The sequence below is a fragment of the Rattus norvegicus genome, chromosome 10 (genome assembly GCF_036323735.1).
Source record: "Rattus norvegicus strain BN/NHsdMcwi chromosome 10, GRCr8, whole genome shotgun sequence".
Classification (NCBI taxonomy): Eukaryota; Metazoa; Chordata; class Mammalia; order Rodentia; family Muridae; genus Rattus; species Rattus norvegicus.
This window is the reverse complement of record NC_086028.1, coordinates 30,693,891-30,754,838: the sequence shown is the minus strand read 5'-3', so window position 1 is coordinate 30,754,838 and position 60,948 is coordinate 30,693,891. Positions and strand designations below refer to the sequence as shown.

The 60,948-nt window shown below is 43.7% G+C and overlaps 1 long non-coding RNA gene across 1 annotated transcript; it reads left to right on the top strand.

Moving 5' to 3' along the window:
* Window positions 1-23,776: 23,776 nt before the first annotated feature.
* On the top strand, window positions 23,777-36,917 carry LOC120095082 (uncharacterized). Its single transcript, XR_005490169.2, has 3 exons — window positions 23,777-31,075; window positions 31,878-32,060; window positions 36,712-36,917. It is a non-coding gene; the product is annotated as an uncharacterized LOC120095082 (long non-coding RNA).
* The last annotated feature ends 24,031 nt before the right edge of the window (window positions 36,918-60,948 follow it).

Sequence of the window (60,948 nt, the reverse complement as noted above, 5' to 3'; positions counted from 1 at the left end):
AATAGCACTGAGCCATTAAGCCTTTTTGAGGCTAAGACTCCGGAAGACTGTTAAGAGAAGCCTGCAAAAAGACTTGACTTCATTGTAGAGCTTTTCTTTCTAGTGAATAGTTAGCAGCACAATACCTACCCGCGGTACTTAGAGTTTAAGTATAGTGATCTGAAGCAGAGAGATATTTAAGAGGCAGTTCCTTTAGAGGTAGAGAGCGGAGAGAAAAAAAAAAAAATCCCTGTTCACATTCTCTGTTCTAAAAGCTGGGGATAAGGATAATGAACTCTGCTGGGTGGGTGCAGGCCAATTAGTCGGAAGTCTGTAAACCTCCCCAGTCTTATCAGGGCTTTGCTGCGGGTGGAGAGTGGGCAGCCCATCCTGGTGACTTTGCATGTGAAACTAATTGCCCTAGAAAGGTCGGGAATTTGATCTTCCATCAAATCCGCCAGCCCTTTAGATCCCTTGACAATCTTTGACTATTTACATCTCAAGGTTAAAGCAGGCTGTTGCTTTCTGGATTCTAATCAGCTATGAAAACTTTTGATCTTCTCTGAAAAACACAAACACACACACACACACACACACACACACACACACACACACACACACTTTGCAAAAGACCTCTTCAGAGAGTTGAAAAGGGGACGGTGGCTTTGCTGGAAGTGCACCACTGGTGTGGTTTAGCAGTTGTTTTTTTTCCTTCTTAGGGCTCTGTGAGAGAGCCTGGAATATCCAGTAATGTTTCTGAGTTTCCTCTACCAAGTGCAGTCAGGATTTTGTCATAGCCCTCTCTATGCAGAAGGGGTGTTTGGTCATGATAAAATACTTGTTTCAAAGGGGGCCTAGAACTCAATGGGGCAGTTTAGCCCTGCATGGGCAAGTCCCCTGTTCCACCCACACACTGCAAAAACAAACAAGTAACAAGTACAAAAGGATGGTCCCTGCAAAGTCCCCTGGGAAAGCTCTGGTTTTTAGTAGCTTATAGATTCACAATAAGCTTTGCGAACATGTTTTTAAAGGAGATGTGGGTGGAGTGGTTAAGGGACCTATAGGTTTTTAAGGGGATGCTATCTTACTGTGGTATTTTAATGACACTACGCTTTTTGTGGTAGGGGTTGGGGCAAGTGTCCCATTGCTGAGTTACACCTAGCTGGATACTGGATACTCTGCAGTGACATCGTCTTTCTAGGAGGAGGTGTCTTGCTCTGTAGCCAAGGCTCTCCTCAAACCTGCCAACTTCCTGCTCCCTCATTGCTGTTCATCCCACAATTACCCGTCCCCCTCTCTTCCTCTTTTTTTTTTTTTTTTTTTAAACAAAGCCTAATGTAGCACAGGCTGGCCTCAGCTTGCTCTCTAGTCAATGATGACTCAGAGTTGCTGATCTTCCTTCCTCTAACCTCCCAAATGTGAGGGGAATTCTAGGTTCCTTTCAAGTTCTCAGTCTCACTCACACAAAGATTTAAAAACAGACTCAGAAGGGAGTCGGAGGACAATTAGAGATTGGGCGAAAGGTGACTGGGTAGTCAAGTGTAAATGTCAGCAGCTGTGAGAGAAAGGAGAGAGACCAGAGGAGCAGAGAAAGTCATGTCTTTTTGAGTTAGGGTCTGAGACAGCTGGCGTGTTCAGCGACGGAGGGAGAGCTGTATAAAACTGCATGGTAGATGGAGCGGGGCCTTCGGAGAAGGAGTGATGAAGCACGGAGCTGTAGGGCAAGCGCACTCAGGCTTTTGGCCAGCATCTGATAGAGATAAAAGAAGAAACAGGCTTGGCGCAGGACTGCAGATCCAAGTTTAGAGGCCATCTTATTCTGGGCTCTTGTGGTCCAGGGCACCAGAATGATTGGGCCGAAGACACGTGGTTAGAGACAGAAATATACTTTATTAAGAAAGGAAAACCACTGCCCAGAACAGAAGTGGGCTAGTGAGTGGAGAGAAAAAGCCACAACAGGGGGAGGGTGCAGAGCCTATTACAGTGCATTTCTATGCCCTGCTTCTTCTGTCTGTACAGCAAGGGCTTTTCTCGAGCATGCTCTGTTCTTTGGAGGAAGCCCAGGTTTGGAAGGGCTTCCAGTCTTCCACCAGAGTGGTCCGGGGCGAGCATGCTCCGTTTCTTCCGCGACCCCTGAGGTGGCGAAAGGCTTCCTTCTCTCTATAAACATCTTTAGAAGTTCATTTTAATGTTTCAGACTCTAGGCCCGTCTCTCCTGCCACGCAAGTGTTGAGATCACAGGCATATGTTACCACACCCGTCTTCACTACAGTGCGTTTCTTTTATGATCTAATTGGGGTAGTGTGTGTTTGCACAGCTGAGGATAGAATCCAGGACCTCACAAGTACACTAACACTGAGCTGTGCCCTTGCCCCCCTGCCTTACTTTCCTGAATGCTGGGGTTATAGATTAGTACTAACCCCTCACTTAAATCAGGCCCCCTTGATGGTGGCATTATTAATATTTGGGGTCAGATTATTCTAGGCTGACTCTGCCTCGCAATGTCTCTGGCCTTTATTTACTAGACACCAGTTAATTTTCAGTAGCGAAATTAACTGTCCAGAGATTGTCACATGTCCCTTATGGGTAAGGTGGCCAATTTAGCAAATGCACACGGAGGATGTCTACTTAAAATAGGATTTAAGTAGGGAAACAACAAATAACTTTTGTAAGTATAAATTCAGCTGCAGGGACTCTATAGACTCAGACAGTCTACTGGGATGAGGTGTGTGCAAAATCCCCCACCCCGTGTTTCTTCTAGATAAAAATTTGCATTAACCAACGATCTCGCTTTATTAACCACTTCATGCTTGTAATTTTGCCCCACTCTTGGCTCTTCCAGTCCTCATGTACTTTCCAATTCAAGTACGTCCCTCGGTCGGTCCTCATGGTACTTACCAAAGAGCATTACTGGCCTTAGGCACAAGAGGAAGTAGGGCCACTTCAAGTCTAAGATGACAAAAGTGAGACTTAGTCACAAACCAAAACCAGGCAAGGCAACTTAGGATGGCGTCCTTCCACAAATGATAAAGGACTGAGTCAGATAGACACCGGAGAGACTCTGTGTTCCTCCAAGATCTCCACAAACCCTTTGGAAGTCAGTCCCAGAAGTTACCATGAGGCCTTCATCTTGCCAGTTAGTTGATTAGCAGCTATTTCTGGGCGGTGGCTCTGGCAGCCAGGGGCCAGCACAGTAATAAGGAAAGAGCTCGATCCTGTGATTGTCAGAAGCACATTGTACCTCCATAAAGAGATGCTTGCTGATAACAAGTGGCATATACCCAGGGGCTGTCTGGAAACAAATGAGAGCCAAGTGGCCATGGGCAGTGTGGGAGGCTGAAAGCCTTTGGAATAGGATAGGTGGTTGGAAGCCAGGGTGAGTTTGGATGGAGGCTGGGCTGGTTGCAGCCGATGAGTGCTGGTGGAAGACTAATAACTGGGTGTTCAAAGCAGCGTGGTGTGGTGACCCCTTCCACACACAGTCCTTCGATATTTGTTTCCTGCCTGTTTAGAGAAGTGGAGCGTGCTTAAGGGAAAGGACAAGAAGGAAGCTTGCAGCTGGGCCCCTGGTGATGCACACCTGTAATCCCAGCACTTACGAGGCAGAGGCAGGCCCATCTCTGAGTTTGAAGCCAGCCTGAGCTACACAGTGAGTTCCAAGACAGCCAGGGCTACCAGAAACCCTGTCTTGAAAAGCCACAAACAAACAAAGAACAAAAGGAACATTCCCAACAATTTATTACATTTCACTCTGCAAGCCGGTTATTCTGACTGAAACAGGGATTTAGGCTGCTTTTGCCAAAAGGTGCTAGGTGTCTAATGGCTGACTGAAAGCTGGACCTCTCTGTCTTTATTTTGCATCTGTGTCCTTGGCTGGCTTGAACTTAGGGTTAGAGTCCTTCTTGACTCTTCACTAGGGCATATTTGATCTAAAAGTGGCAATGCCTCTAACTCCAACTCCAGCCTAAGGAAGTTACCAACCTTCAGTGTTTATGACTTCTTCCAGATTACCTAGATGGTGCCTAGACGTTGCCAGTCTTAAATTACCCTGATCTAAAGATAAATTACCTTAATCTGAAGGCCTAACTGACTCCATCTTGCTGGTCTGACTTCTTGCTGGTCTGACTTGTCCCTTCTCTGAGTCATTCTTCCCTGTCCTTTCTTGGATTCCAGGAAGAACAGGTCTCATCTATACACATCTTGTGACGAGGAGGAAACTATCCCCGGGCAGTAGCTGCTAGCTGATTGCTGACGAGACTCTGAAGAACTGTCCTGAGATAAGGACGAACCAGCCCACAGTTTGAAAAGACTGCTTGACTGCCTATGCTTCCCTGACCTCTGTACAGAAGCTGTTCCTCTGTACAGAAGCCTGACTTCTTATCAACGCTCTGAAGACTGAGGCTGGGAACTCTCTGTTCCTCCTCAGGATGACTACACTGAACACAATCCTTCCCTGCCTCACCAGGGAGGGTTTTTATTTGGTCAGCTAAGTTGCAGGGAATAACTGAGCCTGGTCCACTGCTGAATTCACAAAATCAGGCCTTTGGCCTAGGGATCCAATAGCAAGACTAACACCTTAAAGATGACATGTCAGGGCCTAGTATGCTCATGCATGCCCCAAGTCTCAGCACTGTGGAGGCTGATGCAGGAGAAGCCTGAGTTCTAGGCTAGCCTGGGATACATAGATTGATGCTATCTCAATTAATTAAAAAAATATATATGGGGCTGGAGAGATGGCTCAGTGGTTAAGAGTACCGACTGCTCTTCCCAAGGTCCTGAGTTCAAATCCCAACAACCACATGGTGGCTCACAATCATCTGAAATGAGTCTGATGCCCTCTTCTGGTGTGTCTGAAGATAGCGACAGTGTAATCATAATATATAATAAATAAATAAAATGTTTTAAAAAAATATATATGTATCTATCTTTGTATCTATCTATTATATATAATAAATATATTATATATAATATATCTAGAATATCTATATATCCATATCTATATCTATATCTATATATCTATATATATATAATGTTTGTGAGTACATGGTCACTCTCTTCAGACACACCAGAAGAGGGCATCAGATCCCATTACAGATGGTTGTGAGCCACCATGTGGTTGCTAGGAATTGAATTCAGGACCTCTGGGAGAGCAGTCAGTGCTCTTAACTGCTGAGCCATCTCTCCAGCCCCTTTTTAATTTTTTTCTTTAATATGAAAGTCTGTGTGCTGGTGTTGGGCCTGCTACATGTGGCGACCTTTATCCCCCATTGCCTCTGCAAGCTTTTTTTTTTTTTTTTTTTAACTTTCTATGTCACGTGCCCTAGACAATTTGTTGTATTCATTGTTTTGGATTTATGATCCTACTTTATGGATTATTGATCCTACTGCTTACTCAACAGAGCCTTCCTTTTATATTTGCTTTTAAAAAATTATTTTTTGAGACAGGGTGTCACATACCCCCCAGGCTGGCTTCCAACTCATTCTATAGTCAAGGATGACTTGAATGAATCTTCCTTCCTTCCTTCCTTCCTTCCTTCCTTCTTCCTTCCTTCTCTTTTTTTTCTTTTGCTCCTCCTGCCTCCTGAGTGCTGTGATTGTAGCATATGGCACATATAAGCAACTCTTATGTTCATAGATCCACATTATCTCTAAGGCCTTACATTGTAATAATATACATTAATTTTTATTGCAAAACGGAATGATATAATAAAAAGCAATTAAAGCCAAACAAAGATTATAAACCAAGTTAAAGGGAAAGTAGTAGCCATGTGAAAAGGCTTGTTAATGTTTACCTAAAAGTTGTTCAGGAGGTGAACTTGAAAAGTCAAAGAGAATAAAAGGTTTCACACGAAAGGAACCATGTAGCACTGTGTGGCTTCTTTTCCTCGTTACAGTTATTTTCGGGTTCATTCATGTAGTATGCATGGGTAGTGGTTTCTTTTCATTACTGAGCAGTCGTCCATTAGATGGGTTTCCAGTTTGGCAAATACAATTATTTCCAGTGCTGAGCTAGTCCAAGGAGAGCTACTGTGAACACTGAATACAAGTCTTTGTGTGAATGTAAACTTTCAGGGGCTTCACATGCTCGCCAGCACTTGGCATTGCCGTCCCAGTATCTGGCTGTTCTGGGGGTCTGGTGAAAACGGCCTAATTACTCTTTCTTCTCTTGTGACTCTGCAGCACATTTTTGTGTGCTTATTTGCTGTCTTTTAAAAAAATAAAATGAAATTCATTATATTTTGTGTGTGGTATATGAGTGTGTGAAAGTACAAGTGTGACTTTTTATTTAACCATTTAATTTATCTATGTATCTATGTATCTATCTATGTATCTATGTATCTGTCTGTCTGTCTATCTATGTACCTATCTTTGTATCTAGCAATGTATCTATCTTTGTATCTAGCAATGTATTTATCTTTGTATCTATGTATCTATCTATGTATCTTTGTATCTCTGTATGTATGAATGCCTCTCTCTCTCTCTCTCTCTCTCTCTCTCTCTCTCTCTCTCTCTCTGATAAGCTTTTCTAAGCTTGGAGCTCACCATAAGTTCAGGTGATCGTCCATCTTTGTCTCCCCAGCACTAGGAACATAGGCCTGTATCCTTATGACCAGCTACTTTGTGGTGGATGCTGAGATGGGTCCTCACATTACTGACTGAGCCAGTTCCCTGCCCCTATTTCGTGTGTTTTAGAATTAGAGTTAGTTTTATTTCTTTTTTCTTTCTTTGAAACAGGGTTTCCTTGTGTAGTCAGGGTTGTCCTGGAACTCACTCTGTAGACCAGGCTGCTCTTGAACTCAGAGATCCACCTGTCTGTGCTTCCTGAATGCTGGGATTAAAGGCATGTGCTACCACGATTCCTGATTCCTTTGTTTGTTTGTTTGTTTGTTTGTTTATTTACTTATTTACAGACAAGTCTCCTTGTCTTGAGTGCTAGGGTCATAGTTCCACATCATCGGGCTTAATTTTGTGTTCTAGTTTTTTTTTGTTGTTGTTGTTGTTGTTTGTTATTTTTTAAATATGGTATAAATTTATTTCTCTACCATTTGTGGGAAAGATAATCCTTTCCCCTGATCTGCCTTAGAAGCTTCATTTTAAGTGACTGAGTATGTATGTGAATTTGGTTTTGGTACCTCCTACTTCGTTCCTTTATTGATAATGGTAGCCATCACCATACTATTCTTTTTTTTTTCCCTTTCCTTTTCTTTTCTTTCTTTCTTTCTTTTTCCTTTTTTTTTTTTTTTTGGAGCTGGGGACCGAACCCAGGGCCTTGCGGTTGCTAGGCAAGTGCTCTACCACTGAGCCAAATCCCCAACCCCCATACTATTCTCTTGTTGATGATAGTTTTATAATAAGTGATAGATGCAGGCAATGTGAATCCCCTTAAATTGTTCTTTTAAAAATATACCTTTTTTTAGTAGTTCTATGGATTGAACCCAGGACCTTGTGCCTGGTTGGCAAGTGCTCTACCCCTGAGCCATATACCCAACCGTGGTTCTGTTTTTTTTTTTTTTTTTTTTTTTTTTTTTTCTTTTTTTTGGAGCTGGGGACCGAACCCAGGGTCTTGCGGTTGCTAGGCAAGTGCTCTACCACTGAGCCAAATCTGCAACCCCGGTTTTTTTCTTTTTTAAAGCAATGTTATGCATCCTTTGCAGTTTTATATACAGTGTAACATTAACATATCAATTTATATAAAGAATTCTGGATCTTCCAAGCGCTTATGTTCATCCCATAGAGGAATTTGAGAGTGAGATTTTGTTTCGAGACAGGATATCAACTATGTAGACGAGATTGGCCTTGAACTCCTCTTGACTCAGCCTTCTAAATGCTAGGACTGTAGACATATACCCCTACTCTTGGTGAACACGGACATCTTTATTGGAAGTTCACTTCATTTTGATTTGGTCTTTATACAGCAGAATAGTGCTCATTTATCTCTGGATAAATGTATCATCCTGACAAGGGATGCATTCAGGTATTGCTCAGCAGCCAATCACCCTGAACCACCTCAACCTTAGCAACAGAGCATCGAAAGCAGCAGCTCCTTAGCTCCACACAGACATAATTGGTTTGTTCTAAACTAACTCATAGTTTTGCATAGTGCAACACCCTCTCCCACCCCCCCAACACCCACACCCACACACCCCAATGGAGATGTTACTTTCTGTGGTTGGTAGATAGTATTGAAGAATTGGCAGGTAACTGGGGATAGCAACAATGTTTTACACAAACCTGCCATATTTTCAGTTATCAGTCTCTATTTTCTACCTAGATAAGTTCTCTTAGTTATTTGCAGCTACTTCAAATGGGCTAGTGGCTCTTGAATGTCTGGTGATCCCTTCTTGTGGTCTCCAACACCCGTATTGCCATAAGAGCATTAAGATTATTTATCTATGCAGCCATGCTCTGATTTTATGTGGGTTTTGGGGATTTGAACCCGGGTCTTCATGCAGTTGCCTAACTTACTCCCCAGTTCCCTGCCACTTAAAAAAAATTAATGTCACTGCTCAATAAATTAAGTTTTTATTTCTTGCCACACAGGAAACCCTGTTGCCATGATCAGACACTTTAGCCAACTGGCAAGCATCCATATGCTGACTTGAGATAGGATGCTCTGGTGGAAAGAGATACAGGTTGGGCACTTGGGAAAAAGTCAGCATCAGCCACATTGGTTAACAAGACATCCTCATGTAAGACATGCCTCATGTGTGAGAAGGCATATGAAGCCTTCTAGGTGGAAATCAACAGACATACCTACAGCTGGACCTGAAGAACACTTCCATTCAGGGGAGTGAAGGAAAATGGCGGTAAGCCAATAGAGGAGGCTTAAAAGAATCAGTGATGAGAAAACCAGCCCTGGTATATTGAGCCCCTTCCAAGGTTTAGCCTGACTGCATACTCTGCCATCAACCTGACACATAGTTGGTGCTCAATAAGCTTCTTTTGAAAAGCAGAATGAAGGCTGTGATGGTTAATGTTGATGATAAATGTTACAGGATCTAAACTCACTTAGGAGCAAGCCTCAAGGCACACTTGTGAAGGATCATCTAGAAAAGGGTAACCTTTGGGCTTGCTTTTGAGGAATTACCTACCTTGGGTTAACTGAAGTAGTGCCACTGTGGGTGGCACTATTCCATAGGCTGAGGTTCTGGACTGAATAGGGAGAAAATAGGACCAACAGTAGCACTCTATACTTTCTGAGAGTGGAAGAGCCCACCATGATGGGCTGTATCCCCCGGAACTGTGAGCCACAATCAACTCTTCTTCTTCCTTACCTTGCTTCACTTACATCAGGGGTTTGGTCAGAGTAATGACCATAAGTCCTGCCTGTATTTCTTTTCAGAACGTAATGATAAGTAGTTTACAATATTGAGTTGGACTTGGAACGAATGAAAGAGGGTTTCTCTGAGGAAAGGGTTTTCAGGCTAACAGAATTACTAGTGACCTCACTGAATGCAAATGACGACAGGACTGTTCCGGGGTATCGTTGAGGAGAAGGATTTTATTGTAGATATGAGGGAGAGTACAGCCAGAGGCATCTGGAAGAGTCTAGACTGAATATGGCCAGCAGAATGGACCAGGCAATGTGAGGGGAGAGACAGAGAGAACATGAGGAGAAAAGAAGAGGAAGGAAGGACGACGTGAGAGGGCAAAGAGGCCCAGAGCAAGCCAGCCAGGAGCCAAGAGAGTGTGTAGCCAAAATGGCTGAGGTTATATGGATAAGGGAAGTTGGGGGAAGGGAAGTGAGGCCCAGCTCCTGGGCTGGAGAGGTTTAAGGTAGCAGGCAGGCTGAGGAGTGCTGGAAGGAGCCACAGGTACCGAATGAGACTTATCCCTGGTTTCTTTGGAATCTGACATTTTAGCCTTTTGTTAATTGTGGGAACCTTTAAAATGCACAGTATAAAACTCAATTTGGGGTTGGATTCAGCAACACAATCCTAAGCTTTGTTAAGCGTTTGGCTTGGTCCCCAGCGCAGAGTAAAACACTCATTCATGAAACTGGTATTTATGAGTGTTTAGTGCAGTGGGGTGGGAAGACCCAGGGGAGGGCTTAATGGCTGTGGGCAGAAAAGTAAACGAGACAGGCAGAGTTTGTGATTTTATAGACCTGACATTCAGGGTGGGGACAGGTAAATAATGATACCTGAGTGATAGACGCTACACAGAAATTAAGGAGTGGTGATCTGAAAGCGAAATCATGGCTACCGTCAGTGTGGGCTGAGCTACAAGAAGAGCAGACACCGGGCTGACCATCGCTGTGTTGTTTATTGTTTCTAACCTTAATTTTTACAACCTTTTTTATTGTTACGTGTATATGTGGTGGGGAAGGTACACCTGGGGCAGTCAGAGGAAGACTGTGAGGCAGTCAGTTCTCACCTTCAATCTTTATGAGGACTTCAGGGATTGAACTCGGGATACCGGACTTGCACGGCAAGCGCCTCTAACCTACGGAGCCCTCTCACCAGACCTTCTTTTTGATTTTAGATTCTTTCTGCTTCACCTGCCCTATGCACTCTCTCATTCACAGCATTTCACATTCCTGCTTGAAACCCTCCCACGTCTCTCTCTCTCTGAGTGACTTTGCAAATTGTCCCCATGCAGACAGCAGAAAAGTGTTCCCAATTCAAAACCCTGGCAAGCTTGCTCCACGTGGGGAACTGGAGAAAAGGCATCCTTGCCTGAGGCAAAGGCATTTACGCCTTCTAGGGAGTTACATGATTAGGGAAAGCAGGCACTGTAGAGGGGGTGTACGGAGGCTAACTGGAACTTAATCTATTAGAAGACGAAAGGCCTTTGAAAGGCGAATTAACGATATTTATCACGGCATCAGGTGAGTCGCTGGCAAGAGCTTGCGGATAATGAGGCCAAGGTTGAAATGAATTATCATATGGACCAGAGAGCCTCGTGGGGGAGAAACCACTGGTTAACTGTCTATGCGGTTTAAGCAAACCTAGAGATGCCTTGAGCCTCAGTTCCCTGGTCTAAGACCCGGGCTGTCAGCCCATTTGTGAGCTTCACAGGACTTTTACGAGGAGCAAACGAGAAGGGAAAATAATGTGCTTTATAAAATCATGCTCTATAAATATGATCTAGTGTTGCCTGATGACAATATTTTAGTGGTCAACACATTTCCTCTTTTGCTGGGCATCAGCTGGCTCTATGTTATGGGAGATGTTCAACCACACTGACTCAGCATTTTGACCTCAAGTGAGGGAGATTATTTTTGTAGTATGAATACAAACCTATACTGTGTGTGTCACCCATGAGTGTGTGCGTGTACGTGTGAAGAGAAGGTCAGAGAACAATCTTGGGTTCTGTTTCTCAGGTAATGACTACTTTTCTTTTTTTTTTTTTTGGTTCATTTTTTTCGGAGCTGGGGACCGAACCCAGGGCCTTGCGCTTCCTAGGCAAGCGCTCTACCACTGAGCTAAATCCCCAGGCCCCCCCCCCCCCCCTTTTTTTAAGTATGCTCTGTCATTGCCCGGGACCTCACAATCTGGGGTTGCTTGGTGAGTCAGCTCTAGGGATTCTTCTTGTCTCTGCCTTTCCAGTGCTTGGATTACAAGTGTACATGAATGAGTCATGGCCCCAACATGGCACCCTGTACTTTTAAGAGTTAATACTAGGCCTTGTGATATCAGTAGTTCTGGGGAAATCCTTTTTCTGGCTGAATCTTTTCTTTTGAAAAAGTGTTAAAATTATCTTATGTTTATTTTACTTTTTCTATTCAGTGTGTGTGTGTGTGTATGTGTGTGTGTGTGTGTGTGTGTGTGTGTGTGTGAGAGAGAGAGAGAGAGAGAGAGAGAGAGAGAGAGAGAGAGAGGACAACGTTCAGAAGACAGTTCTCTTCTCCTATCATGTGGGTCCTAGGGATGGAATTCACATTATCTGGTGGCTTGGCAGGAGGTGTTTTTATTCACTGGATTATCTCAAAAGCCTTAAGTCTTCTAAGCATTTTCTTATGCAGTTGTGTGGTCTTAACCACTGCCTACCAGGCTACCATCTTCTCTACATGAATAAGTACCAGGATGAGTCACCTTTGAACTTTATCTCTTTGCCTGATTGCTAGAGAAGTAGAAATGGGGTAGCTTAGTATCCACACAGAATGATGGCCGTATGACACATGGCCCCACCCTAATTCTTTGCTTATCATGGGCACTGGGTATTGACCATTTCTGACTTACAGGAGCTGAGGAACGTATTATCCAGTGTCTGCTGTGGCTGCTAAGTATTCAGAATGGGCCAGTCTGAATTCAGAGGTTCCGTGTGTACAGTAGATACACCAGATTGAAGAACTATATAAGAAGACCATATAAGAAAAGAATGTAATAATTTTGTTCTGTTGTTTAGCAGTTGAGATGTTTTAGGTAAATTAAAATGTTGCTAAAATGCAATCTGCCTGCTTTTTAGCTTTTTGGAAGAAGGTACTAGGAAACATAAGATTCCATTTGTGGCTCATGTTAATTTTTGCAAGTGATAAATATAGTTTTCAAATACTTCTTAAGATGGCTACATAGGCAGTAGAAAATAGTAGTATTCTACAGGAGTGGAAAGAGGGGTTTATGCATTTTGGCTGTTATATCTTAAAGTGTGTATTGGGGGGGAACCAGCAAAAACAAAACAAAAAACCCACCACCACCACCACCACCACCACCCCAGATTCCACCACGATAACATCAATAACCAAGCAAAGAACCTTCCAGTTTAATCTCGCTTATTGGTTTATAAACATGCCTATGTTTCAGGAACCGTTAGAATCATACATTATTATTTTTACAGACTTCCAGGTCCTACATTTTTGAATGTGCTGGTTTCATAGGTCTGGGTGATACCTTGGACTACCTATGGTTCAACTCATTCATTCATCCATCCATTCATTCATCATTTTATCTATTTATTTGTTTATTTATTTATATCTATTTACTTAGCTTTGAGATAAGGATTCATTAAGTAGCTCTTGGTTGGCCTGGACTCAATATATGGATTGAACTCACAGTTGTTTAAGATTAAAGTCCTTAGGATCAAAGGCATGTACCACCATATGTGGCCCTGGACTGTGTGTTTTTTAAAATATCTTTTGAAATTGATATTTCCTTTTTAAAAAAAGGTGTAATATATATATATGTGTGTGTGTGTGTGTGTGTGTGTGTGTGTGTGTGCGCGCACGCGCGCGCGTGTGTACATTGCTTTAGAAGGCCAGAAAGAGTTTGTTGGGTTTGGGGATTTAGCTCAGTGGTAGAGCGCTTGCCTAGCAAGTGCAAGGACCTGGGTTCAGTCCCCAGCTCCGGAAAAAAAAGAAATAAAAAAAAAAGAGAGAGAGTTTGTTGGATCCCCTAGAACTGGTGTTATATATGGTAGGTTCCAGTTACCCCATAGGTGCTGGAGTCCTAACTTGTATTCTCTGCAAGAGGAACAAGTACCCTTAACTGCTAGGGTATCTCTCTAGGCTCTGGACTATGTATTTTTAATAGGCAGCCTGGTAGTATAGATGAGTGATATAACACTAATCTAATATGTAGATGAGGAAATAAGTAGATAAATAAATCAATAATTTTAAAACACACAATCTGGTTTTAGTGGCTGGGTGTAGGCAGGGCAATCAAGAGTTTAAAAGCTGTCCATTGGTTACACAGCAAGCTCGAGGCTAGCCTGGGTTATATGAGACCATGTCTCCCAAAAAAATAAAAAAGAAAGTCAAACAAATGAACAAAACCAAACAGTTTAGTGGTTTCTGGTGTACAGCCAGGTTTGAGATCCCCTGCTAGATTTTTTTTTTTTTTTTAACATTTCCTGGCAGGGACTTTTCTGGGGAGACAAGTTGTTACTGGCAAAGGCCACAGCACATACTGGTTTGGGATGGTATTTCACGTTACAGATCTCCAGCCTTTTTTTTTTTTTTTTTTTTTTTCTGCTTGGCCTCAGAGACTTGAGAGACTTCTCAGAACTCAGGATGGGAAGGAGCCAGGCATGGTGGGGGAGTTTGGGTTTGGCTCAGTAGCCCCCTCTGCTGTCAGAATTCCAAGGTTCAGTTTAGCAGAGCCAGCAGGGAGGGGATCCGGGAGGGGAGTGATCACAGGAGACATCACAGGAGATGGTCACCTATGGATGGTAACAGTAACCATAGCAATGGAACCTATTGATACCTTGAGGAGAGATTGCAGACCCAGAGCCTTAGAGCCAAAGAAGCCATGAAGGCCATTTGTCCCCTGCAAGCTCTTCTAGAGAATTTGGACAAATTCTTACAGTTCCTCAACATCAGTTTCCTCACCTGAGGAGGGGAACAATGACCTATTCTGTCATCTTTCCACACCGAGGACTATAGCAGTTTTGGTAGAATAAGGAGCGTGCTTTTGTCTGGTAACTGCTGCCAGCCAGTGACTGAACCACTTTCTGAGGGAGCTCTGGTCTCTTAATTGAGGTAGATCAGTCAATTAACCAAACAAAGGAGAGGTGTGCGCATTCATTCATTCATTCATTCATTCAGAAGACTAGAATGGGCTGTGTTTAAATGGGTTGTTGATGTTGGTTTTGTGCCTGGATGAATTAAAGTTAGAAGACCTTGCTCTTAGGAGACATTCGCTCTCTCATGTCTTCAGCTAATTTTTAAAGCTAAGTTTTGCAAGGGAAGGTTTCCTGTCTCGTAGACTGGCCTCAAACTTGTCTTGTAGCTGATGGTGACCTTCGCTTCTTCCGTTTCTGCTTCTGGAGCGCTGGGCTTACAGGTGTATGCCCAGACCCCAGTTTGTAAAGTGCTGTTGGTAGAACTCAGACTTTCATGCCTGTTAGGCAACGTCTCTACCACCCGATTGAGCCACCTCCCAGCCCCCAGTCTGATTTACTTTTATTGAGCACCTCTTGCATGGCTGAAACTGGATGAGGAGGCTAAGTCAAGTTCGATGCTCTTGGTTTGCCTTTGGCTCTTGCTGTGTCTTGCGTGTTTCTGTTGCCGGAAATGCCTTCAGTTAGGCGTTGTGATGTCTAGTACCTCAACTAGGGAATGGAATATTAGCTACTATGAAAGGGCAGTTGGTTATGGGTCAGGCACTTCTTGTCTCCTATCTTGTTCAGTAAGAGGAGGAAACAGATATGAGTTCACAGAGCAGGAAGTGGTGGTCCACGAATTACTACAATCCCAATATTCCCATGGAGATAGGTGGGAGATAGAAACAGGAGAATTTCTGAAAGCTTTCTGGCCATCTAGGCTGGCTTAAGCAACAGCAAACAAAAAAGAGACTCTTTCTCAAGGTGGAAGGACCAAGGAATGAAGTTGTTCTCTGGCTTCTGTATGTGTCGTGGCTTTGCACACCCCATCACAAAAACCTGCACACACACAAACAGATGGAGACCATTACAGCTGGCTTTTAACAACAACAACAACAACAACAACAAAAACAACAACACAGTAATTATGTGGATTCTCGGGGACCAAACTCACGACAAGCACTTTATCAACTGTGTTCCCTTTACCACCCAGCTGGAACTTTATAATGACAATTTCTAAACATAAAAAACTTGAAAGTAGGTCACTGCCTGAAGGCATCGAGCTGAGGAAAGAGCCTTGGCTGTCGGGGTCTGAAGAAATGTTACTGTGAGACCAGATGTGAGTGCTGAAAGGGCGAAGTCAATAGCAGTTTGGTAGATGAGAGTCAAGCTGACCAGATGAGAGAGAGAACAGGGCTCTGGGAAGGCAAGGCCAGTGTCTGCAGGCTCTAGTTGGCTGGCTCCCATGAAACTATGTGCTATGTGTCATTTCTTTTTTGCCCTTACACATATCTTGTTTCTTTCTTTCTTTCTTTCTTTCTTTCTTTCTTTCTTTCTTTCTTTCTTTCTTCCTTCCTTCCTTCCTTCCTTCCTTCCTTTCTTTCTTTCTTTTAAAAGATTTATTTATTTCACATATATGAGTACACTGTAGCTGTCTTCAGATACACCAGAAGAGGGCATCAGGTCCCATTACAGATGGTTGTGAGCCACCATGTAGTTGCTGGGAATTGAACTCAGGACCTCTGGAAGAGGAGTCAGTGCTCTTAACCACTGAGCCATCTCGCCAGCCCCCACACATCTCGTTTCTTATTCAGCTAAGTGTAGGCTCTAAGCAAGGATGACATCTAACAAAACTCTTCCAGGCCACTCCATAGATAGGTAGAGAGGGGGCTACTTATGATGCAATCGAGAAAGACTACAGCTACATTTTGGCAGCTATGGTAACAGTCAGTTCTCTGTCGAAGTAAAATCACAAGCTGGTTTATGTCAACAGGAGAACAGAGAGGACATGGTTTAACTGAAAGAGACCCTGACAAAATCTACGGCCGGCAATACTTCAAGGTCAGTGAGTGATGGGGTTGGCCGTGACTAATGGTCAGAACACAGCACAGTCAATAGCTATCAAAGCAAGTCAGAGAGGGAGGGAGGACATCAAGGCAGGGCCATTCTCCTAGTCACAGGAGCAGCACGTGTGCAGCACATGATCATGTCCCTGGTTGGGGCAGGGGCACAGGTCTTGAGCTTGTTGGCTTTCCATGGGCTCAGTATTCAAGGTGCCCAGAGAATTAACCAGTCTCAATAGAAACCACCCCAGTCTTTGTTCATTTTCTACTGTAAGTCCTACAGGAACCCTTATACAAAGAAGCCTAGAGGCAACCCATTTGCATTGTCCCCTCCCACGTACCCTCCTCCTCCCATATACCACAGGAGATTTACTTTTTTCATAACCCTTCCTTGGCTCCCTCTGGAGCTTGGCTTGTTTTCCGTCACCCCCAAATCCTTTGTTAAGCCTTCTCTCTATAATAAAAGCTCCTTTTTAGGGCCTAGAGAAAGGAGTAAAGTCAAGAGACCTAGCTGCTCTTGTGAAAGATGTGGGTTCATTTCCCAGCACCCACATGGTGGCTCACAATCATCTATAGTCCACTCTGAGTCCAGGGGATCTCACTCCATCTCTTGGTTTCTGACAGTACCAGGTCTACAAAGCTATGTTCAGACAAAGCACTTATACATGCAAAAGGCATGGAAAAAAGTAAATCAGTGACCCCCAGTCCTTTAAAAATGTATCACATCTGTCCCTGTGAATTTTGTTCTTTGACACTTGTGAGATTAAGAACCAAAACCAAACTGTTACCTCAGTAGACATTTTGTGTGGGGCAGCTACAGGTCCGGCACACTAGCTCCAACCAGGTATGCACACCCGAGACAAACGTCACTTGTCACTTTCATATTCAAAGATACCCGTTTCTCCCATTTCAGAAAGGTCCAGGTTTCAGAGAGACCACAGAGTATAGTAAGGAGAATGTAAGTATGGAGTCAGACTGGGGGTTAGGTTCACATCCAGACAAAACTCTCCTCCTGCTCATTCATTTTGGGCAAGGCCTCTCATCTCTGATCACAAGCTTCTGTCTCTCCTGAATGAAGACACTCTTTTTTTTTAAAAAAGAGATTTATTTATATAAGTATATAAGTACACTGTAACTGTCTTCAGACACACCAGAAGAGGGCATCAGATCTTATTACAGATGGTTGTGAGCCACCATGTGGTTGCTGGGATTTGAACTCAGGACCTCTGGAAGAGCCGTTAATACTCTTAACCACTGAGCCATCTCTCCAGCCCAAATGAAGATACTCATAACTTTGTGTATTTTAAAATAGATGAGGGTACAGCCATCATTGTTCATGTAGGTGCCTGGGCAGTCTTTCGTTTTGGAGTTGGTAGCAGTGCCCACTTTAGATAGCCAGGGTTTTAATTTTCCAATCAGACCACAGAACAGACTGACTTAGTAATTTCATCCTAGCCTGCATCACTCAAACGAAAAGACATCTACGTCACACAACTGCTGGGACCACTTGGCTTGTGGGTTTTTCAGAAGTTGTAACCAACAAAGGGACAGAAATGAGCTCTTTAGGAGACCTGTGGAAGGGAGATTAAACCCTTCCACTCTTTAACATTTACTAGTAAAAGCAGCAGCTTTAAAACCCGCATTGCTGGTCACTTAGCTTTACCTCAGAGCTGTTTGTGGCACTGGGCTATGGTTCTCCCCAGACTCAGTCACTAGCTTCCTTGACCTACATACGCTACCTATAGGGTGATTTTCTGTGGATCCATCTCATGCATGGAAACTTTACTCCGTCGTTCTGAGGTATGCGATGGCAGCTTATTTTCCCAACACTGCATCATCTCTATCGTTATGAAAACAACACACGTCTTAGTCATGATAACGCAACCCAGTCAGTAACTTCCACGGCTGTTCACTAGAAGCTTTGTGGCATCAGTACACTCTTCTCCTTAACTTTTCATTAGGAAATTTTGGGAGGGGATGTGATTAAAGAGATGGCTCAGTGGATAAGACCATTAGCTACTCTTTCAAAGGTCTGGAGCTTGAATTCCAGCACCCACATGGTAGCTAATAACTGTTTGTAACGCCAAATCTAGAGTACCACATGCCCTCTTCTGGCCTTGTCAGGCCTTGTATGTATGTGACACACAGGCAGACATGCAGCAAAAACACCCAAACACATGACATTTAATAAATTAATAAGTATTAATTTTTTCTCCACAAAACTAGCAATTAAGAATTTAGACTTCCTTCAAACCTGTTTGCTTGTCTGTATATACTCAGGAATCTTTTACGGGTGGTTTGATTGGATAAGGGAACAAGAATGGATAATAATGAACCCCCTTTAACTCACCTTGAATTTTATTTTTTTGTGTGTATGTTTATGTATGTTATGTGAGCCCATGTGTTGTGTATGTGAAGACCAGGGGTTAATGTTCAATGTCTTCCTCAATTGCTCTCCACATTATGATTATCTATAATAATAATATTTAATAATAATAATAGTAATAATAATAATTATTATTATTATTACAGGGTCTCTCACTGCACCCAGATTGCACTTATTTGGCTAGATTGCTTGGCCAGCACATCCCAAGGGTGCTCCTGTCTCTGACTCCCCATTGCTGGATTATCTCTGACTCCCCATTGTTGGATTATACACACTCTGCCAAGTAGGGCCTTTTGTTTATCTGTAGGGGATCAAACTCGGGTCCTCATGCTTGACTGACAAACTTAGCCAGCAGCTGCTTGAAATTTCTATTGCCCATGACTTGAATTTCTTTTTTCTTTTTCTTTTTCTTTTTTTTTTTTTCGGAGCTGGGGACCGAACCCGGGGCCTTGTGCTTGCTAGGCAAGCGCTCTACCACTGAGCTAAATCCCCAACCCATGACTTGAATTTCTATAAAGCCCTCTTCTTCCTTGCATACTGTAACCCTCCTAGACTTTGCAGAGGAATACTCCTGACTTAACCCCTCTACCTGGAGATCAGGACTTTTACTTCAAACTCATTCAAAAATGACTGCCGGTGAGAAAACCTTTTAGGAATCTCTTGGGTTTTCTGACGTGTTTCATGGTGTAGCAGATCAAAACGATTTAAGAATTCTGTGAACACATACTATGGATCCACCTTTCCTTGTCTGTTTTATAGGGTCAGGGTTTACTGTGAACTAGGAGGAACTTGCTATCAAGCTCTGCTGAATCAAGGCATAGAAAACATGGAAGAAATACTGTTACTATTTTTGGGGGAGGTCTGCTTTTCAGACAGGGACTTACTATGTAGTCCAGACAAGCCTGGATATCACTTTTGAAGCCAAGGCTGCCCTGAATCCCATGATCCTCCTGCCTTGGTCTCTTGAGTGCTGAGATTTCAAGCATACACAACCAAGGCTGGCTTTGTTGATTCATTCTTATGCTTTCCAACACAAATTTGATTCAGAGCCTTTGCGGCTATGAAGAAATTCTTTGAAAGCAAAATGTAAGAGAGCTTTGTTTATCGAAAACCCCTTTCATTCCTTGTCTGAAGCCTCTTTGTTCATGTGCTATCTCTGCTCCTTCTTCTTTGTTTATACAACAGAGTCAATATTGTACCCCACTTACTATTATTTACTGTGGTAGGGAAGATGCTTGGATTGTAAATTGTGGCCCTAAAGACACCAGGGCGTAATAGGAGGACCCAGAATTCAGCCTCATATTCTGGAATTGAGGCTTGGATTTTTGCCAATGTCTTCTCAGACATGACCAGCCATGTCTAAGAAAAAGACTTAGGCATCATACTGCTGCTGGCATCATACTGCTGCTGACATCATACTGTCAATGACATCATATTGATGATGACATCATACTTCGATGGCATCATACTGCCAATGAGCCATTTGAGATAGTAAGCCTCTTGGCAGAGTTTAGCTGTAGTTGACATGAAAGTGTGTTTTAGTCAACATTTTTTTCCTTAGGAGGTAGGGGGAGAAGGCTGGACTCCCAAAACACAAGCTAAATGGTCCCTGAAAGGAGGGGGCTTTTGTTCAGAATGGCACACTACAGAAGATACACTCTGCCTAGGGCTTTTCCTGAAGACTGTGGAGCAGGTGATGTGGTTGACATGTTGTGGATTTCGAACAGGAAAGATCAAGGCTTCACGTTCTGCTCCACCCTTTAGTGGGATGCACGAAAGGTAGTTGGTAGTAGAGAGTTAAGCCTTTCCTCTTACGATGCTGTGAGGCTCCCATGAGCTAATTCAGTAGTCATTCAACTTTCCTCTAGTCCTCCGCAGCTGATGCTGAGAGCTAGGCTAAAGACATGGATGATGTAATTAGCGAGTCGTTTGTGTCTGCTGAAACAGGGTGTGTTATCTGGGACTTCTAGCTACAGATTAGTACCAACAATAAGCCCATAGACGAGACTTGCTATAATTGGTGCCTAGTTACTGCTTTGGGGTAAGTGTTGACCCATTCACTCTGAGGCCATTAGGTTTCAGCTTTCCCTTCCTTCCTTTCCTTTAAATCGGGTCTATTATGTAACTCTGGCTGTTCTCGAAATAAGTATGTATTCTAGGCTGATATACATATGCATGTGATCTTCTTTAACAGATCCTCTTAAGTGCTGGGATTAAAGGCATGTGTCACCATGCCTGGTTTAGGTTTTGGATCTTAAATGATCCCTTTGGATCTTTTTTTTTTTTTTTTTTTTTTTCCCGGGGCTGGGGACCGAACCCAGGACCTTGCGCTACCCAGGACCTTGCGCTTCCTAGGTAAGCGCTCTACCACTGAGCCAAATCCCCAACCCCCCCACCCCCCTTTGGATCTTAAAGGACTAAATACTCTTGGAAGGTGTTGTCTACTGGAAAGATGGACCATTAAGTCATTGGGGGGGGGTATGTCCTTAAAGGGGACATTGAGAGTCTGCCTCCTCCCCTCTTTGTTTCCTGCCTCGTTGTCATGAGGTAAACAAGGTTCTTCCCATAATCTCCCAACCCCTTCAACCCCTTCTGTCTGGCCTCATCATAGGGATGAGTAGCCCATCCATTGATACCCCTGAAACCACGAGCAGAATAAATCTCTGTTCTTTACAAAGTGCTGGTTTTAGATATTTTGTGAGGGCAAATGGGAAGCTTCCGGTTGTGTGTAATTTTTTTTTTCTTTTTTTTTCTGGAGCTGGGGACCGAACCTAGGGCCTTGTGCTTGCTAGGCAAGCGCTCTATCACTGAGCTAAATCCCCAACCCCTGTGTGTAATTTTAAAACCATGCTTCTGCCTTTCTTGGGAGCCTGACCCATGCTCTGACCTCTCCTGGTTTCCTCTGTTTCAACTCAATTGCAGTTATATCAGAACCCAGGAAAGCTGGGAGCTGCTCTCCACGCTCACCCGGCTACCTTCACCAAGATGCCAGCTATTGCCTTTGTTCAGGGGCTGCGTTACCAGTCAGCTCACCTGAGACCTTTGGATCCGTGGATAAAAAAACACCACACTCAGCCTTATTATTTTAGAATTTGCCTACTAGCACAATTACTGGGCACAGAATCTCCTGCTCTAATCTTATCAGCTATCAGTTTGCTCCTGCCAACCTCCACAGGGCCCCCGCCAGTGCTTTGGGCTGTAGGCTCTGGATGCCCTGACGCCTTACATGACCACTGCTTTCTTCTCCTTCCAAAGCATGGCCTCAAAAAGCCTTTCTCTTTCCTCTCGTCCCTTTTTCCTCCTGGGAATCGGAAGTCCCACCTTTACCCTTCACCCAGCCATTGGCTTCCACCTTCTTTATTGACCAAATCAAGAACCAATTAGGGAACCAGATTTTAGTAGCGGCTCCTCAGAAGGCTAAGATGTCTTGAGTTTTTGGAAGGAACCGCAGAGGAGAGAATTCATTCCCATATGACTGTTGGCTATGTGCGGTGCCTGCTCAATCTGTCTGGTTCCCTCTATGAGCCAACGGAGTGCTTTCGGCATCACGTGGATGTATCCAGGTTTGGAGTATGTGTGGCTGAGATGGAGAGAATTATGTTTGAATTTTAAGTTGTGATGTAGACAAATCAGGATATAAACGCTTTAGGGGTTGGGGATTTAGCTCAGTGGTAGAGCGCTTGCCTAGCAACCGCAAGGCCCTGGGTTCGGTCCCCAGCTCCGAAAAAAAAAAAAAAAAAGGATATAAACACTTTAAAGCAAAACAAAGCAACAAAAAGCCCAAGTAGACATCTGCTTGCTTAACTGATATCATATGGATTTGTGTAACTTATTAAAACTGGGTACTGTGGGACATGCCTGTACCCCTAACACTTGGGAAGTGGTGGCAGGAGCCAAACAGGAATTTGGCTGTACAATGTGCTCAGGGCCAGCCCAGGCTACGTGAGATCCTGTCTCAAAAAGTTCGAAATAAACAAAAAGGAATGAAATTATTTTGATTTATGAACATGACCCATCATGCATTCTAATAATTTGAAGAATCTTTGATGTGGGTATTTTACCGGAATATATATATATATATATGTATATGTATATATATATACATACATACATACATATATAATATTCTCTCTCTCTCTATCTATATATCTATATATCTATCTATCTATCTATATATCTATATATCTATATCTATATCTATATCTATATCTATATCTATATATATATAATCACATGTGTGCCTAGTGACAATGGAGGTCAGAAGAAAACATTAATCCAGTTCTCTGGACCTGGGCTTACAGAGAGTTGTAAACTACTCTGTGTTGGAAATTAAGCCTGGGTCTTCTGTGAGAGCAGCAAACACTCTTAACAACTGAGCCATCTCTCGAGCCCCAAATTCTAGTTTCTGTGAATTCCAGGTTAGCCTTGAACTTCAATTTTACTGCTTCCATTTCCCGAGTGTCGGAATTACAGGCACGAATGCCACTATACATAGTGAGAATCATTCCTATTCATCTAGCGCCCCCGCCCCATCTCTCCGTCCCTTCTTCCCTCCTGTGAAGCACATTGAACATGTCTGCTTTGTGTTAGAAATGAAATATAAGGAATAAAAACTGTCTTTGAAACAGCAGACAAGGCCCCCCAGGACCTGGCTGACATTTCCTCTTTCTGTCTAGCCTCACCCCTCGTCATTCTAGCTCTTAATCTTCAAGCCAACTCAAAGTTTTCACTCCCTCTAACTTTCAGAGACTCTCTAGCCTCTTAGCCCAGACTGGTCTCCTTCTGAAGCCTATTTCTTTCCTCCTTGTCCTTCACGTTTGTTTCCTGACTTTCTACTCAACCTCAGCTTAGAAGTGACGTCCTTGGATTGATTTTCACTGACGCCTCACTCCGAGTGTGTCCCCCTGCTAGGCTGCTACATCGTGGTCACTTCCCATCTCTCTCCTTTAAGAGCGCATAAATTTGAGGAGAGCCTCACATGGCAGGGACGGGGATGGGGGCGGGGGCGGGGGTGGGCTCGGCGGCTGCGGTGGTGGTGGTGGTGGTGGTGGTGGTGGTGGTGGTGGTGGTGGGGCTATGTCTTTTTTTGTTCATTTGTGCTTCCCACGCTTGGTACTTCTTTCTAACAGACTGGCACTCTGCCCGCAGGCCAAATTTACCTCAGTCAGCCTTTTCTACCCCGCCATTTGTTTTAATTGCACAGTCGTACATGACAGAGCAAATGGCAGACAGGTACCTGTAATCAAACAGTCCGGAGAATTTAAGCACATTCGTTCCTTCCCGGAGCATTCAGTGAGCCCTGACAATAGGTAATTTAAATTCTGGACAACGAGTTTGCAAGCTGCTTCATTGGCTACGTTTGGAGAAGAGCGGAAAAAAACCCTGGCCCTTTGATAATTAGACTGAATCAGTTTTCATAATTCTACTCTACTCACCAGAGTGGTTAGCAAACTTCATTATCGGCGGCTTGATGAGATAGCTTTCTGCATGTAATATAGATTTGGCCAGTAATTTCTTTTTCTGCGAGGAGGAGGCTAAGGCCGTGCCACCATGGAAGTGTTTCTGAGATGAGACGGTCTTACAGTTTCGTCATTGTAAATAATTTCAAAGTGGGTGCAGGATAAAGCATACAATTAGTGTTTTGTCTCTGTGAGTGTTTGACCCAGAGAAAGGACAGTGGATGGTCACAGTTGAAAGCAGCCACCGCAGACTGGTGTAACCTCGCCAGCCTGCATCTGCTGAGATTGTAAATTGATATCTTTTCTTTTGCTCTGTGTCTCTGGAACATTGCCAGTAGCCAAAACCATGCTCCGTAATTAAGGGGGAACATATCTTTAAGAAATTTCCAGAAAAAAAGCTGTGTGGCTGATCTGTCAAGGACTCAGAGCAGCTTGGGTTTCATCTCTTTGTAATAGCCATAAATTACACTTTGTACATCTCTCTAACCCATAATAGCCTGCAAGCTCCGTCAAGGCAGAGATGATTTCCGTCTTTGCTTCTGAATTCTCAGCACACACAAGAGGCATATTGTTGGCTGGGCAATTGACTGACGTGGATGAATACAGTTCTATATTGATATATGTTCAAGTTTTGTCTTCTGCCCTCAGCCTGACTCTGTTCTGAGTTAGGACTCTGCAGTTTGTCTGAGACCACACTGCGGTTCAGTTACTATGGCTGTGGGATAAACTACCTCAGAGAGGAGTGTGCCGTGTGTATGTATGTGCTCGTGCGTGTGTGCGATGGCCCACATGAGGAGGTCAGGGTCAGCTTAAAGGAATGGATTCTCTCCTTACTCCATGTGGGCATCAGGCTTGTCGGCAAGCACCTTTATATATATCTACTGAGTCATCTTAGTGACGCCATGTTTGCTCTTGTTGGGAATGTTTGGCAGATTTATACCTATCCTAGGAACCCTGAACATTGTGGGCCAGTTGACCTGGCCCTCGCTGTCTCTTCCTAGCTGTATGCACTCTTCTAGTTGCCTCTGGAGCATTTTGGCCTCAGGATAACTTGGATTCTTTTTTAATGTGGCAGCCCAGAACTCTAGTATTTTTTCCTAAGAGGAAAGAAAAGTGTAATAGAAATGAAGATGCTCAAAGAGGAGACGGAGTTAAACGGGCAAGGGATAGAAGAGACGAGAGATGAGGGAGTATGGTGCGTGTGGTAGGAAAAACAACACACACTGGAGGAGTAAAGAGGGGGAGGCACTCTGAGATGGGTCTTAAACCATGCCATGCTGGATTTGAGACTCAGGGACCTGGTGGATAGTAAATGTAGGGGAGGCTTGCTCTGACTTCCTATGTCTGCCGAAAGACAATCTTCTGAAAAAGACCCAACGGTCATAAATCTCCTCCCTGGGGCTCCTGTCCAGTAGGGAGGAGTAGATCCCGGTATATGAGGGAAGAATGGAGGGCACCATCCCCAGGTAGGGGTCCCCTGTCACAGGCAGGGTCCCCTGTCCACGGGAGAGTCCACTCACTGTTTCCTCAGATCTCTTACTTTCCTTATATAAGTGTTTCTTTGCTGTGTCAAAGTAATCCAGAGCCCTTAAAAGAAGAAAGCTGTGTCCTTTGTCTCCTTCATTCCAGTCTGTGGCTGTTTGTTCTTGTTGCCTTGGGCCTGTGCTAGGCAGGGCCTCATGGTGAAGGGCAAGGGGTGACTCAACTCTAATCTACTCATCTTGCTTTGGCCAGGAAGCAAAGAGGGTAAAGGGAGGAGAGAGAGAGAAACAGAGAAACAGAGACAGACAGAGACAGACAGACAGACAGACAGACAGACACACACACACACACACACACACACACACACACACATGGAGACAGAGACATATACAGACACACACACACACAGATAGAGAGAGACAGAGACTGCATCTCTGAATGATTTTACCCTCTCCCAGTGGTACTATAGGTCAGAGACCAAGCCTTTAGTGAGTAGACTATTGGGGAACATTCAAAATGTGAACCATAACATATCCCTAACTGCTTGCATTTCTCTTTCCCTGTTCTCTCTCTCTCTCTCTCTCTCTCTCTCTCTCTCTCTCTCTCTCTCTCTCTCACCAAATGATTTTTTCTTTCACATAACATTTGTAACATATCTGTATACATTTTCTTCTCCTACCTTTCTTCTGTCTTGTTTTAGTTTATTTTACAGACTCAGTTATTAAAGCCTTAAAAATCGAGGGACAGGGCTGGGGATTTAGCTCAGTGGTAGAGCGCTTACCTAGGAAGCGCAAGGCCCTGGGTTCGGTCCCCGGCTCCCAAAAAAAAAAAAAAATCGAGGGACAGTCTTTCCTTTATGATGGAGAAAAGGTTAATATTGAAGAAATGAAGGCTTAGGTTAAACTGTTTTTTTTTTTTCCCTGTACAGTAGTAGAAAGCTTTTTATAAAAGGTACGTGTTTTACATTACTCAAAAAATATCAGACACAGCACAGGCTCTCAGTTGAAAGGCTGGTATCATCAATAATGCCAGCCATTTGTGCCTCTTGAAATCCTACACCATATATAGTCAGGAATACAGGAACGATTCTTGATGCTCGTGGCAAGATGACCCTGGTACCCAGGTCCACTTGTGGGATGTTTGAGAAGTCTCTGGAAGGATCCAGGCTTCGGCACTGGAACCTGTGTAAGTCTCTTGCGGTCTTCTAACCATCAGCTTGTTCCAATGGCCTTCAAAGACCAAAGTGCCGAGAGGCTAGCCCTCTGCATTCTGCAACGGTCTAGCTAATTTCGAGTATTGCCTCTAGACGGTTCTGCCCAGATGTCCTCTGGGACGATAACTGAGCATTTATGATTGTGTCTAAATGGAGCCCTCTAGGTCTGACCTCTAGGGTAATTCATTCAGGAATGTGGGGGTATGTGTGTAAACAAGCAAGGTTCCTCCTCCCCTTTTCTGGAAGCTTTGCTTTATGGCCTTGGCACCAAGACTTGCTGGGAGGGAATAAATACTACTCATTCCTTCCTAGACAAGTACAAATAGATGAGGAGATTACATGGCACACTCAATAAATATTCGTGTCATGTATGTAAAGTACCTTTTGCTGCTGAACACAACCCACAAGGAGGAACCAACAAAACGGTTCTCGAGAAAGTTGGCTTGCTTTTCTTGTCTCAGTGAGTGTAGGGCATGTTTCACGGATGCAAAAAACATATTTCCTCGGCGAAGGAGATGTTCACACTTTAAAATCGAGGAGAGTGCAAATGAGATTTTTTTTTTCTTAATTGGTTTCAGTACAGGAGGAGGAAATGCTTTTGCAGATTTGTGAGTTTTCTGGCTTTCCTTTTGGTTTGTTTGTTCCTTCCTTTTTGAACTTGTAATTATGAGGAGCTTCTTCTCAGCCCCTGAAAGTGGGTCAGCTGTGGGTAAAGCAATCATGTCAGTATTTCTGAACCCCGATCATCTCCAAGAGGCACCGAGGAGCCTGTCATTCTTGGTTAGTTCAGGTGATGTGACTCTACACTAAGCCCTGTTGCCATCTGCACATCCTTCAAGTGTGGTGGCACTGTGCAGGGCTCTGGTGAAGTGTCAGAGCTGGGGAGGTGTCCCAGAGGGTAAGATCACTTCCTTTTCAAGCACAAAGCCCTGAATTGAAATCCTCATGTAAGAAGTCAGGAGTGGTGAAGTCCGTGCCCATAGCCTGTCAATGGCGGAGACAGGATTGCTGGTGTGTGTTGGCCACTACCTTAGCTCCACATTCAGTGAAAAAGACCCTGCCTCAAGGGAATAAAGGTGAGAATGAGAGAACAAAGTACCCGGCATCATCTTCTCATGGCTGTGTGCATGTGCATGCACGGGCACACACACTTAACACACATGTGCATGCAAATTCAAAAGGAGTATATGTTAGAACGTTTTCCTTCTAGCTCGTTCCTTAATTAATTGTATAAGCTTTGGCCAAGGTCTATAAACCACAGGCTTCTTTTCTCTAAATAGAAGTGATGAGAGCATCTCTCTGTGAGGTCAAGGATAGCACAGAGAGGAGCGGGAAAGAGTATGAACACGAGGTTGGATTGGGTTGTCCCGTGTTTACACCTCTGTTCCCTGTCAGCTACAGAATCACTGACTAAGCTGTTAACCTCTTGGCCCTAACTTTCCAACATGGAGGACAGAACCAACCAGGACCTGGCTCATGGAGATGCTATAATAGTTTAACAAGTGGTAAACTATTATAGTTAATGTGGAGAATCCAGCAAGCCCAAGAAGGAGGTTGGAAGAGGTGTGGCTGTGCAAGCCTGTACTGGGGATTATCCCAGTGGCAGACGACTCAGCCTGTTGCTCTTCCAGAATCTGTTCAACTATTTTTCATGCCAGGACAAGAGTTAAAATGATTTTTTTGATTGTTTACTGCCTTACCACACAAAACAACCAATCAAAATAAGCCAGACCTTAGCGTTGCTGTCATACAAACACAGTTCCTGTCCAGAATCAAGTATCGGCCAGTCAAAACTGAGACGATTCAGTCCTTTGTATGGTGAGGACCAAAAGGAGGGCAGATGCCACATTAAGTCACATGGTTCAGCATCTCCAGATAGGTTATTCCACCATGCCTGTCCCCGATGCTGTCTTCCAGTGAACTCAACTAGTAAGCTAGTGTTTTTCTGTCCTGATGTGACGTTGTGGACTCTTTTGCCACACTTAAGGTAAGGCTTATGGTTCAGCAGAGCTCAGAAACTATCAGTCCTGTTGGAAACAGAAACGAAGGTCAGTATGGAAAAAAGTTGGCGGGACTTTAGGGAGAATAAATGACACAGATACAAGATATTCAAGATACAAGATTATTTTGTATGGTATTTTGAGTTCTTAGACAGGTTCCTTGGATGGGTGTCTATATTGTCTGTGAAGATTGATAGTCACTAGAGAATGAATCCTTTAATCTTAAGATAGTGTGTTTTGGTTATTTATTGCCAATTAAATCACTTGCCAATTTCACTGATAAAAATACCAGTTCTTTGGGTTAACTAGGCAATTTTTGCTTCCTGTGATGGAGGGATTTGATTGGGGGATAAGTTGAGGGAGTCATTTAGCATGGCAGGCAGTTTGTATTAGCTGTTGACAGGGAACATAGAAGGGATGGCCCACTCTCAAGTCTTTGTCCCACATATTTCCTCTGTGTGGTTTTAGTTTCTCACAGTACATGCTTAGGTTCCAAGAGATAGGTTCCAGAGAATGGGAATAGCCAGCTCTCCTAATCCCCAGGCTCAGAGTTTTATAGTATTCCGACAATTTGATGTGAGCAAAGTCAAAGGTTTCTCATGCTACATTAAAAACATCAGGGCGGGGCTGGGGATTTAGCTCAGTGGTAGAGCGCTTACCTAGGAAGCGCAAGGTCCTGGGTTCGGTCCCCAGCTCCGGAAAAAAGAACAAAAAAAAAAAAAACAAAAAAAAACAAACATCAGGGCATGCTTTTATGTGAGAAGTGAAGACAAATGTAACAGAATATTCTGGGAACGATTGGTCTTTCCGGCTCCTCATTATAGATTCATTGGCTGTGTATGGTGAAGGAACCTTGTGAGGGCAGCTGAAATTCAAATGACCTGTCCATATACCTCCTACAGAGTGTGGCCTGTATTCTATAGGTAGTTATTGGAGACTGTCGCTCATCTTTTCTGGTTGGAATATTTTAGTAGCATCTGCAAGACATTATTTAGAAAAAGGCCACCACCTTTGGCTCTGGCATGTATTAATTAGCAACAAAAGCAGTTTGTGTTTAATTTAATGATAGCGGAAGGCTTGTTGCACACATTGGTGATATGCCACGAAGTGAAGGATTTCTGGGCAGATTTTCTCTTCATGTCTTTTGTCTTTCACAGCTGTCGTTGAGTGTGGTTTTTGGAGATCATAACTCTCCCTTTTCAATGACACATTTTTAAAATTGCATTTGTTTGTCTACCTTGTGGGTTTGTAGGTAGGCACTCATGCCATGGTGCATATCTTGAGGCAGAAGATAGCCTGTGTGTGGGCTTGAGTCATTTCGCAGTAGGGGCCATGGGGATTGAACTCAGGTCGTCAGTACTGGTCCCAGACTTGTGCCAAGAGTCTTTATTGGCTGAGCATTTTGCCAGCCCACTCTTCTCTTTTCATTTCATCTTTCCCCCCGCAGTGCAGTCAATGTTGTATTTGGAGTTTATTTATTTTCATCTTGCATGCTTTTATTTTTGCACTGTGTAAACACTTTTGGAGGTCCAATCAATCCCACCTCATTTCAATGGTTGGCAGCCTGATGACTGGGTCACTGTGTGGTTGTGTTTTCTCCCATAGTAATCTCAGAAGCTTCCCCCAAGATACTAATATGTCACTGAGGTACTGATCCACAGAAAGAGGAAATACAACTTGTATTCTTAAAAGTTGCTAAACGTTGAGAAAAATTTGACGAATAATTGGTGAGAGAATGGTTTGAAACCTGGGGCAGTAAGACCCAACTATGATTATCAGAATAGCTGCCTACAATAGAACCGAGGACCAGAGTACAAAATGTCTTTGTATTTAAGAAGTCTTAATTGATTATGTTATTTTTTAAAATATTTATTTATTATGATCATGTGTGTGCAATATGTTTGAGTGTGGACATGTGTGCCACATGCCTGTGGAAGTCAGAGGACAGCCAGCCCTGTGCAGTTGGTTCTGTCCCTTTTTGATCTGGAGGCGGAATTCAGGTCATCAGGCCCTTGTACTTTATGAGCATCTCACCGGACAAGAAGAGTGGTTTTAAAGTGCCAAATGGAAGACGCTGGCTATGGACAGATAAGAATAAAGGAATGGGAAACAACCAAAGGATGGATGGAACATTTCTAAGTGACATTGATCACACAGTGATGGAATATTAGGAAACAGCCCGATTGGCTCATGTCAGATGACTTCACACCATTTCTATGTAATATTGAAAGGTAGGTATGCTAGTATCATACTAGTTAAAATTGGTCCATTTAGGAAATGTTACTGATCTCTCAGAGAAGAAACTTGGCTTTGGCTGGGTAGTCTGGAACACGAAGACTCAGTATGAATAATTTGATTAATTTTATATATTTTATTGTAATCATCATCATTATGGCTGTGGGGGAGGGATGCAGGGGTTGAATGCAGACTGCCATGCCTACACAGCAAGCTCCTTCCTTATGAGTTAGGGTCTCATTCTAGCCCAGGTTGGTCAGGAACCAAAGCTGGCCTCATACTCACAGCAATTCTCCTGCCTCAGCCTCCCAAGTGTTGGGATTATAGGTGTGAGCCAGCTTTCTTGGAGTCTAGTACATGAGCCCAGTTTAACAAAATGGCCTCCTGTAATTTTTACCTAATATGATTTACTTGGATTGGAGTAAAGGCTAATAGTATCGAGAAGACAAACACAGTTTACAGTAAAAGATGATGTTTGACGCTAACTACAAGTGCTCAGGGCCTGGAAGTTCTTCTGCGAAGTTTTAGAAAGCTGTAAGACAAGAATGTCCTTGTAAGATGCGTCTAACGTGGGAACTCTGGACCACAACTCTTGAGACAACGTCTTTTTCTCTCAGGAGAGCAGACAAGCCCTCTCTTTGGTGAGAAATGGAGACAGAAAGCATGGTTTTGCGTCCTGGGATGTGGCCCCCGGCTTCTGTTTGCTATGTAGCAGTTCTGTGAGCACAATAAAAGCACTAGGTGATTTACTGCTGTAAAGCTGTACTGATGGCTTTCTGTGCTGTCCTCACTTCCCAGACATTTTGCATCGATTACTACTGTACTTCGTTCTTCCAAACAAGAACAGAGTTCTTATGAGTGAACAGGTCTGCAGCTGCTGATTCGTGTGTGGTGTTTGCTACTGGACTGGACTGAGAACAACCAAGATTGGAATTGCCCCAAAGGACTATGTCTAAACAGAAGAACAGAGCTCTTACGATAGTAAAGTTTTCTGTTTTATAAGCAGGGTAACCGAGTGAGGAAGACACTTAATGTAGTCTTCCCTGAAGTACAAACTTCTGGTTTCTTTAGAAAGCCAGTTACGTCAAACGATACACACGGGAGAGGTTGCTTTGCTAAAGCAGACACACCTGAAACAATGTTTTGCTAAAGCAGACACAGGTGAAAGGATGGTTTGCTATGGCAGACATATGAAAGGACATGTGATGTTTAGAAAGAATGTAAATATGACCCCACAGACAGTGGAAGCGCAAGTATTGGTTCGCTTTGCTCGGTCTCGCTATTCTTTGCTGATGACACACGTGTAGTGGTTTACCTTACATTGTATTGCTGTGCTTTGATTGTAGTGACTTCACAGGGGAACTTGCCACAAATCTTCTCATGAGGTTCCTGTAGCTTCTTGTCAATTCCAATGACTTGGGTCAGTTGGTGAGCCTACGGTTCCTTCTGGACTGAACTGCCCTTGCTGATTTGTGTGTGGGGTCCGCTGAGTGGACTGGTCTACAGCTGCTGGTTCATAATCAATGTTTCCTAGTGGACTGGACTGAGAACAATGAAGATTGGAGTTGCCCCAAAGAACTATGTCTAAACAGGTCCACTTCCCCATATCCTAATAATCTTTCTTTTCTGGTGGGTGGTAGGCTAGAGGGGAGGTTGAACTTTAATAAAAGTAGGTTGTAAAAAATATATGTCGCCATTTCCCATCCATAGTTGGTTATGGGCAAGAAGTGAACTTTAGAACCTTTTTATTTTATGATGTATTTTATTTTCAATTATGCATATGGGTCTTTTTGTATGTATGAGTTCGTGGAGGCCAAAAGAGGGTTATCAAATGGTTGTGAGTTGTCTGACATGGGTTCTGGGAACTGAAATTCTGGTTCTCTGCAAGACCAAAAAAGCACTCTTAGCCTGCTCTCCAGGCCCCAGAACCTTAAATACACTCATTCATCTATCCATTCATTCATTCATTCATTCATTCATTCATCCATTCATATATATTTATTCATTTATTGGCTGATTGATTGACTTAATTAGGATAGGGGCTCATGTAACCCAGGCTGGCCTCAATTTCACTATGTAGCCCAGGATAATCTTGATTATTTCTTTTTTGCAAAGGGAAACGTGATCGTTTCTGACAAATTTCTCTTATTTGAGAAAATAGAAGGGGTATGGAAGGGACGGCGTTTTAAAGATGTCAAAGGAGTAGAAACATATAACCACTTATTTATTTAGTTATGGGCAGGCTGAAACAAAGCCAGGGGAAGGAAAGCTCCCTGGAGTGAACTGGGACACTGACATCAGTGGCCAAGCTGGGAACCTGCGTCCCTTTCCCTCAGCTGTCAGAATGCCAGCAGAAGGGCACAGATGCAAGGCCTGGGCATCCGGGCATGAGGGGAAAGGCTCCCTGAACTGCATCTGTGAACAGAAGTGGTGAGCGCTTGACATTTTGAATGCAAAATACTTGTCAGGGTGCCAAGTGCTAGCCAGCCAGGGCTGGTGCAGTGAGAGTTGTGCTGTGGCTGCCCCAGGATGCACAGGGACTGTTTGGAGAGAAATGGCTTCTCCTGAGGTAATATTTGGAAACTGGAATCCTGTGCCATCTGGCTGGTATCTCTCAGTTTTCAAAAAGTTCGCCTCCATTTTATTTTAATTAATTTAGCAACAGGGTTCCTTGTGAGTAGGCTGGCCTTCGTGTAACATGAGATGACCTTGAACTTTTCTGGACTATACAAGCCCTTGCCTCTACCTCCCAAATACCAGGACCACGAGTGTTCATCACCACACTAGAGAAGATCTCATTACATAAATGTGTAGCCTTTTGTATTTGCATTACTGAAGGGGTGGTGGTGGTGGTGGTGGTGGTGGTGTGTGTGTGTGTGTGTGTGTGTGTGTGTGTGTGTGTGATCTTCTAACTATAAAATTGCATGGTGTATTTAAGCAAAGGTTTTAAAAATTGAAAATTTCTCCTCATCCCTACCCCAATTCTGAAAAATCTTGTGAGGCTAGGGAGGAATGCTGGCTTATTTTGTTGGGAATCACCATTAAAAATAAATAGCATTTGTATAGAAGTGTCTCAGATGACTCATTTGGATCAGAGATCTGTATGCAAAATACAGTTGTGGGTTGTTTATAAAGTTGTTATTGGCATGGATGCTTTCCTTTAGGAGTCAGGAAGCAGAGGCTCTTAGGCTAGGTTAGCGATTCTAAGTCAGGTGTTTACAGCCACTGAGCTATGACGTTGCTTATGAATTCGCACCAGTGTTTAAACTTTTGTCCTTAGGTAGACTGTAAAATGAGAGATCTGCCCTGTCCTGGATTACATTCCCCTTCACCACTTGAATTTGCTTCTTTTTTTTTTCTTTAATATATGGAGTCTGGAGCTGGAGAGATGGTCCAGGGGTTAAAAGGACTTACTGCTTCATCATCAGTGAACTAGAGTTTGGCTCCCAGTATCCATATTGTGTGGCTCACAAATGCTTGTGGCTCTAGTTACAAGGCATCTAATGCCCCCTTTCTGGCCTCTCTGATCACCTGCATACTGGTATACTTAGCCCCACACAGACAGACAGACACAGACACACAGGAACAAACATATCACAGACATGCACATCTTAAGAAAGAAAAAGAAGAAATGCATTCTGGCTAGGCTTGGTAGAGTATGTCTGCAACTCCAACACTGAGAAGGCAGAGGAGAGAGGATTTTGGTGAAGTGGAGGTCTGTCTTGGCTACACAGGACTCTATCTCAAAAGTAGCTCCCAAAGGAAAAAACGATGAAGTAGAGTCAGTTCTGCACCACTGCGTGCACACTTGGTCATGTGACCTACTTTGCTGAAAGAAATAGGGAAAGCAGAGCCTTGAGCTGTCCCTGCCTGACAGCTGCTCCTTTACTGTTGCCACTACACCCTTTGCCACTGTATGCAAAGGTTTAGAGTGCTCTGCTGCACACAAGGAGCTTTGTGAAGTCAAGCTGAGCATGCCTGGATGAGGTCCTAGACCAGTGGTTCTCAACCTTCCTGATGCAGCAACCCTTTAATACAGTTCATGTTGTGGTAATCCCCAACCATAAATTTAGTTTCATTGCTACTTCATAACAGTAACCTTGCTACTGTTATGAATCATAATTTAAATCTCTGAAGGGGTCACTCCCAGGTCTAGTATGGCTGCTCTAGACCAACTTTACTAAGAAGCCCGAGGGAGGGAGAGTCCAGTCAGCCTGGATGCCCTCATTTGCAGAGACTCCTAGGTGGCCCAGACTGGGATTGACCCACAGCCTGATACATGTGTCTGCTTTGTGCCACTAAGTTTTATTTAATTCTATGTTGATGAACTGAATCAGACTCTATCGAACATGTTTTTTTTCCCCCCAGCCTAAATTAAGGTCTTTGGGTTGGTTGTTTCATGTTTCTAAGCAAGTTTGTGGAATGTGGTTGATTCGTTCTGTATTTCTTAGGTGCCTTTGCAAAATGACTGAGTATTGGTGGTGAAAGTTATCTGTCCCTCACAGATTGAACTCATTATCCGGCCATTTGAGAAAGGGAAGAGCAGGCCAGTGAGATGCCAGGGGGTAAAGCACTGGTCTCACAAGTGAGAGGTCAAAGTTCCATGCCTAGAACCCTGTGGGCTTAGATTTTTGAAAACCTACTTTTACTAAGGGTTCTCAAATGCTTCGATACCCCCTTCGTTTACCATCCAAAGATGAGGAGAAAGATGGTAAACAGGACAAGAGGATGTGGACCTCTTCAGAAGTAGTTCCTAGGGGAGATTCCAATCTCCATTTGTCAGGATACCAGCAGTTCAGTTCAGTAGTGTCAGGAGACCAAACATGAATCAGCAGTGGTGGCACGATCCAGCAGAAACAGCCAGGCCTCCACTGAATGGGTACGAGTCAGTGGGAGGGATCAGAACCAGCCAGGACGACAGGAGAAGTTCTCTGCTATGCCTCTCTCAATGAAATAAAGATCAGCAAAGACGGAATGTTGTAAGGTTAGCTATGCAAACTCCTGTCACTGTCTGTTGAGTCCTAGTTACACTCTCTGCAAACATCGCGTGTCCTCCCACACGTCTTGCCTCAGCAAGACACCATATGAGTCTGCATCACCTGTGTGACACAACCAGAAACTTCCACTTCAGGACCCACTTAAGGGGAAGGAGAGAATCACTCCATAAAGTTGTCCTCTTGCCTCAACATGTGTGCTGGGGCACATGCATACACACATGTATACACACATGCATACACACATGCACACACACACATGCACACACACATGCACACACACACACACACACACACACACACACACACTCGCTTCAATAATAATACTAAATTAAAAATTACAAGTGTCTCAGCCCCTCTGATGACTTGCTCCTATGTCTGTAACTGACATGTAGGACTTCTCGAGGCTAACTCTTGGCCAGTCACATGCTTGCAGAACATTTGCTCACAGTCTGCCATGTGACTTTTCAGTTCTCTTTTGATGAATACCTTCGTAATTTTTAAATAGCCAACTGGAGAGATCTGTGTTTCACAGTTAATGCTTTTCCTGTCTTTTAAAATGAGTCATCTGTTACTACAGGTTAAAAAGAAAAGTTACTTAACTTTTCCTTTTTTTTTTTTTCTTTTCTTTTTTTCAGAGCTGGGGACCGAACCCAGGGCCTTGTGCTTAACTTTTCCTTTTCAAAGCAAAAGTTTTGTGTTGACATTTATGTCCTTAATGCGTCTGGAGTTGGGCTTGGCAGATGATGTGATGAAGAAATCCAAGTCTTCCCGGACTACAAGTATATCTGCTTATTGCTCCACTTACTTATTTTTATTTTTAAATTAAAATTTTATTTATGTCTATGGTTGCTTGACCTGCATGTATGTGTGTACACCACGTGCATTCCTGGTTCCCATGGAAGCCAAGTGACAGTATCAGATCCCCTGGAACAGGAGTTAGAAACAGTTGTGAGTTGCCATGTGGGTGCGGGGAATTGAACCCGGGTCCTTTGGAAGAGCAGCCAGTGCTCTCAGATGCCAAGCTCTCTCTTTGGCTCTAGTGCTCCATTTACTGAAGTGATAATTTTTCCTGCTGATGTGAGATGCCACCTCTGTATTTCTACAACTTAAATGTGTTAAAGATGTTATTCTCAATGCAAAGGTGCCAAGAGGCAGGATCTTTCAACTATTTTTAAATAAAAATTTATTATAACTTTTAAGTAATGTGTATGTTTGTTTCTGTGTATGTGTACATGTGCACAGATGTTTATGGTGCCTAAAGGCTTCAGATTCCCTGGAGCTTGAGGGTCTCAGGCAGTTGTAAGCTGCCCAGCAAGGATGCTAGGAACCAAACTTTGTGTGTGTGTGTGTGTGTGTGTGTGTGTGTGTGTGTGTGTGTGTGCTGGTATAGGTTAGAGGCATCAGATTCCTTTTGTAGCGTAGTTATGAGAGGCTGTGAGCTCTCTGATATATGTTCGCGGAACTGAACTTGGGTCTTCCTTAAGAGCAATATGTCTTTTGAACCGCAGATCCATCTTTCCAGTCCTTTGTACTCCTTTGTGTAGGTATTCTTTCCAAGTAAATTAGTCTTAATTATACAGCCAGCTAGAGACATTGTTTTCTCTTTGAGTTTCGTGGCTTCAGTTTCTTTTCAGGAATTACATCGGTGCTGACCATCACAATAGGCACAGAAATAGCACTGGGGCGGCAGCGGGGGGCGAGGGTCCTTACCCTGTGCCCAATTTTACAAGGGATGTTTCTAGTATCTCTCACATAGAATAATGTTTGGTTTAGGTCATTTGTTAGTATGTCTGCTTGCTGTTAAATCCTCCATATCCTATGAGCCCTTCCATACTTTCTACAAATATATACATTCTAGGTTGAACTCTGCTTTTCTTTCCAAACAGTCTTGATTGTTGTTAAGTAGAGAATGGAAAGCAATATCTGGGTACCGAGGCACACTGACTCTTATTAACTCAGGCTTACTTGTCTATTAGTGGATAGAATGGAGACAGAAACACACATGTATGCATATTTATTTCTTTTTCTCCTTATTTATATGCAAAGAACCATGAACACACATGAATACCTCACGCCATTCCCCCATATTTATAACTCTTTCCCCAACAACAAACATGGTTTTATGACTATCCATGTATTTATTTTCCTTCTGATATGTAACCAGACCTTTGTAATGTTGGCCAAAAATACAAAAAGGCGCGTGTCTTTAGTCACATGTACTATTGCTGTGAAAAGACACTATGACCATGGCAAGTCATAGAGGGAAGAATTTACTTGGGGCTTGCTTACAATGTCAGAGTTTAGTTCAATATCAGCATTGCGAGGAGCATAGACATGAGTTGGAGAAGTAGCCGAGAATTCTACATACTGCAGGCAGTAGAAGAGAGACATTGAGCCTGGCTCGGACCTTTGAAACCTCAAAGCCTGCCCTCAGTGACACACTTCCTCTAACACTGCCACACCCACTCCAACAGGATCACACCTTCTAGTCCTTCTCAAGTAGTGCCACCCACGGTAGGGTGGGGGAATAAGAGAGAACAAGGAAAGAGTAGGTAAGTAGGGGGAAATATTTTGAGTAATTTTGTGTTATTTTACAGAATCACCTCTCCCCTTTAATAAAATAAGGGCAGAAGGGTGGAGAGGGTGCCCAATGGGAAACAGACCATGTGGCATCATCAGTGTGGAGAGGGGCTGAATGGCTCTTAGGTAATGAAACCAGTCGCCTCTCAGGTGGCTCCTGGAAGCCTTTTGCTTTGATTCTTTACTTTTAAAAAACAGTACTGGGGATTGAACCCAACATCTGGCTTGCACCAGGCAAATGCTATACCACTGAGCTGTACCCCCAGATTTCTGGCAGCCTTTTAATCAAGTTCCCTGGTTATTGTAAACAAAACAGAAAAAGCAATACAAAATAAATAAATAAAACAAGCAGAGACAGAGAGCAAAGGAGCGGAAACAAATCCGACTCAGGAATATGGTAACAGGAGAAAAGAAGCCCCCATTCAGAACTGGACCCAATTTCAAATAGCATAGACAAGTGGGAATTCATAGCAGAGAGCTGCGTGACATAGAGTCTGTGGATGGGGACCACTAAGTAAGAGAAAACGTCAAGGTGAGAGAGGCTCAGGCTAACCTGAGCTAAGGATGTTGCTGAAGGCTTGCCAAGACAGTCAGTATCGCTTAGGGGTGGTAGAGAATGAGGAACCTGATTAGACACAGAGGGTGGGGGCTGGAGAGATGGCACAGTGGTTAAGAGCGCTGACTGCTCTCCCAGAGGTCCTGAGTTCAATTCTCAGAACCACATGGTGGCTCACAACCATCTATAATGGGATTCCATGCCCTCCTCTGGTGTGTCTGAGGACAGCTACAGTGAACTCATATACATAAAAATATATAAATTAAAAACAAGGTACCAAAGGTGATCAGATACTGAGGCGGAGGCCTCTAGTTAAGATGACCTGGCATGATTCTTACAAAATCTGAACAATACGCTTGTAATTGTGAGATTACAAAAGTCAGGCACAGGGCCTGGGTTGAGTTTGGTGAAGAGAATCTTTGTCCCTGCTTTTGGAAGTGCTGCTTTAGGAGGCTGCAAAAGCCTCGCAAAAGAGGCAAAGTATGCTTTTCACTGAGCTGCTCGGAGAGAGCAGAGTAGGAGTTTGGGTCCCTTTGCTGTTGGCTCCACGGAGCCCTGGCCCTGGGTACCTCGTGTGCACAGCAGCACAGCTCTCACCCAGCCCATGCTGACAGCTGTTCAGGTTAAGACTCTTCCCCCATTTAAATTCGGGCATCGTCTCTGTGGGTTCCCTGGAGACTGAGATCTCTGTATTTCACATATAATGGTGGTCGTAGGTGTGGCTCGGCCTCTCTAGCCTTTCATTTTTACTTTATTTATTTTTATTTTTGAGACAGGGTCTCGTGTGAGAGTCCAGATCTTGGGTTCAGACTCCATCCTAGAGAACCTGACCTAAGGTTGAGCTCTCTAGCACCAGTTTCCAGGTTACTTCCCAGCAAACCTGTGCCTCCAGGTTATAAGCCTGCCGCTGGCACTTCACTTCCTACCAACCACCCATCAGGAGGAAAGCAAAAGTTAAGTTTATGATTCGGCTCCCAGCACCAGCCAATTATTTTAAAGGGCAATGCAATTCCATAATAGCTCCCAGTCAGATGTGTGCCAGGCTAGAACCCTCCTTGCTTGTTTGCTATAAATGCTTGCTTGGAACTGGGCTCTGGGATTCACGCTCCCATCCTACTGCATCAGAGGCAGCAGTGAGGCTTGGGCTTAAGCTTGTAAATGAAGACCCTAGTTCGATGGTATCGGTGATCGGCTCCTTGGTGGTCTTTTGGGGTTTGTGAAGACAGAGCAGCACAACACATGTAGTCTAGGTTGACTTTGAACCCATCAAGCTGGGGGACATGAATAAAGGGCAGGGATTCTTTAACTATGGTCCCTCATCAGGTCAGAGCAAGAACAAGGGACTGTCATTGCAAGTGATAATCTATGGTGCATTTCTCCTGGTTTAGTTTCAACAGTGCATTCTCTCTCTCTCTCTCTCTCTCTCTCTCTCTCTCTCTCTCTCCTTCCACCTCCTCTCTTTCTATTTATTTATTTATTTGTTTGTTTATTGCACATGAGACACCAGAAGAGGGCATCAGATCCCATTACAGATGGTTGTGAGCCACCATGTGGTTACTGGGATTTGAACTCAGGACCTCTGGAAGAGCAGTCAGAGCTCTTAACCACTGAGCCATCTCTCCAGCCCCCAAATGTTGGGAATTTTAAACTTACCTTTTACATTTCCTTTAAAAATTGTATTCTTACTACAGCTTGTGCCTATAAAACAAAATGGTTTCATATTAGCAAAATTAATGATATCATTCTAAAGAGGAACTTTAAAAGTTTTAACATCTCATACCTCCTGAAATTGTTTAACTTCTTTCACGCTGTGTGCTTGAGTCAGAAGTCAAGTGCGGTTGCTACATTGTGACTGGTTATGACTTATAAGTGGTTTCCACCCTGACTCCTCACTTTGTGAGAAATTCAAGTTGCTGTTGGGTTTTGCTGATTTTAATCCTGTAGTGCAGTGGTTCTCAACCTTCCTAATGCTGTGACCCTTTTACTGAGCAATTACATATAAGTCAACTACGCGAGGAATACAGTTCCTCATGCTGTGTGACCCCAGACCGTAGAGTTATTTTGTTGCTGCGTCATCACTGTAACTTTCTACTGTTATGAATCATAACGTAAACATCGGACAGGCAGGATATCTGGTATATGACCCCTGTGAGAACTGCTGCTGTAGACGAATGGGCTCTGTAGCGCCTGTATGTGAACAGATAGTGAAGTCTGATTGGAATCAGATGTGATCTCTTCCCAGCTGAGAGAGCCTGTTCTCTGAGAGGCGTGGCTTTCTCCGCAGCCTGGGTTTTGTATGTGGTAAGGTAGCCTCTTGTCTTTCCCTGGGATAGTCGCTGAAAAGCCAGCCTTCGAGTTCCTGCTTTGTGCACTGCTCTGACCTCTAGTGGAACTGGCTTGTTAGCACATACAGACCAGGCTTCCTCTGCTTCGGCTTGGAGCAAGCATGGCGGCCACAAAATCTGCTGTTCATCAGATTTCTAGGGCTTGACGGGGAGTCAGAATTTCAGATAGTGCCCTGAAGTGATCACGTGGATTTTGACCACTAGACCTTTCTTATGGGAGTAAAAGAACCATTCCTTAGAGCAGCTGCAAGCAACCGTCCTTTCCCTGGCACTTCGAGCAGCCACAGAAGTCAGCTTGACCAGAATTCAGAAAGAGGCTGGGACCCAACCTGGGGACGATGGAGGGCTAAGCCTCTTTCTGTTTCTGGCATCTAGAGTTACAAGGTCTCAGCCTCTTTGGTCACGCGGAGAGACAGGCTGCCGGAGAATGAAACCAACAGCAGTGACAAAGGTCTCTGGGGCCATCATTAAGTTGCATTTCCTGATTGCGCCTGGAACAAGCTAATGCACTTATCACACCAGGGTTCTGCCCCTTGCACCTGTGAAAGCAATTGGGTGGCCACTGGGTTAGCTATGACTATTTTATACGTAGGGAATCAAAAGTAACTGAAACAGACACACTGTGGTACTATTGTCTGACGCTCAGCACATTTAAAATTACTGAGGAGTCCAAGGAACTGTTTTGAAATGCCAGACTCCACTCATGAAGGAAGGAAGCAGGTTTGCTAAGCTCATGTCTCTCACTCACTGACTGAGAAAAAGTCCTCAGTAAATATTGGTGGAGCTCATAAGTGGTTGCTTAGCAGTGTTCAATGATATGGGGATGAAATCTCCATCCCCAGATACTGGTTAACCATCCAGGAGAATGCCTTTTCTCAGTTCTGCTGAAGGGAGAATGAGGCCTACAATTTGGCTCAGAAAAAGAGTGTGTCTTGTGCGTGTGCATGAGGTGAGGGAGGGAGAAAGCAAATCCCACTAAAGATTTAACTGCTGCTAGAATTCTGTGGCGGCCTAGTGGGATGCTCATTGTTTAAATTCTTTCAACATTCCTATGTTTAAGAATAACCAAAATGAAAAGTTACCAAAAGGAAAATGGTTACCGATATCTAGTGGGTACTTCATGTTTATCCAACCTAAAATAAACTTTCAATTCCTGAATCATGGGGTGAACATCAGATAAAACCACCCACTTACAAAGAAAGTATTCATTTTCTATAAAAAAAATTCCCTAGAGTCTTCTTTAAGTAATAGGGGTTTAGCCCCAGCTACTGGGAAAGTTGGGCTAAGAGAATTATTTGGACTCTGGAGTTGGAAGTCTGCCTGGGCAACGTGGTAGGCTCTTATCTCAAGAGAAATGAGCAATAGAAAACAATAACAGTAATTAAAATGACACAAGGAGGTCCTAGAGGGGAATGGCTCAGTAGTTTAAGAGCATTTGCTGCTCTTCCAAAGGACCCAGGTTCAATTCCTAGCACCCACACAACAGCTCGTGACTTTCTGTAACTCTCCTTCCAAAGGTCCTCTTCTGGATTCTGTGGTTGTGAGGCATGCATGAGGTGCACAGACATAGATGCAAGCAAAACAGCCACACACATAAATAATGAAACATCTTGGAGAATGACCCTGTAAAGTGACAGCTCAGCTGAAGAGGCAGGAGGAAATTGGAATTAGTTCAAGTATAGATTCTTCCCTTTTTCTTTCTTTCCTTCCTTCCTGCCTGCCCTTCTCCTTTACTTTGCTAACATAAAGACACTTTTAGATTATAAAATCATTGCTGAATTCGGGACCTCAAACAAGATGGTAAGACTTATCTATGATGGGATCACCTCACCTAACAACAGTGGCCAGCATGACTCAAAACTCTGCAGCCTTCACAGACACTGGCATGCCGAAGCTTCCTTGACAGCCCTGGGGAGTATTTCCACTGTCAGCATGTCGTACTGATGAGCAAGCTGACCAGGCAGAAGAAAGGAAGTTTCTCCTGCAGAGCAAGTGTGAGCTTCATCCAAGAGCCACGGGGGAGTCTGCGCTTGAACTCAAGTGCTCTACTCCTCTGCAGTCTTCACTCTGGCCTTCCCAGAGTGCGGCCTGGCTAGGGAACTGGTTCTCTCCATCTGCTATTCACTGTCCTTTCATGTGGTTGGGGCGCTGTGGTCCAGTGGTTGAGTATTTGCCTAGCTATGTACCAGGCCCCTGAGTTGGGTTCCCAGAATAGCAAAATCCCCTCAAAATCCTTTCATATTGATAATGGCAGAATGCACGCGTGGGCACACACACACACACACACACACGATCATATATATATATATTCACAAGTATAAAGTTTACAAAATGACTTTATTCATGGTGCTTTATGACTTACTTAAAAACTATCTACAAAGGGCTGGACTTGATGGCACATTCATTTAATTCTAGTACTTGAAAAGCAGAAGCTGGAGGAGGTAATTTTGAGGCCATCCTGGTCTACATAGAGTTCCAGGCAGCCATGTCTACATAGAGAGACCCTGTCTCAAACAAAACAAGCAAAGCCCCTCCCCACCCAAACAACAAAACTGTATACAGAAGGGGCTGGAGAGACTGATCAATGGTTAGAGTGCACACTGCTCTCACAGAGGATCCAAATTGGGTTCCTACACCCGTTCTGGGCAACTCACAACTGCCTGTAACTCCAGTTCTAGGGTATTCATCACCCTCTCTGGCCTCCAAGGGCACCTGCACTCATGTATACATACACTCACACAAACACAAAGTTAAAAATAAAGTTAAAAAATATATATGCAGAAAATTAGGCAGCGCAGTATCGTGTCCTCAACACAGACTCAACAATAACCATCACAGAGTATTGCTTCCCCTGTCCTCTACTTTCTCCCTCTATAGATTAGCTTTTTGTATGATTTACTTCGAAATCATTTCACAGAGGGTCCCAATTCCCTTTATCCAACTTCACTAATTTGTATCTTGCCTATTAATCTCTTATCCGGTATGTAGTTAGCAAAGATTTTATTTTCTCATTTTATTTCTGGTGATTGTTTTCTTCGATGCCCAGAAGTTTAAGAAGATAGGAAGATCTTTGGGGCTGGGACAATAGCCAGGCTGGTGAAGGACTTGCTGTGTAGGGATGATGGCCTGACGGAGCCCTCAGAACCCAAATAAGCCATTGGGTGTGGGGTGTATGTATGTGATCAGCGTTGGTGAGGTAGAGTCAGTAAGATCTGAAGGACTCACTGGCTGGCCAGCCTAGCCTACTCATTTTGAGCTTCAGGTACGTGAGAAATCCTGTGTCAGGAAACAAAACACAAGCAATAAAGACAGGCGGCTGGCACTCAAGGATCAAGATCTGAGGTTGTTCATTGGCCCCTAATGCACATAATGTTTACGAACACTGTCCCCACAAGTACATAAAACAAAATAGACTCTTTGCAGATGTAAACAAATTAAGATGAAGCTCTTGTAAGACACACACTAACATGGCCAGAATCTCTTAAAGAAACGGATACCGTCACTTGAAGCAGATGCAAAGGGAGCCTCTCCAGTGACCTAGGGAACTAGATGTTAGGACAAACAAGGCAGGGGAAGGTACCTGATCTCAGAGGGTGGCCCCGGCTGGCATTCTGATTCCAGACTTGTAGCACCGGTCGTGGTGGGAGAATAAACTAGTCGTTTTCTGCTACTCAGTTTGTGGTGACTCTGTTATAGTGGGAAAACAAGTAAGACCCCAAATTCCCTTTTTGGGTGCCTGGGAATTACCCTAAGGCTTGGAAGGCCATTCGCTCGGCACGGACATCTTTTCTCTTTATTTGCCCCTCTGTGGTTTTGCACTCTGTGAGGGTTTCCTATGTGGAGATGCTTGTGTGTTCTGCAGGTGCTTTTCTGGATTTTTCCAGATTATTTTGGCTGTGTGAAAATGGCCTCTTAGGCGGTTGTTAGGGCACTAGCCTCATCTTTGCGTTCTGTTTTCTTCTTTTCCTTTTCGTCAGTGTTTTCTCCTCCACAGGTAGGTTTTTCTTGGAATGTTTTGCTTAGCCCCTCTGCCAACTTTTGGAAGGACTTGGACTGTGTTCTGGTGGATTTATGTCTGTCTTACAATGTGGTTCTAGATAGAGCGATGCCTAATTGTCCTTTCCCTGGGTATGGGTGCTGAACTTCTACCAATGAGACAAAGTGTTGTCGCTGCTGTGAAGTGGTTATTTAATTAAATACCACATCCTTTTTTTTTTTCAATTTTAATGTGTAGCTTCCAAAACATACTTACCTCATTTAGTATCTGTCTTTAACCATGGGGCGTCCCATTGCTCCTGTTATTGACCCTACTCCCACTCCCAAATCTCCGTTCTTCTTCTCCATCTTGATGAAATAGCCTTGTTTCTGTGAGAGCAGTGTTTCTTGTGGATGCAATTAGGGACTTTTGTCTTTTACAAATACAAAGTAATGGCTTGGCCTTTGTGGGTTGATTCCTTTAGGATCATGATGAGGGCTTGGGGATGACGATGATGATGGTGGTGGTGGTGGTGATAGTGATGATGATGTATGTGTGCGTGTGTGTGATAGATAAAGACAGAGACAGAGAGATACAGAGACAGACAGACAGACGACAGACAGACAGACAAGTGTTCACTTTGCAGCCCAGGCTGGCCTAGAACCTGCTATATAGATCAGGCTGGCCTCGAATTCACAGAGATCCTCTTGCTTCTGCCTCCTAAGTGCTAGGATTAAAGGCACATGCTGCCATGCCAGGTTGACGCCCCCCACCCCCACAGACTCTCAGTGAGGAGTGGAGCCTCCTGGGCCCCTCCCCCACACACAATGAAATGCTCTTGCGTGTGTGATCCCGGCTGCAGGAGCTGACAAGTGCTTCGCTGCTGTCCAGGAGACAGTGTTTCACAGCACTCCTGCTAACCTCTGGTTCTTGCACTGATTTTGCCTTTTTTCTGTGGTGTCTCCTGTGCCCTCTTTCTGTGTTTTGAAGAGGCTTTTGCATCTCTTTAGTCACAGTGCTGTTAAAGGAGGCCTCTGCCTTCTGACCAGTTGACTCTAGAAACAACTACATCATAAGATTATATGTATATGACGGAGGCTGCTGCTGACATCACTACCCATGTCCCGAACATTATTGAACATCTTTGTCAGGTGGAAATCATAGGGCATGGATCGAGACACATAGAAGTGAACTGTTGCATTAAATGTGACAGGATTGTTGTCCAAGTCCTTCAGTCCTCTGGTGCCAAGGTAATGTGTCCTACCCATTCAACATTTCCCTTGTGTTTCCTTCCAGCCCTTAGTCATTGATACCCAGCAATCTCGGGTCTGTCACGGTGGGTCTCTCTATTTTGGGGATCTCAGGTGACTGAACTCACATAACATGTCTTGCTCTGACTTAGTGTAATGCCTTGAGGTCTCATCTACGGGATTGCATGTGCCTATAATTCATTCCTTTTTACAAATGTGTAACAAACCAGTGTGTTTGTTTATGCAGTTATCTATTGATGGGCATTTGTGATGCTTCCATTTTTTTCAGCCATTTTTACAAATAGTGCAGCTATGAACATGCGCGCGCATGCGCGCGCGCGCACACACACACACACACACACCACACCACACACCACACACATGTATTATTTAATTAAACTAGTTTTGAATCAAGGTCTTTGTATATACCAAACTAGGCAAGTTCTGTACCACCGAGCTATTGTTCTCCCAGACTAAAGCATTATTTTATAAACCATGACCTTTAAAAGTAGAAAACATGGGGCTGGAGAGGAAGGGCTCAGTGAAGAACACTTGATGTTATTGCAGGGGACCTGGGCTCATCAGTTCCCAGCACACACACGATGGCTTATAAGCATCTATAACTCCAGTTCTAGGGGCCCGACCCCCTGTTCTGGTCTCTGTGGGTACCATGCATGCACACAATATACTAATATACAGGCAGGCAAAGCACTCACACACACACATACACACATACACACACACACACACACAGACACACACACACAGACACACACACACACAGACACACAGACACACAGACACACAGACACAGACACACAGACACACACACACACATAAATACATCTTTAAAAAGAATAGAAAAATTTTATTTTGTCCACTGTGCTATTCATAAATGGACAGTTACTTATGGAAAAGGAAGTTCCCTTCCTGGGCTGGGCTCCCGGTTATGGGACATTTTTGGGATGAGAACACCCTCCTTGTCATCCTTTATTTTGAGACATTATGTCACTCACAGGGACCTTGCATTCACCATCCTCCTGCCTCTGTTTGCCGAGCGCTGAGCATATGTAGAACTGCACCCAGAAGTCATCACGTTTTCTGAAACAGGGTCTCATGTAGTCCAGACTGGCCTCAAACTTGCTTTATAGCAGAGGACGACTTTGAATTACTGATCTTCTTGCCTCCGTCTCCCGAGGTCAAGGGTTACAGGTGTGCGCCACTGTGCCCAGTTCACTCTGTGCAGGAGATAAACCCAGGGCTCTGCGCATGCTCAGCAAGCGTTCCACGGGCTGAGCCGCAGCCCTCCGCGTTCACCACCCTCCTGGTGGCGGTGATGCTCTCTATCATTCGAGGGTTCATTTTATAATTACATACTAGTTATCACCCTCGTTTTGCAGATGGGGAAACTGAGGCTTGTAAAACGCAAAGCATCCTTGCCAAGTTGTACATCGGTAAGTGATTCCAAAGCTTGAAATTTGCCACAAGTATGTGCCCATATTTGAACTCTTTTCCCTTCTAATTTTATTGAATCAGATCAATAACTTATACTGCATCAGAGTGGCTGGAAAATATCATGTGGCAAAGGTTATGGTTTTTTTATTGGATTTTTTTTAAAATTTACATTTTAAATGTTATTCCCTTTCCTGGTTTCCCAGACACAAGCCCCCTATCCCACCCCTCCCCTTCTTCTATAAGGGAGTCCCCCTTTCCCCCTTTCCCCCTCCTGACATTCCCCTACACTGGGGGTCTAGCCTTGGCAGGACCAAGGGCTTCTCCTTCCATTGGTGCCCAGCAAGGCCATCCTTTGCTACCTATGCAGTTGGAGCCCAGGGTCAGTCCATGTAGTCTTTGGGTAGTGGTTTAGTCCCTGGAAGCTCTGGTTGGTTGGCATTGTTGTTCTTATGGGGTTGCAAGCCCCTTCAGCTCGTTTAATCCTTTCTCCAATTCCTCCAATGGGGGTTCCATTCTCAGTTAAAGGTTATGACTTAATGGGACTCTGATTTATCTGTGTGTGCACAAACACATGTATCTGAACTGGGTCATGATGCTGGATGTACGATTGTGTACTGGAGTCAAAGGCTGCCAATACACTGCTCTGAACTGCTTGTGTGTGTGCGTATGTGTCTGTGTGTCCAAGTCTGAACTTTATATGCCTTGGTGGTTCTTGCTTGCTTTTCTGTTCCTAAGTAGGCAGAACTTCTTTTTATCCTTAGAATTCACAAGTCAGAAATCCCTCTCCCTCAGAGGCCACTTCCCTCTTCACAGCCACCACAGTCCCACCCTACAGGCTTTCAACAACATTTTGTTTGCAGAGGGCTCAACGCCTTTGAAGTTTATTTTCCCTCAATTATTAAATGACAATAATGTACTTTTCCTAGGTGATAGTCCATTCATCCCATTCAGCACAGCAGACCCGGAGTGCTCATTTGTCCGTTACTAGCTCCCACATCAGAAAGACAGGCCTCAGTTGTTGACTAAGAGAGAGACATCTTCCTCCCTAGAACAGTAGTCCCCAAGGAATTTCTGGAAAGGGTCCCCATGGCTGTGTCAATGATGATTTCCTGTGGTGAACGGTGGGTTTTCTGCACATCAGTCGCTGTCTTGTAGCAGTTCTCTAGGGAGCCCTTCAAAAGACAGTCTGAAAATGTGTTCTGCAAAACATAGATTTTTATTATTAATAATGAGAATGTATTAAAGTTGCCAAGTTGTTGGTGGGCAGACTCCAAAGTGGCCTCTTAGAAAACTTGAGTGAATTACAGTCTGAATCCACAAACCATGACTAGAACATTGAGTTTTTATTTGTTTTAGATACAAGAGTTGTGTCATCGAAATGGTTTAGAAAAAGCCAGAATGTCCAGGGGCTCTTAAAAATCTTTACATACACCTTTATTATTTTTTAAACTTTTGATTGTTAAATATGCTTTCACTGTCTGTGTATGTGTGTGCATACATATGCATGTGCGGGTGTGCCAGAAAACCTCAGCACTCATTGTGGATCGACCTCTCTATGATGCTGTGGTTTGAAGATATGTGTATAGCTATGTCTGTCTTATTACTCTGGGTGCTGGGATCTGAACTTGTGTCCTCAAACTTGCACAGGACCTCTTACCCACTGAGACATCTCCCAAACTTCTCAACATACAAATATACAAGTATACAAGTATAGAAGAACTTTAATCCAGTAGCATGGCTACTTTGATCACATCCAAAGATCTTCTAGGTCTGTGTGATCTGGCTGGAATACGGACATGCCCTTAATCTCTAAAGCTTCGTTTGTAGAAGGAAGCAGCCATATTTGATAGTGACATCTAATTGAGGGGCAGACAAAGTGATGAATCACAGAAAGGTCTGACAGAATGTGTCACAGATAGGATGCACCCAACTTTTAGGAGAAAATCTATTTAAGAGCAGTGCAGGTGGAGAGACTGAGTTCAGTTCAGTCAATTCAATTGAGTGGGGTTGAGTTTGTCAATGAGTTGGGAGTTGAGAGGGTTGGGAGTCAATGCAGTGAGTGCAGAGCAGTGGAGCTGAGTTCATTCACGAGTTCAAGCAGGTCAGCAGGCACAGTTGAAGCCAGAGAGTAAGAAGGAGCCAGAAGACTAGAACCAACTGTCAGTTAGTCTGAGGTCAAGCAGAGCAATTCAGTGAGAAGCCGAGAGAAGACAGAGCAAACCAGTCAGCTTGGAGAGGAGTCTGAGCCAGAATGGCTGAGTCGAACCATTTAGTCAGAGCTCAGAAAGATCTAGAAAGGGTGAGTTTATTCAGCAGTAAACCTCCAAGACTACAACTACATTTGCCAATAATAGCTACATTTATACTCATGGTGTATTGTGATGATTTAATGTGATAGTTACTGTGTAGTGATTTCTGCTATCTCAGGTTGACACCTATGACACCCCCCCAGGCTCAACATCAAGAACTTGTACACACTGTACAAAGCAAACTTGCACATTTTATCCACTGTCTCCTCACTTCCTGCATCTGTAGCCACTTTAACCATCATATATATTATATTATATTATATTATATTATATTATATTATATTATATTATATTATATTACCTTTATGAGTTTGACTGTTTTTAGACTCTACATGTTAATATTTATTTGTCTGATCTCATTTGGCTCGGTATCCTCTGGTTATCCATATCACAGTGGTAAACTTTCTTTTTTAAAAATATTTTTACATTTATGAGTGTGTGTGTTTACCACAGGCATACGTGAAGGTCAAAGGACAAGTAGTGAGAGTTGATTCTTTTCATTCGCTCTGTGAATTTCAGGAATGGAACTCAGCTCACCAGTCTTCATGTCAAGCGCCTTTACCTACCGACACATCTACCTGTTTCAGAATTTCCCTCTTTTTGATCGAATAATTGTGTGTCTATATGTATATCTCACACTTTCTTTATCTATTAATCTTTTGGTGAATATGTAGGCTATTTTTGTACTTTGCCTGTTGTGAAAAGATTCATGAACGAGCATGAGGTGCAAATGACTCTATAAGACCCTGATGTCATTTCACTGGATTATTAGATTATTAGATATTATATTATTATTATTTGATTATTAGATCACTAGATTTCAAGAAATTACCATGTTCTACCATCCCTGTATCGACTGATTTCTTACTGACATTGCTTTCTTACTCACCTATTTCTACATCTTTATATCAATGTTTGTTATGCTTACTGTTTGACTATTTTGAGACAGGGTCTCACTTCGAATCCTTGGATGACCTTGAACTTTGTCAATCTTCCTACTTCAGCCCCTTGAGTTGTTGAAATCACAGGCATCTGCCAACTAACATGCTTAGTTTTGTGTGTGTGTGTGTGTGTATGTGTGTGTGCGTGCGTGTGTGCGTGTGTGTGCATGTGTGTATGCACACATGCACGCACACACGTACATACATGTATGTGACTATGTAATGTGCATGTGTATTACAATCTTTTAAAGTATGCTATTTGCCTATTTTAAAATAGAGTTTTTATTTCAAAAAATTACTTTTTAAAAAAGAATTATTTATTTTATGTATAGGACTGCACTGTAGCTGTCTTCAGACACACCAGAAGAGGGCATCAGATCTCATTACAGATGGTTGTGAGCCACCATGTGGTTGCTGGGAATTGAACTCAGGACCTCTGGATGAACAGTGGCTCTTAACCACTGAGCCATCTCTCCAAACCCTGAAAAATTACTTCTTGTGAGATAATTTTAATGTATTTCCTTGAATACTTTTCTTCCTTCCTTCCTTCCTTCCTTCCTTCCTTCCTTCCTTCCTTCCTTCCTTCCTTCTTGTCCCTTCTCTTCCTTCCCCTCTTGTCCCCTTTCCTCTCCTCCTCTCCCCTCCCCTCTCCTCTCATTTTCTCTTCTATTCCTTTCCTTCCATTTTTAAAAAAAGTAATTTCAACTCATAAAAAAAATCAGTTTTACCCCAGCCTGTTACAGAGTGGGATCAGGAAAAGGAGAGTGGCCAGGAGGAGAGTCCAGACACCTTGAGTGCTATGGTGTCCCCTCCTGTCAGCAGCCCTAGAGACTCCTATTTTTTCACCAATATTTTAATAAACAAGCCATGATCTAGGACACCAGTCTGACCTATGAACCTTCCGGGGGGAGGGCCCATGTGCAACAGTCCTGCCCCCCCCCCCCGGTTGTTCCGCTGGAGAGTCACCAAAACATTTAAATAGGTTTATTTCTTCATTTACAAGAGGAATATATATTTGGCTTCTCTCTTAAGACTCTGAGATTCACAATCAGCAGCTCTAAAAAATAAAGGAGCAGTTCAGCTTCCAGAAGGAAGAGGAGGCAACACTTGGACCTGGTTCTTGTACAACAAGAAAACATTGCTAGTGCCCCTGCTGGGGCTAGGGTGGGAGCCAGGCTGGTCTTTAGGGATAGCACCCTCTGCAAACCCATGTCCAAGCCCCCAGGGTGCCCCAGAACTTGGTGGGGGTGGGTATCACACCACTGAAGCCACAGCAAGTGGGGTACAGCCACAGAGACCGTTGTCCACGCTGGCTGGTTCTGGAAGTTTCCCTAAGCTACAATGGTACCCCAGGACCAGAGCCACCTTGGTTGCAGCGTGCAAGGAATAAAGCTGGGGTAAGTGCCCCCCCCCCAAAAAAAAAGTCAGTTTTAGACTTCAGTTTGAAATCAAGAACATACTGCCCTAGTGAAGGGGATACTTTCTGAGGAATGTGTCAGTTTCACGATTACATTATGTGAGCATTTTGGAGTACATTTAAACTAAGAGAGCAATGACATCACCAAATGGCACAATATTTTGGGACACAGTGAGTCTTTGGATAAAATCTAATTATGCAACAGAACTAGTTTTGTAAATTATAGGAGGCATGAATGTATGATAGACTAGACTTAAGAGCAATAGGACAAAGCCAGATAGAAACCAAGCAGACATGTTTTCCTGGAAATGGGGGCAAAGGAAGGGGACTTGCTACACAGGGAGCTTTTGGGAATGATGGGTTGTTTTGTATCTTGATTGTGCTTGTAGACACACTGAAATATACTATTTTTGAGATTTTTATTGCAAAGTCCCACCAAAGTGATTATTATATTATGTGTGTTATTGTATATTAATTTGGCTTCAATAAATTTTATGTGACGGGACAGATTTTCCAATAAAACACAGATCTCTATGTCTCTTGGCAGCACTTCCATGTAGGGCACAGAGACCTTGCAGTACAGGTAAGAAGTGACAATGACTACCCGTCAGCCCACTGACCTGTGTACTGACTCAGAATTCATGGGGAAGAGCTAGGGAGGTGGCTCACTGGGCGGCGTGCTTGCAGTGCAATCATGAAGCCCTGGGTTTGGATCTTCAGTACCCGAGTAACAGCTGAGAGTGGTGGTGTGTGTCTGTAGGCCAGGTGCTGTCAATCATGGTCATCATGGAGACAGGAGCATTCCTAGGGCTTTGCTGATGCTGAGCCAACTGAATTGTTGAGCTCCAAGTGGAGTGAGAGACTCAGTGTTAAAGCCTAGGGACAGTGTGGTAGAGGAAGATCCCTGGCATCAGGCTCTAGTCTCCAGATGTGTGCATACAAGCTTGTATGGTCACTTCTGTGCACACTTGTGCGTGCATATGAATATGTGCCTCTGCATACATATACATACAAGAACTTCAAGGGCAAGAAACTCTGTAGAGCTTCATGTCTCTTTGAAATGGATCTCTCTGTGTCGCTTGGTCTGGCCTTGAACTTATCAATGTCTTCCAAGCTTTTGAAGAACTATTCGAGGTACTGATTAACATTCCGGGCCCTATTGCACATATAGAACAACCCTACTTTCCTTTTTAATGTTCTCTGTTAGTATCATGTAGCCAAACTCTTAGAACAGAATTCTGTCTCCTCACACTCCAGCAGGCTCAGACTTGCTTGTATGTGCATATCACCCAAATATATGCTGTTCGATCATAGACCCTCTACCTGCTCACCCTCCCCCAAATCAGGCCATACCTCCCAGAAGCATGTCATTCAAAATAAAGAACTAACAGGCCACTAATCTGTCTGGTTAGAGCACTCAACCTTCAGGGCAGGAAAAGCAAACTCCTTTCTCCCACTCTGCTGCCTAAGACAAAGGCAGCTGTAAACTGTGTTCCTACCTAGTGCGCACTGCCTTCAAGTCATGAGTGATGTAGTCTGGGTCACTTGGTATGAAGCTTGTCTACCCTTTCTAGGAATTTATGAGTCCAAAACCCTGCCTTTGTCTTTGGGGCCTGGCTCTCTTCTTTCTTCAAGCCCCATCAATGTTTCTTGTGGGATGGCACTCCATCCTTTCTAATGCTCTCCTACTTTAAGGCTGACCATGGCTCCCATGCTCACCAGGCTCTCTCTCCTATTAAAGTTCTTCTGAAGGGATCTCACATATCAGTTCCCTTTATTAACCTGCATTTCATTTCTGTCAGATTTGGCTCTGACTCCATAGATCTGAATGCGGCCTGAGAGTCTGTGTTTCTAACACAATCTTAGGAACACCATTGTTGCTGTCTGTGGGCTACACTTTGAGCACTGATGAGGGAATTCTGCTTTTAATTCCTCTTCTCTTCTCCCTCCTGACCCTGCTTTTTATGTTTTGGACGTTAGGATTGCTGGATTGTGTGCCCACCATTAGTCACATCCTGTTCATTGAGTTGTGGTATAATTTCATATCACTTCCCCCTTCTGTCTTGTATACGAGTGATATTTTGGGCTCTCCCTTCATCCTTGTTGGGCCCTCTAGCTCTCATGAGCTGGGATTATCCTATTGAGAGAAGGTGACACAAAGAATTCCATATGATGATGCAATCATCTATAATAATGTAGTTCGTAGCGGCAATGTCTGGTTTGTAGTCTGGGACAGCAGAATAGATGAAACTATTGAAATCAGTGAGAAAAATATTAATAGGGAAAAACATAATTAGGACAGGCCTGCTGCTGAGCAAAATCCCATTGTGTGCAGCACATGCATCATGCTAGACAGAGACAACAGTAGCCATTGTTCCCAGCATGCATTTGCTGGCTGTCACACATGTTGATTTCTGTCTGCTGGTGAGGTGGATGTGGGAGGAGTAATGGCAGCAATTATAGCTCCTCAAGGATCTATTTTTTTCCAATGGTACTGAGTGAGGTCCTGGAGGTCTAACACAGAGTAGCTAAACATAGTAGTGAGGGACCTTGAGCTAATCATTGAAGCTGCCATTAGTGCAAGAGGTGGAACCCCTTGTAATAGGAATTACTGTAAATGGATATAGGAGTCAGGGGGATAATTGACTGACCAAATCATAAGCGTGTTTGCGGAAAGGAAAAGCCCCAAAACCATATTGTATGCCTTCGCCCATTAGCCCTTCAGTGTGAGTGGCAGTTGCTGGTGATCCATCTTGGACCAAGAGTGGAGCTCTTAAGGGCGTCAAATCATGTAGAAATTAGAACTTAACGAGGATGTGAATGCCTATTGAATCTGTGAGACTGTGTGTTTCTGAGTTGGATTCTTTTCCAAGAAACTGTATTCAATTCATCATGAACATGGTTTGGTTGAACTATCTTAGCAGTACCCTTGGTGAGAAAGGGTCTTCCAGGGATTCTTTGAGAACACTGCTTTTGTTTTTAGTAACTGCTGAGTTTGGAACTTCTCTTGGCCTGATGGATGGCCCAGAATTTGAAAGGTAGAGAGGAGTTGTGCCACCCGATGCTACTTCAGCAGCCTGCTGAGGGCTGGGGTCCGTGGAGTACCCTGTTGGGAGTTCAGGATTCCAGGCTCTGTGATCTACATGTGTATCTCAGCCAGGCTCTTTCAATCTTCTCATCACTGTGGGAGGTGGTATTGGTGGAGTTCTCTAGACTTACCAGGCACAGTCACATCCCTATTGTAAATAGGAACTTATGCTTTTTCATTTCCAGCTGGCAGTGGCCCAATGTTTGAATCTACAATGGTAATTTATTATTGTTCCACGAAATCCTTGGACATCAAAGCTTTTTATTTCATTAAAAAAAAAAAAAAACCCAACCCAACCCAACCCAAACCAAAAACCCAGCTAGGTGGTGTGTGTGGTGCATGCTTTTAATCCCAGAACTCGGGAGGCAGAGGCAGGTGGATCTATCTCTGAGTTTGAGACCAGCCTGGTCTACAGAGTGAGTGAGTTCCAAAATGGCCAGAGCTGCACAGAGAAACCCTGTTTTGAAAACAAACCCCCCCCAAAACCCATCAAACAAAGCAACAAACCAAAACCAAAACCAACCAACCTAAGAACCCACCCAAACCCAAAGAGTAGCTTTTCAAACATTGAATAACTGAAGCCCCTCCTGTGGTGGGGCTGCTGCTTATGCTGTTGCCTGAGGTCTGTGAACATGAACACAAATGCACTCACACACACATGCATGCGCACACACAACACACACACACGCATGCATGCACACACATGCATATACATGCACACACATTCATGCATGCACGCACACACACATCCATACACACATACACACATGCATACACACATGGATATACACACATGCACACACATGTACACACATACATACACACATGCACACACATGCATACACACAATACACACATAAATGAATACACACACATACATGCGTGCACATGCACGCACACATGTATGCACACACATGCATATACACGCACACACACATTCATAAATGCATGCACACACATGCATACACACTTGCATATATACACATGCACACATACGTACACACATACACACATAAACACATACACACATACACACATGCATACACACAAATACACACACATACACACACGCATACACACATGCATACACACATACACAAATACACACACATACACACACAAATACACACATGCATACACGTGCACACAACATACGCACACACACACACACACACACACACACACACACACACTGAGTTCATGAGATAAGAGATATGATTTAGAGCTCATACCACACAGGAGGCAGCTGCAGCTAACACCTCCCATCCCCTCTCTGTCCTCCGCCAGCTGCACCCTCTCTTACTTCAGACACTTCTTGAGACTCTATTATCTAGGCCACACAATGTGTGTCTTTCACACCCCATCTGGCTAAACCAAACCTTGGGATTACCCCTGAATCGTTTTCCTGTACCCCTTGGAGGTATTCTCCCAGCCAGAGCTTTGGAGCTAGCTGCACATGGTGGTAGGGAGGCTGAGGCAGGAGGATTGTAAGATAGAGGTCAGACACTGTCGCAGTAAGAAAGAAACAAAAACAAAACACCACCAAGCTTCTTGCTGCGTTCACTCATTAGAACCTCATTGAAAGCTGTTGGGTTCCTCTGCTGAATAAAGACTGTCTCCATTTTGTTAACTAATTTGCCTACTTTTTAAAAGAAAAAGTGAATCCCCTTTTTTATGGGTTCATGAATTTGTAAAAATAGGGAGATTTAAAGTGCATAACCATTTAAAAAGCATTTTATTTCTATGGGTATGGGCATTTTGCCTGCATGTAAACCTGCGTATCCTGTGTACGCATTGCTGTGGAAGCCAGAAGAGGCCGTCGGATCCTCTGGAACTGGAGTTTTACAGACAGTTGTGAGGGGCTGTGTGAATGCTGGGTCTCCTGGAAGAGCAGCCAGTGTTCCTAACCATTGAGCCATCTCTCCAGCCCCTAAATCGCGGTAGTCTTTTTTTTTTTAATTTAGAGAATACTTTATTAGTTTTTGTAATCAAACCCACGTAGATAAGACCTTACATATTTAATACAGTGTGTTACCCCTGTACAAATGGAAAAAACTTAAGTTCAACATTTCTAGACCAATATGGCTGTTAATTTCTGTACAGTGCCAACTCAACACAGTAAACGGGGATACTTTTTTCCAAAGTTGACAGCACAGCTAAAGTTTCAAAAAATTCAAATTATATAACTGTATATATATATTTATATTTATATAAAAAGACCAATAATAGCAGTGTGTTATGCATCAACAGCAGCAACAGCTTTTCCAGGTTCTGCAGTCATCTGAACAAAACTGTAGAGACATCCAGCACACTCCATTAAAAAAAAAAAAGTAAAAAAACAAAACCCGAGAAAACAGCACAGTTCTGTTACTCTTGTGGTACCTGGCACCATTTTTTTTTTAAAATTAGCTTCTCAATCATCATCTGGAAAGAAAACATTCTGAGCAACATCATTAAAAACAGCTCTGATAAAGCACGGTCACTACTACGTATCATAAAGCAGGTACAAGCTATTTTACATCCACAGAGGTATAAATCGCGTAGTCTTAATGGGAGATGTCATTTGGATCATTATTGGTCACCATGTTGTCTTTTAGTCTCCCCCTTCAGTGACTCTGAAAAAAAGAAAAGCTGGTTTTGTGTTTCTCCACACCGTCCTTCAAGGATGCTTGCTCCTCACGCTATGCCGCTTGGTCTCCACACTATGCCATACTATTTCATGACAACCTTGTTCTTTCTGGAAGCCACCCCTTAGATTTCTCTCCCTTTGGATTTCCTTTCTTTCTCTGTGTCTGTTACCCAGAGGTGTTGATGAATGACAGTAATGAGGTGTGCCCTGTCTACAAGGCCATCTGCATGCCTGTGGGATGATGCATTTGCAGTCTGAACCCCGAGGAGAATGACAGTCACTGGTTAGGCCAAGGAGACTAGTTTTTGGCAGAGTGTAGCCAACCTCACGTGTGAATACCCCCGTGCCAGGATCAGGATTAAGTTGCATGTTAAGTACATGAGTGAGACCTGAAGCAAACACGAGGCGTCACGGTTTACTTTTGTCTAGTGGCTGGGATGCATTGCTCTACAACCACACCACAGAATTATAGTCACACATTTTTTGGATACCTGGCTTGCTGCGCTTTCTCTTGTGTTTTGAATGGTGGCCTTCATGTGATAAACATCGAATAATTATTTGTGAAATAGGCGGATCAATAAATAGATGGACGATTTAGTTTTCCAACATTTACCTAACCTGTTCTCCACCCATCGGGATTGAAAACACCTTTATCCTGAGATTTCTGAGAGTTACTTGTGAATTCTGAGGTATTTGAGGCCTGGGCAGTCCGGGGAAAACCTTGGGATAACTTTTTTCCTTTCTCTGCATCTGCCTTTTTCTTCTTGCTGCCAGAGGGTGTCGCTGTTGAAGCTGTATTCTGGCTTAGCCCAATGAGGCTCCTATATCTGGGAGTCTTTGCCGGAGAGGAGCTGTTTCTAGCTCTGCAAAAGCTAGGGTGGTCCTCTAGGGACCACAGGTCAGGGATGTTTAGAGCTCCAGGTGCCAAGACTGCAGATCTGAGCATGTCTGTGTGTCCGTGGGCTCTGCTGCATCCTGGGGTAAAGCCTACCCAGGAGTCTGCTGGAAGGCCAGTCCCTGCTCTGTGGACTCTCACACGCAGGGCTTTGACTTTCCTTTTATAGAGATCTTTCTTCCAAGAAGATGGTTTCAGGGACTCCCAAGGATTGTTGTCCACCCTGCCTATAGTGTGACAGGGCTGAAGAGGCTGCGGCTGAGTAGAATGACTAAACGGTGTCGCCAAACACAGATATAATGCCGATTGTGTCATGTTCGTTACAACACATAAACTCAGCCATTCAACAAATCCTGTATTAGATGTTCTCATCATATTCGCCATAGAGAAAAGCATTTGAGTGTATTCAAAACCACGTTTTCAAGGCTTATATTCTAGTGAGGGGTAACATAAAACCCCGCATGTCTTTTTTTTTTTTTTTTTTTGGTTCTTTTTTTCAGAGCTGGGGACCGAACCCAGGGCCTTGCGCTTCCTAGGTAAGCGCTCTACCGCTGAGCTAAATCCCCAGCCCCAACCCCGCATGTCTTTAGAGTACATGTCCTCAGTCACAGTTACTCTCACAGCAATCTTTTGAGGAGCGCTCTGCAAACACGGGTGTGCCCTCAGACAACACTACAGTCAGCCTCTAAGGATTGATTCTTCCTTCTGGTAGCAAGGGACCCAGAGGCTCTAGGTTTCCTAAATTTCCTGCCCTTAGAATTCTCCAATGCCAACTCTCTTATTTTATAACACGTAGCCATACAGATGTCCCGTTTGAGACCTCTTCTCTGTCCCCTGCCTCAGAAGTTCCATGAGACAGAACCAATCCCGCCAACCGCCCCCATAAAAACCAGAGGAAGTCAGGAACGGCAGTGCACCCCTGAAATTCCACATTGCAATTCTAATATTCAGGGGGGAGTTTGTGCTCAGCTTGAGATGTATAGTAAGTTCCAGGTCAGCCTAGGCTATAAATCAAGTCAAAACAAAAGAAAACAAAAGCAGCAAAAATACCTAACCAGCCACACTGGGGTCCAATAGGATATCCCAGACCTTCAAATCCCCTCAGAGAAAGATTATAAAAACATTCCAACTCAGCCTGTTCTGTTCCTTAAATCAAAATCTAATTCTCCCTCCTATATCTATAATTTGAGGTTAGTTTAAACCAAGCCAAGTCTTTGGGGGCAATATGAGATGATTTCTTTGTTCAAAGAGCGGAAACATTATATCTTGAAGCGAACATTCAAAGGTTTGTCTCCCGAAGGATCCCTGAGAGGGCTCTAACCAGCATGTGTGCATGTGCATGACTGTGCATGTGTGTGTGCATGTGTGCGTGCATGTGTGCATGTGTGCATGTGTATGTATGTATGTATGTATGTATGTATGTATGTATAC